At 45.0% G+C, this 72,089-nt stretch overlaps 1 protein-coding gene and 1 pseudogene across 1 annotated transcript; both read left to right on the top strand.

The window, feature by feature from the left end:
* Positions 1-14,564: 14,564 nt before the first annotated feature.
* LOC142209841 (sulfotransferase 2B1-like) lies at positions 14,565-39,673 on the top strand (annotated as a pseudogene).
* Positions 39,674-48,212: 8,539 nt separating this feature from the next.
* Positions 48,213-69,693, top strand: LOC142209840 (sulfotransferase 2B1-like). Its single transcript, XM_075278885.1, has 7 exons — positions 48,213-48,252; positions 50,337-50,477; positions 52,489-52,697; positions 54,874-55,000; positions 67,504-67,598; positions 68,443-68,623; positions 69,575-69,693. Exons 1-7 carry the CDS (start codon positions 48,213-48,215, stop codon positions 69,691-69,693), a joined length of 912 nt encoding a protein of 303 aa, XP_075134986.1.
* Positions 69,694-72,089: the final 2,396 nt, after the last annotated feature.

Here is a 72,089-nt window from a genome sequence, read left to right as displayed (position 1 = left end):
TCTTACTCTACAATATTATTGATTCTACATCATTCAGAGGAACCGTATGTGTAGTCCTTGTCGTAGCTAAATCCCTGGAATTTTGCTGAGCAATACTGAGAAAAACCAAGCCCTACAAGAAATAATGGCTTCATATACAGTCTATAATGTTCAGTTGGACAAGTGCTGAGGAACATTGATACAATACGCTGATCAGAGGTTATTTGTACCAGCCTTTTACACACACTGAGGGACACTATAGAGGAATGATCAATACTGCGACATATTCCATCATGTAGAGATGCAGTATCTCTAGTACCTGTCCTTATATAATTCACTACTAAGGAGGAACAATTATTAAAGGGTATTATTTTGGAATATTCAGATCAATCCCTGCACAGCATATATTAAAGTCAGTATTACATGTGAAGATGATTTAAGGACACAGCGTACTCAGCTAAGCAGTCCCAAATGAATGGCCTAGTTTACTGGTCAGCAGGTAAGATATTGCAGATCCCACAACATTCTGCTACCATGTTAGAATTCTTCCTTACTATCTTATCTCTCATTGCCTATAAACCTGGTAATGATATCAGATAAGAGTAATGACTGTGTTACACATCCTGGTTATGGTAAGGGTGAGACTCGGTCATTTACCTTCTTTTATAGGACTACGAATCCCTTGGGAGCAGTAAAGTCATCTTCCTTATGGCTGTGAGTGGCGGCTTTACATCAGGGGGTCCAGGATCACTCCAGTTACCTTTCAAGGTAGACCAATGGACTAAAGTAACCCTGGACCACAGGATATAAATCTTGGCTTCAGGATGGGTTCACATAGTTAGGTGAATATGCAGTTTAGGACAATGCATTGCTGTATCAGATATCAGTAACCGGTTATGTCAGATAATGGTACCGGACCCCTGACAAATTACATCAAATGTTCCCCAGGTTTCCTTATCCTGTTGGTCATGTGATCAAGGGTGGGGGAGCTACTATGGGAAATTTTACAATTTACGGAACATCAGCTTCTTCAACTTTTTACATTGTTGAAAAGATTCTAGAAAGATTAGTCCCAATTTTTCTGACATAGAATATAGAATGAGATGTATCAGTCAGTTGGCTGAACCAATGGGATACAAAGTCAGTAACCATAAGCAAATGGACATGAGGTCAGGTATATGGCAGACACTTATATATGGTTACATAGTAATGCGGCGCTACACTGCAGGTATATCAGTATATAAGATCCCTGTACAATGACTACATAGAGTAACTATAGCAAATTACTAGTAGATAAGATCCTACAGTGATGAATGACGACATGTTATATAGGATTCTTGTTATACATATTATAATATATACATAGAATATTAAAATTATTCCTATAAAGATAAATAATCAGAGTCCACCTGTTACATCACAGTATAAGTGTACAATGTTATACCACATTACATAGAAAGGTAAGAGAAGAAACCAAATACCTTCCAGTCCAGACTCACTTCCAGATCCCAGATACTAGAAATGCTCCTCACCTTATGTAATAGGTTTCTTTTATCCTTTAGGCCTGTGACCTTAGGTACATTATGTGATGTAATGTGGTTAATATATAACTAATAGGTTAAAGAGAGTATTCAGACTATATAGTATTCTCAAGCTATTGGCTGTATTATTTAGCTACTTTGGATTATTATCAAGCAGATTATATGGGGCCGACCTATAAATGTTTTATAATGCGCCAGATTTATCACAGTGGCTAATGCATCAGATTTATCACAGTGGCTCATTATAAGTTTGCTGCCTATTTAGACCATTTTGCCTGGTTTGTACAACCACTGAGTTGACTTATTTTGAACAACAATTTTCTACCATTGGAACACATTGTGGAATCAAAAACTTCAGGACTTTCCCTTCTTGGCAAGCCTTGCTAACTTTTAAACACAAGGCAAAAAGAGCAGAAAAAAAACATAATAAATGTGATGTACAATATATAGGACATATTTTGTGCTATTCACAATTTGCAATTTGTCACAATTCTGGAATGTTTAGCCAAGTAACTTTGCTCTAGTGTTCCCCGACCAGTGCAGGAGGCAGAGGCACACTTGGGTCCCCTGGACTCGAGATTGCCTCCTGGCTGCTGCAAGTGACTTCCTCCAGTATTCGCACTGCCATGGACCAGAACAATCTCTGTACTGCAGGTGTTTCCATGCTGGCGTGGTGCTGAGAAGGGCAGTGCTTATAGAGCCTGTGTAGTGGGGCTGCCATGTAAAGGGGAAGTCAGGGAGACAATGAATGTCCTCTTACAGCTATGTGAATGTAGAGAAATAAAATACAGGAAAGTGGGGAGGAAAAAAAACGGAAATCATGATGTAGTGGAATGAAATTAAGGTAGGAAAGAGCCATTTCATAAATTCTACGATTATCAATAATAGCAAATAGCAAAATTTGACATAGACATGGGGGGGCAGAGCTTGACTGCTGTGAGTAGTGGAAGCATGACCCTGTAGCTCCGTTACTAAAAAAGCACGGAGTTCGCCCATAAGCTACTTTTCCATCGCCGAGATGGTCAAAATCGGGAGGGATAAGGGGGGAGACCAACCCTGCATCCCGAAAACGGCGCGACAACAAACAGACCTGCAGAAATTCCTCTGAAAAAAGAGCCCACACAATCGAGGTGGCTTACCCAAGATGGCACCGGAAGGCGTGAACACGATTGCTTCTGCTGTGGGATCTGACCTGGATAGCTGTGGTGAGGGAGATAGTGATGATGGAGCCACCTCAGCGATCTCCAGATCCTTCCTGTAAAAGGTTCTGAACCAGGCTCTATACCAGACTCCTGATTCTTCTGGAGAACCAAGAAAACAGGGGACGGAGGCACAATGTTAGAATCAAAGGCATATCTGAGGACTCTGCCCCCCCAGATCTAAAATACAGAGTGGTGGTCATCTTTACATTGCTGCTAGGCCCTGACCACGGTGCCTCGGAAGTCATAGAAAGAGCACACAGGACTCTTTGCCCCAAACCAAAACCGGATGATCCACCGAGGGATGTGGTATGCGGCCTGTTGTCTTATGTGGATACCCAAGATATCCTGTCTGCTGCCCGAGCTAACTCTGATTTCATGTATGAGTCAGAAAAGCTGTCTTTCTATCAGGACTTGGCTCCGTCTACACTGGCTAAGCACCGCCAATTAAAACTGCTCCTGGAGGTACTACGCAAAATGGACATAGCATACTCCTGGCTTTACCCATTTGGACTCTCTTTCCAGTTCAAAGGTGGTCGATTGATTGTCCAAACGCCAGCAGACCTCGCTAATGTTTGGGACCAGCTATATACAACGCCGGTCACAATCCCATCATGGCTGCCAACACTGGACCTGGCTTCTCTCCCAGAGCTGCTGTCTCCTGAAACCTGGAAACTGCTGCAGTGTTTCAAATCTCCTAAATCCAAAAGGTTCATTCACTGGACTCTCTCAACTCAGCAGTGATGTGTAGCAGGTGTTCAAGTCCCCCAGATTCCAGCTTACTTACAGGTGGACATTTTGGCATAATAATGGATATATTTTTTTGTTGTATAACCTTTTTTTTCTCTCTATGAGGTCACACTTAGAGTGTTTGTCAATGACCCATGTTATCGAACAGCACCCAATATGGCAGTGTCTCCCCACATGGCTTCATAGTTGACAATTTATAAGCATAATGTTGGTAGTTGCTAGTTTCTTTAGTAGTAGATGTCTATCATACCTTTCCTAGTATAATACGGTGTTGCACCTTGACCTATGTGGGTTGTGTTGAATATTCAAATACATACCTAATCTTTATGAACACCGTTAGGCCACTTGGCTAACTGAGACCCTTGTTTACCTTAGACCCCCGAGACGGCCTTCTTGGGCTATGGATTAGTTCACTACTCCTCTATCTATTAGCACTATTGTGGGCTATTTTCCTGCTTGACCCATCAAGTTCTTTTCGCCAGGCAGTGGCTCACCTATGACCCCAATTTTTATTCTTGGAGCTTTAGGTGACTGCGCTCTCTTTCACTAGGGGGCATATAAGTAATAGCAGTGCTCATTCAGCCCTGAGCACACTTAACTTCATTCTAGCTATTTCATTATATTGGTGTTTAAAGTTCTCTTTTGTTTTGTTTTGTCTCCCTCCCTCTGTGTGAGTGTTATCTGTTTGTCTTCACATCTCTCTTTTCTCTTCTCTTTGCTGCACCTTCTGCTCCCAGGGATTTGCCGAGAGGGACACTTACCCAACATCAGGCCAACTATGGTTAAGGCAAATGTGACATCTTTCAACGTTCATGGTTGGAACTCTCCCGAAAAGAGACATGACATCCTACTCCTCGTACGGAAACTGCAGACGAAGATACACTTCCTTCAGGAAACACACTTCGGGAAAGGCAGAGTGCCTAAATTAACTCTCAATTACTTCTCTCAATGGTTCCACAACCCCAGTGATTCAGGAGCTTCAAAAGGCGTGTCAATCGCGCTCCATCATTCTATTCCCTTCAAATGTGAACAGATGTTCTCAGATCCGGTTGGAAGAGCTTTATTTGTTAAGGGAAAGACCGCAATGGACACTTATACTCTGGTAAATTTTTACACTGCAACTTCTGGGCAGGTGTCATGGCTAGCCAATATGCTTGAATATTTTAATCTTTTTACTGAGGGCGCAATTATACTTGGCTCCGAATTGAACATAACCTTGAACCCCCTACTAGATTCATTGAGTGGGAAATCTCAATTGTTGCAGAGGGCACTGCGAAACTGCTGGCCTTGTGCCTCCAACCTCTCCTTCCTTTTTTGATATGTGATGAACAAGTGGGATTCATTAAATCCAGAGACAGTAGACAGAACTCGTTACGCCTTCTACATGCTTTGTTTTTCACGATTTACCTCTTCCCCTCTCGTCCTTCTCAGCCTTGATGCCAAGAAGGCGTTTGACAGGGTGAACTGGGAATTTATGGTCTCCACCCTGGAGAAATTTGGTATACCATCACATTTCATCTCAGCTATCATGACATTATATGAGGGTCCCTATACAACAATCAAAGTAAATGGAACCCTGTCAGCATCTTTCCCTATCTCCAACAGTACCCGACAGGGCTGCCCTTTATCTCCCTCCCTCTTTATATTGTCATTAGAACCTTTCCTACAAAGAATCAGAGAACATCCAAAGATTGTTGGCTTGCAGTTTGGTGGGGGATCCCTCCACTCCTTGGCATTCGCAGACGATGTTTTGTTCTTAATTTCTAACCCAGAGATTGGTCTGAGATCTGTACTCAGCGTAATAGAGGAGTACGTTCACTTCTCAAACTACAAAGTAAATGCAGATAAGTGTGAGATTCTCAATGTTTCCTTGCCATCAGATATGTCAAACTTGCTAAGATCGCTCCTGCTCTTTCATTTTCAAGTACCATATCAAATATCTAGGTGTAAAGATCCCTAGCTCTCTAGAGGACATTTATCGTCTCAACTATGAGCCCTTGCTGCAAGATAGACTCCTAAAAACTTATGACATCCCATGTATATCCTGGTTCAGAAGAAAGAGCTTGCTGCAAACATATATCGCACCAAAGATTACTTACGTACTTAGAATGCTCCCGATAAAACTCCCCCATGCCTTCTTGAAAACCCTAAGGTCCTCCTTTGCAAGGTTCCTCTGGAGGGGCAGAAGACCCAGAATGGCATGCTCAGCATTAAGTAGGCGCAAACTAGCAGGCGGAATAAATGTTCCAGAATTACAATATACTTATGAGGCTATATAACTGCAGCTGTGGACCGAGATCACCACCTCTTCCACACAGACACCTACAGGAAAACTACTTGAGGCTACATATGGAGATCACCTCATAGCAGACCTTTGGCTCCCTTTTCATTCTAAACGTTCAACTAGATTGGCTACTAAGTTGGACGAAGTCCTAGGAGGAGCACTCTCGGTCTGGGAGAAGTACCAACCTATGATAGCCCCAACTTCCTCACTGTTTCTACATACCAGCTTGCTCTCAAATCTCCTCTCCGACATCCCTCATAGGATAGATGATTTTTGGAGACCTCTTTTACGCACTCCATTGATTTCCTTTTGTAAATGTCTAAAACTCAAACGTTAAAGACACAGAATAGTATGTTTTGCAAATAAATATCAGGGTTTTGGTTGGCAAATTCCTGCAACCATATAAATAATGTAAGACGTATAAAACAGGATGACCATATTGTTGCTGCAAATCGTGCAGGGTGTTTTTTTGCAATGTAAAAAATAGATTTTTCTGATCCTAAGAAGATCCTCTTAAGCTATGACAAAGGTGTATAAAGTGGCATACAACCACAATAGGGAGACAACATGGTATTCATCGCAACTGCAGTTCACCAACAATATTGATGTTGCTTGCAACACTGCCCAGTTGGATATGACAAGCAGCCATCCAGCAGGATACAGTGAAGCAGCACCACTGCTGTGTAGCTCCTCTGATCCAGTCTCCAGAGGAGTAAGAAGAAAAGTGGAAGCAACAGCAATTGTTACCATCACCAGTTCCACCACACTCTTCACTTGATGTCAACTTGTCACTCTGACACAGTTGCCATCATCATCATTGACAATGTAATCATCATATTTCATACTTTTTTAGGACATATCATGGCCATGCAAACCTGCAGAATTGCCAAGTTCCCCTATTATAATGCCTAGCAGTAGTCGTACAACACCCCCTGATACTACCATCACCTCCACCACCAATAGTCATCAGGTCTTCCTCCTCTGCTTGTACAAAATGCTGACTGTTCTCATGTAGCTCATCAAAAAGAAAAGAAATATGAGAAATAGATTGCTCAGCAGGTGCCACATCACTACCAGGGAACTGGTTTCTTAGCTAACCACTTTTTAACGAGTATAGGTTTCCATTTGGGGGTCCCCACCTTTACGATAAACATTTAGTCTTCAGTCCCTGAGATAAGTTCAACAAACAAAAAAGCACATGCACACCCAGCCATTCATCTGAATGTAAAACATTGTTCTGACCCAGTAGTTAGAGGAGAATTTACGACACTACAATAGGTCCATGACACTAACAACAGCCAATATCAACATTTCCTTGGGTTGGGTGACGTAGGATTATGTAGGAGCTTCTTCCTTGAGGAAGTTCTACTAAACTTTTCATCTTTAAAGGTATAGCTTGAAGCTCATGAACTCAAATGCAGGATTTATAATGGGGCCCTTAATTACCTTGCACAATTTAGTATAGCATTTAATCTCACTTTCTGCAGCATGATAACTTGGTGCAGCAGGACATCTTATCACAGTGTTAAGAGTTACCTTTTACTACATCTGTATATGTATTGACCAGAAAGACCATTTGATACAAGGACAGGGGATTGTATACAAGGTAACCCAGGAGTAAGGAATGAGATCTTTCTATATCCTCCCCTCTCCCCAGTATACTGCTGCCCTCTACAGGTGAGCACTAGTTGTGAACAGTGGATGTCTGTTATACACTAAACTTTTATCCTATTAAATGTTTGTGAGTTTGTGGGTTTGTGTGTTTGGATGTTTGGATGTTTGTTCCTCAATCACAGCCAAACGGCTGAACGGATTTGGGTGAAATTTCACACACACACACCTACATATTTCCCACGAAAGGCGAATAGGCTACTTTAAACGAGGTTCACTCACCCCAAATTGCCACCGTTACCCTCCAAACACCCCTCCGGGCTCGGCTGTCCACGCTCCTCCTATTGGTGCGGGGCAGGCTGTGGGCGGGCTATGGAGCCAGGGCTGCAGCACCATAGGTGCCACAGGGAGCAGCAGGAGCAGTGTGTGCAGGCAGCCAGCAGAGGGAGCAGAGGAGAGAGACAAAGGTGAGAGATACTACACGGGGGACGATGTAGGGGGTGGGGGCAGGGATGGAGGAACATAAGACTGGGGGCAGAGATGAGGGGCAAGACACTGGGGGCAGAGAAGGGGGGACATGAAGCTGGGGGCAAAGATGGGGGGACAAGATTCTGGGGGCAAAGATGTGGGGGACAAAATACTGAGGGCAGAGATGGGGGGGCAAGTTACTGGGGGCAAAGATGGGGGGACAACATACTGGGGGAAGAGATGGGGGGACAAGATACTGGGGGCCGAGATGGGGGGGACAAGATACTGGGGTCAGAGATGGGGGGGGGGGCAAGATACTGGGGCAGGCCCGCTTTGGCCACAAGTAGAGGGGCATTGGGGCCCACGGGCCGCACTGCAGGTGGTTTGCACAGGCATCAGGGGGCTGCCGACTAAGTCGCGGGTTTTAGCTAGTTAGGAATAAGGAAACCTTTATAATGTCAAGTCAGTGATCGTCTCACCTGATGTGAACAGGTGCCTTACAGTATGTGATCAGCTTCTGGGCATGAAGATGAATAATTCAGGGCTATGATGCCAACTAGTAAACAAGGAGGGAATAGATCTGACTAGAAGACATTAGAATTGAATTATGTTTTGTTTGCTCAACTCAAATAATCATCAGGATAATAAACAATGATGTTGCATATGATAGATGAATACATGACACTGTCTACAGCATCGGAGCCCCGGGCCATGTCCCCATCACAACTGCAACTTCAAGTGGTTCAACCCCTTAGACTATGAATCTAAGGGGTTTTACACATCTTTGGGGTTGTCAATGATTGGTTTCTATGGCAGCTTGGTGTCGGATCAATGATCAGAGTTTTTGCCATTAGCAATTCAGCCTGTGCCCCTGCATGAGTATTGCAGTCTATAACTTTGAACCAGAGATATGTGTACAGGAAGCCTAAATCTACACCCCAGAATCCAAATACCACTTAAAAATAGCCCAGCCTAAAATACCCTTAATTGAATCCATAACAAATACCCTGTGTGTCATTTACATAAAATACACCAAATAAATCCATCATATATTGTATGTATAAAGTCATGCTCAATTATAAATACCAATCCACCTTGGCATTTATAGAGGGTGGGCAGAAGTAGGGGTGCTATAGTAGAGACAACCACAAGGGGCAGTGTCAGTCTGGGATGTCTGTGTTCAGGTTGCGTGTTCTGGTAAACATATGATCTGCAGGGTTCTAACAGTCTAAAAGATCAGTGAGGTTCTAAACCCAGGACCCTGCTGATCAACTGTTTGAAGGGACCATGATGCTTTTTTGAGCTCCCTCACCCCTTCGCTATTTACAGATCTGTTTTACAGTGACCGTACAATGTAATTAAGCCTGTGATAATATCATGTTATAGAATAGATGGAGTGTGATGTAAGTAATGCCGGGGCCCCACACAGTGTAATATGCTTCACCGTAGCCCTCACACAGTATAATAGTCTCCACAGTGGCCCCCATACAGTACAATATACTCTCACAAGGGGTCTGATGATTTCATCTCGGTACCTAATGGCAGTCAGGCTACCTCTGGCAAGCACATGGAGGGCTGTGCGGCCTGCCAAAGAAATGCCACCCCTCACCATTACTGACCCATTGCCAAACCGGTCATGCTGAAGGATGTTGCAGGCAGCAGATCGCTCTCCGGTTTGGCAGTGGGTCAGTAATGGTGTAGGGTGGCATTTCTTTGGAGGGCCGCACAGCCCTCCATGTGCTCGCCAGAGGTAGCCTGACTGCCATTAGGTACTGAGCTGAGATCCTCAGACCCCTTGTGAGACCATATGCCGTTGTGGTTGGCCCTGGGTTCCTCCTAATGCTGGACAATGCCAGACCTCATGTGGCTGGAGTGTGTCAGCAGTTCCTGCAAGATGAAGGCATTGAAGCTATGGACTGGCCCGCCCATTCCCCAAACCTGAGCACACCTGGGACATCATGCCTCGCTCCATCCAACAACGTCATGTTGCACCACAGACTGTCCAGGAGTTGTCAGATGCTTTAGTCCAGGTCTGGGAGGAGATCCTTCAGGAGACCATCCGCAACCTCATCAGGAGCTGCCCAGGCATTGTAGGGAGGTCATACAGGCACGTGGAGGCCACACACTCCTCAGCCTCATTTTGACATGTTTTAAGGACATTACATCAAAGTTGGATCAGCCTGTAGTGAGTTTTTCCACTTTAATTTTTTGGGGGGACTCCAAATCCAGGCCTCCATTTGATTCCCATTGATGATTTTGTTGTCATCAAATTCAACTTTGTACAGAACAAAGTATTCATTGAGAAGATTTCATTCATTGAGATGTAGGAGGTGTTATCGGAGGGGTCCCTTTATTTATTTATTTTTTGGAGCAGTGTATAATCTATTAGTTATATATTAACAGAGTTGTATCACATGATGTGTCTAAGGTCACAAGTCTTATGGATAAAAGAAACCTATTACAGTAAGTGAGCGGCATTTCTAGTATCCGGGATCAGGAGGTGAGTCTGGACTGGAAGGTATTTGGTTTCTTTTCTCTCTTCACTATAAACTGATTGTAATGTGGTATAACATTGTACACTTAAAGCTCTATGCACACTAGCGTTCGGGTGTCCGTTTAGGGGGGGTCCTCTTGGACCCCTTGAATGGAAACCTAATCTGCTTAAAAATCAGTTACCCTCAGAAAGCCATGTAACCCTCTAGACTATAATGGGGTCCAGCGGGTTCCAGAAATGGGTGGAAAAATGCGAAGAGAGAGAAGTCCTACTTGTCATTTAATTTTTCTGTGACTTACGTCAATTTTTTTTACCTTATAAGTAGAGATGAGCGAGTAGTATTCGATGGAATACTCGTATCGGTCGAATACCATGTGAGAAAATCCCATTGAATTCAATGCAAAAACCTCCTCGTGCTCCTCGTCCTGCTACTTCCGGAACTTGGAGGATCGAATGTGTCGAAATTTGTTTTCCATGGAAACCGGAACAACATTCCTGTTTTTTCCCATAGACTATAATGTTATTCGATATTCGATCGACTACTACTCGCTCATCTCTACTTATAAGCAAATGGAAATCATCATCTAATAATTGCTTCTATTATTAACATATCTCAGTTACCTTCATACCCCTTACCTTACACAATAGTCCAATAGCTTTAGTTTTACTCTTTACACTGGTTTGAAATCAAAATAAAAGAGAAAATGCCAAATTTATAGAAAAAAATTACAAATAAATAAATTTTACATTTATTGATTTGTTCATAAAAATCATAAACATATATATTTGCTATATTTTTTAGTTAAAAAGCCAGACCCCTTCCTTCTTTCAGGTATGACAATTACTATAGATTCACTAAGACGAACTTTCTACCTCATTGGTTTGGCCAACTGGTGCTATATCAATAACATCGGGGCTACGATCTTCCCACCAATGTAAAAAAGTTGGAGAAGCTGGTGATCCGTAAACACTAGGGTTGAGCGATCGGGATCGGAAAAGATCAGATTCCGATCGGCGATCAAGTAAATTTCACGATCGCGAACGGAATTCCGACCCGATGTTTTCCAGCGAGATCAAAGTCGGAGGTTATCTCAAGATTGGCTCAACCCTAAGAGTGACTTTTCCCATAGAGAAGCATTGACTTGGGTTGAGGATCGGGATCGGAAAAGATCGGATTCCAATTGGCGATCAAGCAAATTTCACGATCGGGATCGAGATCGGCTGGAAAATGATCGGAAATCGGATTTTAAAATCGATCTTGAAATCTCAAGATCAGCTCAACCCTAGTAAACACCAAAAATTAACATATTAGATCCTTCACCTTTGACCTCATCACCAATGGAATAAGAAAATGGCAACATATTGTATCAATGTTTCTCAGCACTTGTCCACCTCGACATTATATACATTATTTCTTGTAGGGTTAGGTCTTTCTCAGTATTGTTCAGCAGAATCCCAGTGAGTTAGATATAACAAGGACTACAGATAATGTTTCTCTGGATGATGTAGAATCATTAATATTGTAGGGTAAGAGTCACTGCACAAGGTAAACAGACAGTAGATACGTTTATGAACATCCGTGACCTGCGATCAATATCATAAGCAAATAATGTTAGATCAGTGTGAAGGCTAACAGAGTACACAAGGTGGAGTAGGGTCATTTCAGTTTTGTGTCGATTATATTAATTTATTACCTACACAATCTATAATTATAGCACATTTACTAAACCTGTAGAGTTACACTAGGTTCACACCTGCATTCCGGTTTCCATACTTTGAGTCCGTTTAGGGGCCCGAAGAACGGAAACCCACTCTACTTAAATGACAGTTACCTGCGGACCCCATAGAGCAGTGATGGTGATCCTATGGCACGCGTGCCAATGAGGGCACACAGAGTCCTCCATGCTGGCATGCGTGCGGTCGCCCGGATCGCTTGCCAACGGGGAATCTGGTACAGGATTCCCCATTGATGAGCGATTGCTGCCTTCAGTTGTATGTGCAAATACACATACAGCTGAAAGCTGTCAGTGTAGGCCGTGGATCCAACACAATGAATATAGTAAAAATAATAATTTATTTTTCTACATAGTCTCCTAACAAGTCTATACATTTAGTTTATCTCTTTTCTAAATTTAGAATTCCCTTACAAAAAAATTCTTGATCTTGACCCTCAAAAAAATCCCCAACAGCGGTTATCACGTACGAAGTCACTGGGGGCTAGATCTGGCGAATAGGGAGGGGGGGGGGTGTTCCACCAGTTCAAAGCCCGCTTCTTGGACGGCAGCCACGGCAACTGCAGCTTTGTGAGCCGGCGCATTGTCTCGGTGAAACAGCACTCCAGCCCGCAGTTTGCCGCACCTTTTCTCCTTGATAACCTCCCCCAATCTTCTTATTTGCTCTGCGTAGTAGGAGCCCATAATAGTGGCTCCCTTCTCCAAAATAGTATACAATAATAATTCCTTCAGCGTCCCAAAAACGGATGCCATAACCTTCCCTGCTGAGCCTGACACTTTGAATTTCTTCGGCGGCTGTTCGTTGGCTCGTTTCGATGTCATTGATTGTTGTTTAGTTTCAGGATCAAAGTGGTGGATCCAGGTCTCGTCCATGGTCACAAAATGTGACAAAAAATTCTCCTGTTCTGCTTGGAACTTTTCAAGATTTGCTCTTGAAATGTCGACTCGTTTCTTCTTTTGCTTGTCGGTTAACATTCTCAGCACCCATGGAGCGGAGACCTATCTCATATGCAATTTGTTTGCAAGGATTCTTTGAATACTGCCATATGAGATCCCTGTGACCTCAGCTACATGCCTGATAGTCACTCTTCCATCTGCCAATACAACTTCTTCAACTTTCTTTCACGTTATCTTCAGTGAGGGACATGGATGGGCGTCCTTCACGATGTTCTTCTTCCATCGATGTTCTTTCCAGCTTAAACTCCTTGGCCCAGCGTGCAACTGTGGGATATGGAGGAGAAGAGTCCCCCAATGTTTCCACCAAGTCGCTGTGTATGTGTTATGGTCAGCAGGGTTTATTAAAAAAAACAAAAACAAATGAAAACCCTACAGAGCCCTTTGGGCCACTGACTACTAACCAACCTGGTGTGAACACAAGCTAACAGTTCCTGTCACTGCCAGCTAAAATAAAGAACCAGGTGCGCTCTGTTACCAGTCACAGAGGCCTGTGCAGTCAGAGCAGCCGCACAAATAAACAAACTGGCTAGCCTGAACTCCAGGACTAGCCAGAGACCAAGTAAACCCTGTGTGCAGTTCCACCCAACCACCCAGGCAACTACTGCCAAGCCCACTCCCAGTCACCCTGTCTGAGAAGTATTGCTAGCTGACCCTACAGAGTTGTACCACACACAAACAAGGCAGCATGCTGCCTGACTAACTGTGGAAATGCTAGCTCAGGGGTCTTTTGCTAACTAGGGCAATACTAATAATATTTCAGGCAGGAACCCAAGCACACACACAACACACATCATTTCAAGTTTGGAATGAGATCATAGAGCGCCGGGCGTCCAGACCAGCCCCCTTATAAAGGCAAGGGGCGGTCACCAGCAAATAGCCCAGCTGCCCAATCCCAGCGTCTATTGGTCGACTCCTATGTCGATCACCCAGTCGACCACGCCCGGCTGCTGCAAGGCAGATTAACCCCTGCAACCCTGGACTGTGCAGAGGAACTGACAGCGACGCCCATATCATGGCCGCAGTTACTGCACAATCCTAACAGTATGTCTTTGGTAGACATTGTTTTCAAGCAGAGGTATTTGATGACAGCTCTGATTTCGTTTTTTTTCCATTTTGATGTTCACTCCTCGGCAGTTCGTATTCAAATGAATGTAGCTCCCGGCTATCATGGCCTATTTAAGTGATTTTTTTTTTCCTGAATTAGTGGGTACCTACGCGAGTAGATGACATTTTATTTTTATTTTAGTGTACATATATACTCAGTACATATATTCAGTAATCCAGTGGGGAGAAGGATGACAGATAAAAATGATATTTCACTGCAAAATAATGTGTCCCCGAGAAGTTGACCTTAGTTGAACAAAACAAGTGCATAGCATTTAAAATAGTAATATATTACGTAAGGAAATATCATGTAACATACCTGTCTACCCATCAGGAGGCTGTGATAATGAGTAAAATGTAAAACAAATACGAAAACTAAGATACGATCTACTGAGGACATTCCTTGTTGATGTTGAACTGGAATTTGTTCTCTTTCCAGATAAAATGTCTTACGAACATTTTGATTACAAAGGAGTCAGATTTGTCAAAGGAATCTATACAGAAGAGTCTGTCAGCCATGCCGAAAATGAATTTGAAGTATTTGATGACGACATTTACAATGTAACCTATCCCAAATCAGGTAAGTAGAATATATTAGTTTATGGCTCATGGTAACTTTGGTCTTGTGGCCCTCAAATCATCGTGTTGTGATTTATTGAGTGACAATAATTTGGTAGCCACTCCACCATGAAATCTGATGGAACTTTAGACACTTTAACAGCACAGACATCAATGTCACATGCAAATGAGACTCACTCTTGTTTGCAATTTTATATCTTTTTTTATTTCATTTTGTTTTCTATTGTGTTGGTGTTTGTTGACAATTTTTGTAATATTAACCTTTCTATCTTTCTTGTTAATAAAGACAGGCTGTAACTATGGTTGAACCGATCTTGAGATTTCAAGATTGATTTTAAAATACGATCTCCAATCATTTTCCAGCCGATTTTGATCCTGATCTCGATCGTGAAATTTGCTCGATCGTTGATCAAAATCCGATCTTTTCCGATCCCGATCCTCAACCCTAGTCAATGCTTCTCTATGGGAAAAGTCATTTTTAGGGTTGAGCCGATCTTGAGATAACCTCTGATTTCAATCCCGCTGGAAAAGATCTGGGCGGAATTCCGATGGCGATCGTGAAATTTACTCAATCGCCGATCGGAATCCGATCTTTTCCGATCCTGATCACTCAATCCTAGCTATAACATTTTCCTTTGCAACCCTATAATGGAGCTGTTACTAGAGAAACTTTGTAAACCTTTTTTTTTATTGTAAGTAGGCAAAGTAGAAGCTTTTATCAAAGAAGAGATGGCTACTTCAAATGGCTGTATCTCTAGTTTTATACCATCTAGAAATTGTTTTGATATCACAAGAAAGTAGAGATTCTCATCTTGCATAGGCTGCCAAGATGGCTGTACTAGCTATAAAAGATCCTGAGATCACTAGTTTAAAACACAGTAGGGGATGTCGACTATGTTTTTAACTAGTGATACCTCTAATATTTGTATAGCGTTACATAAAATATATAGTTGTCACTTCAATCTTGGCAGCATATGAGAGCTTAGAATCTCAGCTTCCTTGTGATACTAGTAACATTACTAGGTGGTATAACACCAGAGATACAGCTATTTGAAGTGACACCCCCCCCCCTTCATTGGTAAATGCTTCAGCATTATGAACTCCATTAAACACAGGTGTACGGACAGTCTCTCCCTGGCAATACTTAGTTTCAGCCTGTTTTCTATTAAAATTGAAGTTAGATAGGTTAATAAAGTATATTGCAAAAATGATCCCCCCCCAATACAATAGTAAAAAAGTAAATTGTAATAAAATTGGAGTTACACTGTAAGAACCAAATTGCACCCTTTATAAAGGTTATATTAAGTTGCAGACAAATACATCACATTTTTTTTACTGTCCAAAAATCCACCTGTGACTGTCACCACTGAGCCCCTAATCTGACTACTTACACATATTGACATCATTGTGGGGCCATAATTAGAGATGAGCGAACACTAAAATGTTCGAGGTTCGAAATTCGATTCGAACAGCCGCTCAATGTTCGTGTGTTCGAACGGGTTTCGAACCCCATTATAGTCTATGGGGAACAGATACTCGTTAAGGGGGAAACCCAAATCCGTGTCTGGAGGGTCACCAAGTCCACTATGACACCCCAGGAAATGATGCCAACACCTCTGGAATGACACTGGGACAGCAGGGGAAGCATGTCTGGGGGCATCTAACACACCAAAGACCCTCTATTACCCCAACATCACAGCCTAACAACTACACACTTTACACACTCAATACCACCTCTCTGACAGTAGGAAAACACCTTGAAACATGTGTATTTGGCACTTGCAGTGAGGAGAGCTTGTCACCAGCAGTGAATTTGGCCCTTGTAGTAAGTTGAGGTTGGCACCAACATTTGTTTTGAAAATCAGGGTGGATTGAGCCTCTAACCAGCAGAGTTTGGGCAAATTCATGGTGGAGGGAGCCTCTAAAAACCCCAGTTTGGACCAATTCATGGTGGAGGGAGCCTCTAACCAGCCCAGTTTGGGCAAATTCATGGTGGAGGGAGCCTCTAAAAAACCCAGTTTGGACCAATTCATGGTGGAGGGAGCCTCTAACCAGCCCAGTTTGGGCAAATTCATGGTGGAGGGAGCCTCTAACCAGCCCAGTTTGGACCAATTAATGGTGGAGGGAGCCTCTAACCAGCCCAGTTTGGACCAATTAATGGTGGAGGGAGCCTCTAACCACCCCAGTTTGGACCAATTCATGGTGGAGGGAGCCTCTAAACAGCCCAGTTTGGGCAAATTCATGGTGGAGGGAGCCTCTAAAAAACCCAGTTTGGACCAATTCATGGTGGAGGGAGCCTCTAACCAGCCCAGTTTGGACCAATTAATGGTGGAGGGAGCCTCTAAACAGCCAAGTTTGGACCAATTCATGGTGGAGGGAGCCTCTAAAAACCCCAGTTTGGACCAATTCATGGTGGAGGGAGCCTCTAACCAGCCCAGTTTGGGCAAATTCATGGTGGAGGGAGCCTCTAAACAGCCCAGTTTGGGCAAATTCATGGTGGAGGGAGCCTCTAACCAGCCCAGTTTGGACCAATTAATGGTGGAGGGAGCCTCTAACCAGCCCAGTTTGGACCAATTAATGGTGGAGGGAGCCTCTAACCACCCCAGTTTGGACCAATTCATGGTGGAGGGAGCCTCTAACCAGCCCAGTTTGGACCAATTCATGGTGGAGGGAGCCTCTAAAAAACCCAGTTTGGACCAATTCATGGTGGAGGGAGCCTCTAAACAGCCCAGTTTGGGCAAATTCATGGTGGAGGGAGCCTCTAAAAACCCCAGTTTGGACCAATTCATGGTGGAGGGAGCCTCTAACCAGCCCAGTTTGGGCAAATTCATGGTGGAGGGAGCCTCTAAAAAACCCAGTTTGGACCAATTCATGGTGGAGGGAGCCTCTAACCAGCCCAGTTTGGGCAAATTCATGGTGGAGGGAGCCTCTAACCAGCCCAGTTTGGACCAATTAATGGTGGAGGGAGCCTCTAACCAGCCCAGTTTGGACCAATTAATGGTGGAGGGAGCCTCTAACCACCCCAGTTTGGACCAATTCATGGTGGAGGGAGCCTCTAAACAGCCCAGTTTGGGCAAATTCATGGTGGAGGGAGCCTCTAAAAAACCCAGTTTGGACCAATTCATGGTGGAGGGAGCCTCTAACCAGCCCAGTTTGGACCAATTAATGGTGGAGGGAGCCTCTAAACAGCCAAGTTTGGACCAATTCATGGTGGAGGGAGCCTCTAAAAACCCCAGTTTGGACCAATTCATGGTGGAGGGAGCCTCTAACCAGCCCAGTTTGGGCAAATTCATGGTGGAGGGAGCCTCTAAACAGCCCAGTTTGGGCAAATTCATGGTGGAGGGAGCCTCTAACCAGCCCAGTTTGGACCAATTAATGGTGGAGGGAGCCTCTAACCAGCCCAGTTTGGACCAATTAATGGTGGAGGGAGCCTCTAACCAGCCCAGTTTGGACCAATTAATGGTGGAGGGAGCCTCTAACCACCCCAGTTTGGACCAATTCATGGTGGAGGGAGCCTCTAACCAGCCCAGTTTGGACCAATTCATGGTGGAGGGAGCCTCTAAAAAACCCAGTTTGGACCAATTCATGGTGGAGGGAGCCTCTAAACAGCCAGTTTGGGCAAATTCATGGTGGAGGGAGCCTCTAAAAAACCCAGTTTGGACCAATTCATGGTGGAGGGAGCCTCTAACCAGCCCAGTTTGGACCAATTAATGGTGGAGGGAGCCTCTAAACAGCCAAGTTTGGACCAATTCATGGTGGAGGGAGCCTCTAAAAACCCCAGTTTGGACCAATTCATGGTGGAGGGAGCCTCTAACCAGCCCAGTTTGGACCAATTAATGGTGGAGGGAGCCTCTAACCAGCCCAGTTTGGACCAATTAATGGTGGAGGGAGCCTCTAACCACCCCAGTTTGGACCAATTCATGGTGGAGGGAGCCTCTAAACAGCCCAGTTTGGGCAAATTCATGGTGGAGGGAGCCTCTAAAAAACCCAGTTTGGACCAATTCATGGTGGAGGGAGCCTCTAACCAGCCCAGTTTGGACCAATTAATGGTGGAGGGAGCCTCTAAACAGCCAAGTTTGGACCAATTCATGGTGGAGGGAGCCTCTAAAAACCCCAGTTTGGACCAATTCATGGTGGAGGGAGCCTCTAACCAGCCCAGTTTGGACCAATTAATGGTGGAGGGAGCCTCTAACCAGCCCAGTTTGGACCAATTAATGGTGGAGGGAGCCTCTAACCACCCCAGTTTGGACCAATTCATGGTGGAGGGAGCCTCTAAACAGCCCAGTTTGGGCAAATTCATGGTGGATGGAGCCTCTAAAAAACCCAGTTTGGACCAATTCATGGTGGAGGGAGCCTCTAACCAGCCCAGTTTGGACCAATTAATGGTGGAGGGAGCCTCTAAACAGCCAAGTTTGGACCAATTCATGGTGGAGGGAGCCTCTAAAAACCCCAGTTTGGACCAATTCATGGTGGAGGGAGCCTCTAACCAGCCCAGTTTGGGCAAATTCATGGTGGAGGGAGCCTCTAAACAGCCCAGTTTGGGCAAATTCATGGTGGAGGGAGCCTCTAACCAGCCCAGTTTGGACCAATTAATGGTGGAGGGAGCCTCTAACCAGCCCAGTTTGGACCAATTCATGGTGGAGGGAGCCTCTAACCAGCCCAGTTTGGACCAATTAATGGTGGAGGGAGCCTCTAACCACCCCAGTTTGGACCAATTCATGGTGGAGGGAGCCTCTAACCAGCCCAGTTTGGACCAATTCATGGTGGAGGGAGCCTCTAAAAAACCCAGTTTGGACCAATTCATGGTGGAGGGAGCCTCTAAACAGCCCAGTTTGGGCAAATTCATGGTGGAGGGAGCCTCTAAAAAACCCAGTTTGGACCAATTCATGGTGGAGGGAGCCTCTAACCAGCCCAGTTTGGACCAATTAATGGTGGAGGGAGCCTCTAAACAGCCAAGTTTGGACCAATTCATGGTGGAGGGAGCCTCTAACCAGCCCAGTTTGGACCAATTAATGGTGGAGGGAGCCTCTAACCAGCCCAGTTTGGACCAATTAATGGTGGAGGGAGCCTCTAACCACCCCAGTTTGGACCAATTCATGGTGGAGGGAGCCTCTAAACAGCCAAGTTTGGACCAATTCATGGTGAAGGGAGCCTCTAAAAACCCGTTTGGACCAATTCATGGTGGAGGGAGCCTCTAACCAGCCCAGTTTGGGCAAATTCATGGTGGAGGGAGCCTCTAAACAGCCCAGTTTGGGCAAATTCATGGTGGAGGGAGCCTCTAACCAGCCCAGTTTGGACCAATTAATGGTGGAGGGAGCCTCTAACCAGCCCAGTTTGGACCAATTAATGGTGGAGGGAGCCTCTAACCACCCCAGTTTGGACCAATTCATGGTGGAGGGAGCCTCTAAACAGCCAAGTTTGGACCAATTCATGGTGGAGGGAGCCTCTAAAAACCCCAGTTTGGACCAATTCATGGTGGAGGGAGCCTCTAACCAGCCCAGTTTGGACCAATTAATGGTGGAGGGAGCCTCTAAACAGCCAAGTTTTGGGAAATTCATGGTGGAGGGAGCCTCTAACCAGCCCAGTTTGGACCAATTCATGGTGGAGGGAGCCTCTAAACAGCCCAGTTTGGGCAAATTCATGGTGGAGGGAGCCTCTAAAAAACCCAGTTTGGACCAATTCATGGTGGAGGGAGCCTCTAACCAGCCCAGTTTGGACCAATTAATGGTGGAGGGAGCCTCTAAACAGCCAAGTTTGGACCAATTCATGGTGGAGGGAGCCTCTAAAAACCCCAGTTTGGACCAATTCATGGTGGAGGGAGCCTCTAACCAGCCCAGTTTGGGCAAATTCATGGTGGAGGGAGCCTCTAAACAGCCCAGTTTGGGCAAATTCATGGTGGAGGGAGCCTCTAACCAGCCCAGTTTGGACCAATTAATGGTGGAGGGAGCCTCTAACCAGCCCAGTTTGGACCAATTAATGGTGGAGGGAGCCTCTAACCAGCCCAGTTTGGACCAATTAATGGTGGAGGGAGCCTCTAACCACCCCAGTTTGGATCAATTCATGGTGGAGGGAGCCTCTAACCAGCCCAGTTTGGACCAATTCATGGTGGAGGGAGCCTCTAAAAAACCCAGTTTGGACCAATTCATGGTGGAGGGAGCCTCTAAACAGCCCAGTTTGGGCAAATTCATGGTGGAGGGAGCCTCTAAACAGCCCAGTTTGGGCAAATTCATGGTGGAGGGAGCCTCTAACCAGCCCAGTTTGGACCAATTAATGGTGGAGGGAGCCTCTAACCAGCCCAGTTTGGACCAATTCATGGTGGAGGGAGCCTCTAAACAGCCCAGTTTTGGCAAATTCATGGTGGAAGGAGCCTCTAACCAGCAGAGTTGTGGGAAAGCAGGGTGGAGGGAGCCTCTAACCAGCAGAGTTGGTGGAAATCAGGGTGGAGGGAGCCTCTAACCAGCAGAGTTGGGGGAAATCATGTTGGAGGGAGCCTAGTATTAGCAGAATTGTGCAACGCTTATGGTGGATGAGTATGAGGATGCGGAGGAATTGGAGAGGTTGAGTACAGACATGGAGTTTCATGTTGGGGTGCTTTACACAGGTGGGCACAAAAATGAAGGCTCTATCCAGTGGTGGTTCATTTTTATCAAAGTGAGCCGGTCGGCACTCTCAGCTGACAGACGGGTGCGCTTGTCAGTGATGATGCCACCGGCTGCACTGAACACCCTCTCAGATAGGACGCTGGCGGCAGGACAGGACAGCACCTCCAAGGCATATAGGGCAAGTTCAAGCCACAGGTCCAACTTCGACACCCAATACGTGTAGGGCGCAGAGGGGTCGGAGAGGACAGGGCTGTGGTCGGAAAGGTATTCCCGCAACATGCGCCTATACTTCTCACGCCTGGTGACACTAGGACCCTCCGTGGCGGCACTTTGGCGAGGGGGTGCCATCAAGGTGTCCCAGACCTTAGACAGTGTGCCCCTCGTTTGTGTGGACCGGTGAGAACTTGGTTGCCTACTGGAGGAACTGCCCTCCCTGCCGCCAACGTCACATGCTGGAAACATCTCCATCATATTCTGCACCAATTGCCTGTGGCAAGCATTGATGCGATTGGCCCTCCCCTCTACCGGAATAAAAGACGAGATGTTGTTTTTATACCGGGGGTCAAGGATAGCAAAGATCCAGTACTGGTTGTCCTCCATGATTTTGACAATACGCTTGTCGGTTGTAAAGCACCCCAACATGAACTCAGCCATGTCTGCCACAGTGTTAGTTGGCATGACTCCTCTGGCCCCACCGGAAAGTTCAATCTCCATTTCCTCCTCATCCTCCATGTCTACCCATCCGCGCTGCAACAATGGGACGATTCGAAGTTGCCCGGAAGCCTCCTGTATCACCATCACATCATCGGACAACTCTTCTTCCTCCTCCTCCTCCTCCTCCTCCTCCATTAAACGCAGTGAAGCGGACAGATGTGTGGACCTACTCTCCAGCTGTGACGGATCGGATGCTATCCCTAACTCCTCTGTGTGATCTGAGTTATCCCTGATGTCAATCAGGGATTCTCTCAGAACACACAAGAGCGGGATTGTAAGGCTCACCATCGCATCCTCAGAGCTCACCCTCCTTGTGGACTCCTCAAAGACCCGTAGGATGTCACAAAGGTCTCTCATCCATGGCCACTCATGGATGTGAAACTGAGGCAGCTGACTTTGTGGCACCCTAGGGTTTTGTAGCTGGTATTCCATCAAAGGTCTCTGCTGCTCAACCACTCTATTCAACATCTGAAACGTTGAGTTCCAGCGTGTGGGGACGTCGCACAAAAGCCGGTGTTGTGGCACATGCAGGCGTTGCTGGAGAGATTTTAAGCTAGCAGCGGCTACTGTCGACTTGCGAAAGTGGGCGCACATGCGCCGCACTTTCACCAGTAGCTCTGGAACATTGGGGTAGCTCTTTAGGAAACGTTGCACCACTAGGTTGAAGACGTGGGCCAGGCATGGAACATGTTGGAGTCCGGCAAGCTCCAGAGCTGCTACCAGGTTCCGGCCGTTATCACAAACGACCATGCCTGGGCCCAGGTGCAGCGGCTCAAACCATATTGCCGTCTCATCGAGGAGGGCATCCCTCACCTCGGAGGCAGTGTGCTGTCTGTCCCCCAAGCTGATCAGCTTCAGCACAGCCTGCTGACGTCTACCAACGCCAGTGCTGCAACGTTTCCAACTCGTAGCTGGGGTCAATCTAACAGCGGAGGAGGAGGCGGTGGCGGAGGAGGAGGCGGTGGCGGAGGAGGAGGCGGTAGAGGAGGAGGAGGAGGGGGGTGTTCTTCTCGTGTCCCTGCCAGGAATGTTAGGCGGGGAGACGAGGTACACCGGGCCAGTTTGGGAAGCAGTCCCAGCCTCAACTACATTCACCCAGTGTGCCGTCAGTGAAATGTAGCGTCCCTGTCCGCATGCACTTGTCCACGCGTCGGTGGTCAAGTGGACCTTTGTGCAAAGCGCGGAACTAAGGGCCCGCCTGATGTTGAGTGACACGTGCTGGTGCAAGGCGGGGACGGCACACCGGGAGAAGTAGTGACGGCTAGGGACGGCATAGCGAGGTGCCGCAGTTGCCATCAGGTCCAGGAAGGCGGGAGTTTCAACAAGCCGGAACGCCAACATCTCCTGGGCCAGCAGTTTAGCGATGTTGGCGTTCAAGGCTTGCGCGTGTGGGTGGTTAGCAGTGTATTTCTGCCGCCGCTCCAATGTCTGAGAGATGGTGGGTTGTTGTAAAGAAACGCCTGATGGTGCCTTTGATGGTGCAGGAGAAGGAGATAAGACAGGACCAGGGGAGGATGAGGTAGAAGTCAACAAAGTGGCGGAGGCAGATGAAGTGGTGTCCTGGCTCGTCCTCTGGAGTGCATCGCCAGCACAGTCAGCAGTGGCAGTGGCAGAGGCAGAGGCAGTGGCAGAGGCAGTGGCAGTGGCGTGAACGGCAGGCGGCCTTTGTCCTGCCGTTGCTGCCTGCCACTGATTCCAGTGCTTGGATTCCAAATGACGGCGCATTGAAGTGGTGGACAGGTTGCTCTTCTCAGAGCCCCTAATCAATTTCGAGAGGCAAATTGTGCAGACAACACTATATCTGTCCTCGGCGCATTCCTTGAAAAAACTCCACACCTTCGAGAAACGTGCCCTCGAGGTGGGAGTTTTTCGGGGCTGGGTACGAACTGGAACATCTTGGGAGATTCCAGGTGTGGCCTGGCTTCGCCTAAGCTGCTGACCTCTGCCTCTGCCTCTAGCTACCCTTTTTGGTGCTGCACCTGCCTCAACATCCACACTACTTTCCCCGCTTGACATCCCCCCTGTCCAGGTCGGGTCAGTGTCCTCATCATCCACCACTTCCTCTTCCAACTCCTGTCTCATCTCCTCCTCCCGCACAATGCGCCGGTCAACTGGATGCCCTGACGGCAACTGCGTCACATCATCGTCGATGAGGGTGGGTTGCTGGTCATCCACCACCAAATCGAACGGAGATGGAGGAGACTCTAGTGTTTGAGCATCTGGACACAGATGCTCCTCTGTTAGGTTCGTGGAATCGTGACGTGGAGAGGCAGGTTGAGGGACAATGAAAGGAGTGGAGAACAGCTCTGGGGAGCAGGGACAGTTTGGGTTATTGTTCTGTAAAGCTTCGGAATTTTGGGAGGAAGGAAGACAAGACTGTTGGGTAATAGGAGGAGAGGAGGCAGAGTCTGACTGGCTGCTGGACAATGTGCTGTAAGCGTTCTCTGACAGCCATTGCAAGACCTGTTCCTGGTTCTCGGGCCTACTAAGGTTTGTACCCTGCAGTTTAGTTAATGTGGCAAGCAACCCTGGCACTGTGGAGTGGCGCAATGCTTGCTGCCCCACAGGAGTAGGCACGGGACGCCCTGTGGCTTCACTGCTACCTTGCTCCCCAGAACCATTCCCCCGACCTCGCCCACGGCCTCGTCCACGTCCCTTTCCGGGAGCCTTGCGCATTTTGAATTCCTAGTTAGAAATTGGCACTGTATACCAGTAGTAAAAATTGTGGGTGCACGTAACCCCAATATATTCTTTGAATTCCCAGTCAGACACTGGCACTATATGGCAGTAGCAAGAAATGAGGGTATTTGTATTCCCAATATACTCTTTAAATTCCCAGTCAGACAATGGCACTGTATACCAGTAGTAAAAATTGTGGGTGCACGTAACCCCAATATATTCTTTGAATTCCCAGTCAGAAACTGGCACTATATGGCAGTAGCAAGAAATGAGGGTATTTGTATTCCCAATATACTCTTTGAATTCCCAGTCAGACAATGGCACTGTATACCAGTAGTAAAAATTGTGGGTGCACGTAACCCCAATATATTCTTTGAATTACCAGTCAGAAACTGGCACTATATGGCAGTAGCAAGAAATGAGGGTATTTATAACCCCAATATATTCTTTGAATTCCCAGTCAGACAATGGCACTGTATACCAGTAGTAAAAATTGTGGGTGCACGTAACCCCAATATATTCTTTGAATTCCCAGTCAGAAACTGGCACTATATGGCAGTAGCAAGAAATGAGGGTATTTGTATTCCCAATATACTCTTTAAATTCCCAGTCAGACAATGGCACTGTATACCAGTAGTAAAAATTGTGGGTGCACGTAACCCCAATATATTCTTTGAATTCCCAGTCAGACACTGGCACTATATGGCAGTAGCAAGAAATGAGGGTATTTGTATTCCCAATATACTCTTTAAATTCCCAGTCAGACAATGGCACTGTATACCAGTAGTAAAAATTGTGGGTGCACGTAACCCCAATATATTCTTTGAATTACCAGTCAGAAACTGGCACTATATGGCAGTAGCAAGAAATGAGGGTATTTATAACCCCAATATATTCTTTGAATTCCCAGTCAGACAATGGCACTGTATACCAGTAGTAAAAATTGTGGGTGCACGTAACCCCAATATATTCTTTGAATTCCCAGTCAGAAACTGGCACTATATGGCAGTAGCAAGAAATGAGGGTATTTGTATTCCCAATATACTCTTTGAATTCCCAGTCAGACAATGGCACTGTATACCAGTAGTAAAAATTGTGGGTGCACGTAACCCCAATATATTCTTTGAATTACCAGTCAGAAACTGGCACTATATGGCAGTAGCAAGAAATGAGGGTATTTATAACCCCAATATATTCTTTGAATTCCCAGTCAGACAATGGCACTGTATACCAGTAGTAAAAATTGTGGGTGCACGTAACCCCAATATATTCTTTGAATTCCCAGTCAGACACTGGCACTATATGGCAGTAGCAAGAAATGAGGGTATTTGTATTCCCAATATATTCTTTGAATTCCCAGTCAGACAATGGCACTGTATACCAGTAGTAAAAATTGTGGGTGCACGTAACCCCAATATATTCTTTGAATTACCAGTCAGAAACTGGCACTATATGGCAGTAGCAAGAAATGAGGGTATTTATAACCCCAATATATTCTTTGAATTCCCAGTCAGACAATGGCACTGTATACCAGTAGTAAAAATTGTGGGTGCACGTAACCCCAATATATTCTTTGAATTACCAGTCAGAAACTGGCACTATATGGCAGTAGCAAGAAATGAGGGTATTTATAACCCCAATATATTCTTTGAATTCCCAGTCAGACAATGGCACTGTATACCAGTAGTAAAAATTGTGGGTGCACGTAACCCCAATATATTCTTTGAATTCCCAGTCAGAAACTGGCACTATATGGCAGTAGCAAGAAATGAGGGTATTTGTATTCCCAATATACTCTTTGAATTCCCAGTCAGACAATGGCACTGTATACCAGTAGTAAAAATTGTGGGTGCACGTAACCCCAATATATTCTTTGAATTACCAGTCAGAAACTGGCACTATATGGCAGTAGCAAGAAATGAGGGTATTTATAACCCCAATATATTCTTTGAATTCCCAGTCAGACAATGGCACTGTATACCAGTAGTAAAAATTGTGGGTGCACGTAACCCCAATATATTCTTTGAATTACCAGTCAGAAACTGGCACTATATGGCAGTAGCAAGAAATGAGGGTATTTGTATTCCCAATATATTCTTTGAATTCCCAGTCAGACAATGGCACTGTATACCAGTAGTAAAAATTGTGGGTGCACGTAACCCCAATATATTCTTTGAATTCCCAGTCAGACACTGGCACTATATGGCAGTAGCAAGAAATGAGGGTATTTGTATTCCCAATATATTCTTTGAATTCCCAGTCAGACAATGGCACTGTATACCAGTAGTAAAAATTGTGGGTGTATATAGCCCCAATTCTATTGCTAGGGGACTTGCAGGGTATTTCTGGGGTGAAGGTGGGGGGGCACACCGTTGGAACGGGTATCGGGGGTATATATCGGGTATACGGGAATACACTGACAGTGTATTCCATTCAGGATCCTGGGAAAGCTGGGTTGCGGCGATTGAGCCCGTCAGTGCCACGTTACACTGACAAGCTTCTCCCTGGAATTTAGCTCTTACAAGAGCTGTTGGTTGTCTTCTCCTTCCTATCCTAGCCTGTCCCTGCCTACCCAGAATCTAAGCCCTAGCTAACTGGATGGAAACCTCCGTCCTCGGTGAATTGCAAGCTCAGAATGACGCGAACCTGGGCGGCGCTGTTCTTTTAAATTAGAGGTCACATGTATTCGGCAGCCAATGGGTTTTGCCTACTTTTTTCAACGTCACCGGTGTCGTAGTTCCTGTCCCACCTACCCTGCGCTGTTATTGGAGCAAAAAAGGCGCCAGGGAAGGTGGGAGGGGAATCGAGTAATGGCGCACTTTACCACGCGGTGTTCGATTCGATTCGAACATGCCGAACAGCCTAATATCCGATCGAACATGAGTTCGATAGAACACTGTTCGCTCATCTCTAGCCATAATCACATCATGCATGGTGAATGTCAGGATCTGGTACTGGGCACATGGCTTTATATCAGAGATCAGGTCTCCACTTGGTCCCTATGGGAATATGCCATCACTATCTGTTATTGTCAAAATTCTGTAAAGGATAATATATTATAAATGCTGTATTCCTTCTATTAAACCACAATGACCACTTTAATTGATTTGGACTGATAGAGAGAGAGAGAGAGAGAGAGAGAGAGAGAGAGAGAATAGATAGGAGATAGACTGCTCTCATTGTAACTCCAAGCAACACTGATTGACAATCACTTTCACCTGCTGTTGTGCAAGTGGAATAGACAACAGATGGAAATTATTGGCAATTTTCGAGACACTCAATAACGGAGGGCTCTGCAGGTGGGGACCACAGACCACATCTCAGTACCAATGCTTTGTGGCTGATGTTTTGGTCACTATTGAATGTTGGTTGTGCTTTCACACTGGTGGCAGCATGAGACGGACTCTACAACCCACACAAGTGGCTCAGATAGTGCAGCTCATCCAGGGTGGCACATCAATGCGAGCTGTGGCAAGAAGGTTTGCTATGTCTGTCAGCGTAGAGTCCAGAGGCTGGAGGCACTGCCAGGAGACAGGCCATTACACCAGGAGATGTGGAGGGGACATAGGAGGGCAACAACCCCACAGCATGACCACCTACCTCCACCCTTGTGCAAGGAGGAACAGGAGGAGAACTGCCAGAGCCCTGCAAAATGACCTCCAGCAGGCCACAAATGTGCATGTGTCTGCACAAATGGTTAGAAACCGACTCCATGAGGATTATATGAGGGCCCGACGTCCACAGATGGGGGTTGCGCTCACAGCCCAACACTGTGCAGGACGCTTAGCATTTTCCACAGAACACCAGGATTGGCAACTTCACCACTGGCGACTTGTGCTCTTCACAGATAAAAGCAGGTTCACACTGAGCACATGTGACAGACGTGACAGAGTCTAGAGATTCCGTGGAAAGTGATCTGCTGCCAGCAACATCCTTCAGCATGGCCGGTTTAGCAGTATGTCAGTAATGGTGTGGGGGTGGAATTTCTTTGGAGGGCCGCACAGCCCTCCATGTGCTCGCCAGGTAGCACCCAGATGAGATCCTCAGATCCCTTGTGAGACCATATGCTGGTGTGGTTGGCCCTGGGTTCCTCCTAATGCATAGTAATGCCAGACCTCATGTGGCTGGAGTGTGTCAGCAGTTCCTGCTAGATGAAAGCATTGAAGCTATGGACTGTCCCGCCCGTTCCCCAGACCTGAATCCGATTGAGCACATCCACCATCGTCATGTTGCACCACAGACTGTCCAGGAGTTGGCAGATGCTTTAGTCCAGGTCTGGGAGGAGATCCTTCAGGAGACCATCCGCAACCTCATCAGGAGCTGCCCAGGTGTTTTAGGGAGGTCATACAGGCACGTGGAGGCCACACACACTACTGAGTCTCATTTTGACATGGTTTTTTTTTTTGTTTTTTTTTAATGTAGATTGTGAGCCCCACATAGAGCTCACAATGTACATTTTTCCCTATCAGTATGTCTTTTTTTTTTTTTTTTTTGGAAGATGGGATGGAAATCCATGCAAACACGGGGAGAACATACAAACTCCTTGCAGATGGTTTTTTGCCCTTGGCGGGATTTGAACACCAGGACTCCAGCGCTGCAAGGCTGCAGTGCTAACCACTGAGCCACCGTGTGGCCCCTAATTTTGACATGTTTAAGGACATTACATCAAAGTTGGATCAGCCTGTAGTGTGTTTTTCCACTTTATTTTTTTTTGGGGGGATGGGGGGGGTCTCCAATTCCAGGCCTCCATTGGTTAATAAATTTGATTTCCATTGATGATTTTTGTGTGATTTCGTTGTCATCACATTCAACTTTGTACAGAACTAAGTATTCAATGAGAATATTTCATTTATTCAGATCTAAGATGTGTTATTGGAGGGTTCCCTTTATTTTTTTAAGCAGTGTATTTGATCCAAGTTCCTGCATGTATACAATGTCTTGATGTAATCTCTTACTTCTTCTAGGTACTAACTGGATGATTGAAATCCTGAACTTAATTATAAACACAAGGGAGATATTACAAAAAGCAACGCCACGCCTATCCAGATGAGATCACCATGGTATGAAATAGCTGGAACTCAAGAACAAATCGAGAAACTGGACTCACCAAGAATATTAACTTCCCACCTACCGCACCACATTTTTGCAAAATCTTATTTCAAATCCAAAGCAAAAGTAAGTAACACATAACCCTCTGCTTAGTGAGAACAGATCCCTGAAGCTTGTGCTAAGGATTATTCTACTGACACTTACAAGAGGTAAAGTGCAATACATGACTAAGTGTTAGGATTGGGCCCCGCAGGCTTCCCGTCCAGCACATAGCGCCACCTGCGGGCCAATCCAAACCTCGCCCTCGGCCTTGTGCAGAGAGGTGTCTGGAGTCTAAGTCCAGCTTTCGGCCCACTGAGCATGCTCAGACATTTTGGGTCTGCTCAGAGGCTAAGTCCCATATCGGCCATACTGAGCATGATCGGTGACGTCATGCCACCACCCCTGTTGGGCGGGGACTAGCCTTTAAATAGTGTGAGCCGACGCCCGCCTGGTGCTCACACTTTGACTATTACATTGAGACAGGAGGTCAGGGCTAGGCTCCTGTTAATGTCAGGTTTCCAGTTCAGGTATTCTAATTAGGATTTCTGGGTACTGCTGGTAGGGACCTGAATAGCCTGTTGGTTCTGTCCGGTAATATTGTAGCTCCAAAGCTGTTGTGGAGCCCTTTGTGTTTCTGACCAGGAGTGACATTTAACCCTTGGTAGCCTAGGTTGCAGCCTATACTCAGGTGCAGTTCCCCAGCAAGTTACTGGTGAACCACTGTTGCCGCCTATTCACATTAAAGCTGCACGAAAACACTTGCCCAGTGAAGTCAACTGGTGTAAGCCTCATTGCAGCCAATTCACATTAACACTGCACAACATCACTGCCAGTGCAGTTTAACTGGTGGTTCATATTCAGGCATACAGCTGCCCATCTGGGCTTGTGGACCTCGCTGCAATGCTCTGCAGCTTAGCGGTTCTGGTTGTGTTCATTATTATTTTTATATATACACACAGAACCGTAACACTAAGCGCAACATTATTCCCTTTTTCTTTGAACCTGTAGTGTAGACAACCTTAGGCTGAGTTCAGACGGGGCTTTTTTGGTCCGGATTTTGAAGCGGAAGCTGCTTCAGTTTCCTGACCAAAAGACGGCTAGCCGCACCCAGATGCTGATACAGTGCACCAGTATCCAGTCACAGCATTCCGCTCCGGATTACACCCAAATGAATGGGCTTAGTTGGGAGGAAGATGTTGTGAGGCGGATGTCCGCAACTAAATCAGCAGCGGAATCTTTCTGAAGAAAGGGCTTGTTGCTTCTTTTTTCCGTGTGTGTTTTTTTCCCATTGATTTCAATGGGAGGCAGTTTTTTGAGCTGGATTTTCACACGGATTCTGTGTTAAAATCCAGTCCAAAAAAACCCCATCTGAACTCAGCCTACCAGCCGTACTTCTGGCTTTGGATGTCGTTTCTACACTTCTTGTATTTTTTTTTTTCCGCTTTTATTTCGGATAGGTTTTAAACATGTAAAGTTGCAACATTTTAGGCATAATAGGCAAAGTGAATTGTTACAAACCAGACTTGTGTCTTAGACAAATAAAAATGGTTACCGCTACATGCTTTGCGCAGTGAAAATACTGAAGAGAAACATGTCTGTGATGTCCTGGGGTCACTTGACATAACCTGACAATCTCTCAGTGGTAGGTGGACATCTTACAGAGCTGATGTCACATACAGTATATAAAAGGCTGTGGGTAGGAACACAATGCATTTCAGTGATGGTGGAAGTATGGGATGGATGTGTTATTTATCACTGCATGATCCAAAGCAATTGTTCATCAATAAGCAGTACCAGCAACAGCAAATCTTCATAGGAGTAGGAGAATTAGAAGAAAGTTTAGTCGGGATTAATAAATTACAGGCAGATTAGGATAGAAACCATAGACAGGAGTGTGAATATCTGTACAGTGTGAGCCAGACTGCTGCAGCAATACAGACAATAGATGGTTAATAGAGATGAGCGAGTAGTATTCGATCGAGTAGGTATTTGATGGAATACTATGGTATTCGAAATACTCGTACTCGATTGAGTACCACTCGCTATTCAAGTGTAAAAGTTTGATGCAGAACCAGCAATAAATCAAGTATGGATATATCATGTAACTCTAAGTGCTTGGTGGCATACATCAAAGGACAACATACCGATCTACATGAGTCTGTGGGCAAGAATACAATGTAAAAGTGGTAAAAGAATATAAAAAACTAAGATGTGATCTATTCAGGACATTTCTTGATGATGTTGAATAGAGATGAGCAAGTAGTACTCGATCGAGTAGGAATTTGATCAAATACTAAGGTATTCAAAATACTCGTACTCAATCGAGTACCACTCGCTGTTCGAATGTAAAAGTTTGATGCAGAACCAGCAATGATTGGCCGAATGCTATACAGTCGGCCAATCAACGCTGGTTCTTCTCCTACCTCTAGAAGTCTTCTCCGTTCAGCTTCCCCGCGACGTCTTCCGGCTCTTCATTCACTCTGCCAGGCATCGGGCCTGGGCAGAGCCGACTGCGCATGTTAGTTTGTAGTGCGGGCATGCGCAGTCGGCTCTGCCCAGGCCCAATGCCTGGCAGAGTGAATGAAGAGCCGGAAGATGCCACGGGGACGCTCAAAGGAGAAGACTTCTCGGAGGATCCAGCCCGACCCTCACTCGTGGACTTGGTAAGTATAATTTGATCAAATGTTGCCTACCCCTGAAACAAGCATTTTCCCCCCATAGGGTTCGATATACGATTCAAGTACTCGAATATTGAGGGGCTACTCGAAACGAATATCGAACCTCGAACATTTTACTGTTCGCTCATCTCTAATGGTTAACCCTTTCATTTTCAACAATTTTAAAGTCTGTTTTGCAACAAAGAAGTGGGATCGTGCAGTGTCACATTGTTTTTTACTGACAAAATCATTTTATGTCACTTTTCACAGAAAGTTCAAAGAATTTTCTTCTGTAGACTTTCTGCTTCCATTATACCTATGGAGAAACCGCCAGCATTTCTGTAGGTATAATTGACATGCTGCGATTTCCAAAAATGTGGCGGTTTTGGAAATTGCAAATTGGACTGGGACTGTAAACCACTGTGGTTTTTGTAGCAGTGTTTTTGATGTTGCCAAACCTTGGCATTTTCATTAAATAGATCAATAAGTTACAAATTAGGCTGAGGCCCCACGTTGTGAAAAAACTGTTTTGTTTGGTTTTTAGTTTTGTTTGCAGATTTTGCTGCAGTTTTTGAGTCAAACCCAGGAGTGGCTATGAAAGGAATGGAAAATATAAAGAAAATTGTTACGTCTCCCTTCTCAATCTACACTTAACTTCGGCAAAAGTCTGCCTCAAAGTCTGCAACAAAAAAAGCTATTCTGCATTGTGGGTACTCAGCCTTACTCCTCGTTCACACCTGCATTTGGTAATCTGTTCAGGGAGTCCGCATGGGGACCCTACTGAATGGACTAACAAAGGCATTTGCAAACGGTGTGCAGTGAAAGCACACTGATCCCCATAGACTATAATGGGGTCCGTGTGCTTGCCAAATGCTGTCTGCACAAATCATGTGGACAGGAAAGTAGATTTTGAAGTGCTTTTCTATCTGCATGTTCCCTGCGGAGATCTGGCGGCAAGCACATGGACCCCATTATAGTCTATAGGGATATGTATGCTTTCCCCCGAACGGATTACAGATGCATATGTGAAAGAGGGGATAAGCAAGAAGCAGAATGGATTTCTAGGTTGAGATTTCGAAGCTTAAGTGTAAGTTCACACAGTTTTTTGGTCAGGATTTTGAGGCGGATACGGCCTCAAAATTCTGGACAAAAAGACGGCTCCCATTGAAATCAATGGGAGCCGCTCAGGGCCTTTTTCGGAAAAAGAAGCGAGGTGTTCATTCTTCAGGCCCTCCTGGACTAGGAACCATTCATTGGGCCTAATCCAGAGCAGAGTGAGCGGCTGGATGCCGGTGCAGTGCAACGACTTTCAGTCGCAGCTACCCGTGTTTCGGACCGGAACCTGAGGCGACCTCCACTTCAGGTTCCGTTAAAAAAAAACGTACCCTAAAAGATAACTAATATTTGTTCTTTTAGTAATTGTAACGTGGTCTCAGTTTGAAATAAAGCTGTTTTCTGGGGTCATCTCTTAAGGACCTCACCACTGGTGGACAATAGTATGTCAGCCAACAAGGATGAGGAGCTGAAGATATCACATTATGATTTTCAGATGCTATTGAGTAATTTTCTTTTTCTTTGAAGACACCTAATCTTCAAACCTTTGAGCAATCATATGACCTTCATCAGACCAGGGGTAGTTAGGCCGGGGTCCCTTGTGGTATAAACACTGCGATTTGCCCACAGCAGAAATCCCATGGAAAAAAAAAACATGGCATTTTACAGTCACAGCAAAGTGGACGGTAGTCTAATGAATTCCTTCCTCACTTTGCAAAAAAAAAAAAAAAAAAAATACATGCAGCAGACACTCTGCGATTTCTAAAACCATTGTGGTTTTGGAAATCACAGGATGCTATTTATACCTACAGCAACACTGGTGGTTTCTCTATAGGTATATTGGAAGCAGTAAGACTGCAGAAGAAACCTCTGCAAACTTTCTGGGAAAAATTGCAATGTGTTGCTGCCATGGTTTCCCAGCAGAACCCCATGTGTGACCTTAGCCTTAGGCTAGGTTCACAACTGAAGTGGAGTCCATATAGGACACTCCGATGCAGAATCTGCCAAAAATCGGAGCAGAGGACTTTTCTCTCCATACAATGGCAGAAACCCAGAGGACATCTGGTGGACCCTATTATAGTCTACGGGGTCCGCAGATAATTGATGTTTTAGCAGACGGGCTCTTCCATGGTGGACCCGAATGATGGAAAGTGCAGTGCAAATGTTAACCTAACCTTAGCTTTTTGCATGGGGCATTACTATACACCATGTCAATAGTAGTTGGCCAATCAGATGGTGTGAGGGCACAACCTATTGAGAAGAGAAATTGTAATACCTCCAATTTACATATTTCTAGGATCCCTAAGAGAAGAAGAGCTCAGTGCATGAGAAAGTATTCTCCAGAATTGTTACCTTATGGGGAAATATATCGTACTAGAGGAGAGATGACATTTCCCTTTTAGCTACACAAGTTATTTTTCTATACAATCTAATTATAAAAATATGTGAATTAATTTGCGTATTAAAATTAAAACTAAAGGGGCCACATGGTGGCTCAGTGGTTAGCACTGCAGCCCTGCAGCGCTGGAGTCCTGGTGTTCAAATCCCGCCAAGGGCATAAAAACCATCTGCAAGGAGTTTGTATGTTCTCCCCGTGTTTGCATGGATTTCCTTCCCATATTCCAAAAGACATACTGATAGGGAAAAATGTACATTGTGAGCTCTATGTGGGGCTCACAATCTACATTTAAAAAAAAAAAAAAGAAAAAGAAAAAAAATAAATTAAAACTAATTAAATGTTATATGTTCTATCATAGTAGCAATAACACAATCTTATCTACTGTTGTCTGTTCAGATTATCTACACGATGCGAAACCCAAGAGATGTCATTGTATCCATGTTCCATTTTAGTAAGATTCTCAATCTCTACAAATCTACTGAAAATTTCCAGAATTTACTGGAGGACTTTACACAAGGAAAGAGTAAGATATAAATGTCTTAGAATTTTTGATGTGACGGGCCAAATGAAATATTGCAATTTATTAGTTTTCACATTAACTGCTGAAGTGCAAACTGCTGGTTTCTCAGTTTTAATTTTTAGCTTTACTGTGTAGACTGGGACAGAGTCAGCTGAGTGATTATATCATTACTAAAGGGAATCTGTCAGGTCCAAAATGTTTCTCAAACCAAATGTTACTCACTACTAAAGGGGTAATATAGGGCAGAAATGTTAGAGGACATTCAAAGCACACTTGCTGATTTATAGGCATATTTGGGAAGCGAGTTCCCACCCTCTGAGAACTTACAAGCTGATTTGCATATCCATAAAAAGATGATTCCCTTGGGGCAACATGGTGGCTCAGTGGTTAGCACTGCGAGCTTGCAGCGCTGGAGTCCTGGGTTAAAATCCTGCCAGGAACAACATCTGCAAGGAGTTTATATGTTCTCCCCGTGTTTGCGTGGATTTCCTCCTATTCTACAAAGACATAATGATAGGGAATAAAATGTACATTGTGATCCCTATATGAGGCTCACAATCTACATTAAAAAAAAAAAGATGATTACCTCTTTATTACTTCATTGGTTTGCAGCCACAAAGGCATGTTTCTACTCCCTGTGTCTTCTTCAGTCCTGGGTTTCAATCTTCTAGGCCTCAGGCCTTGGGCAGAGCCGACTGTGTGTGCGTGGGCAACAACAAAATGGCCTCTTACACAAGCTTACTGTGTAAGCGGCCATTTTCTTGTGGCCCGGCCATGCGCAGTCTGCTCTGACCGAGGCCTAGAAGATTGAAACCCAGGATGGAAGAAGACGCAGGGAGAGGCCATTTCAGAAGAAGATGAGGTGGCACTGGAGATTTCTCTCGCAGCATTGGGGGCACCCTCAGTGCTGTTTGAGCGCTAGGGACCGCCCCTAGTGCTGCAAGATGACTCATTTGCATACCGAAAAAAACCTGGACTTCTACCTAACGGCGATGCAGAGAAGACACCTAAAGGTATGAGAAGAATAGCCTTTCTTAAGGCTATTCCTACGTCTTAGGGAGAAAGAAAAGTGTATCCAATGATAGGATCCCTTTAATGACAGAACATAAGCCTACTGTATAGCTGGGAGTCAAGCAGCAGAGCAACACTTTATACACCTGGATAACGTTATACGCAACTTCCCTACTCCCTTTCCCACCCCAAGAGCTGAACACTGCCTCAGATCACATGACATTAATGGGATTCCCAGGTCCATCAAAAGCATTTCCAGAATCCAGGTCAGTTAATATTCCCTGGACAACCCCTCTAAAAAGCAACAATTGTTGAGGCTGACAGATTTGTTCATCCCATACCGTATGCAGTAAGTGATTTGCTGCTAGTGATCTATTAATGTTACCTTTGCTGATTTGTTTGGTCAATGTTTTAGGCCTGTTACCAAGAATGACCATTCCTAGAAATGGTAGTTCCAAAGATTGGGCCCAATAACTGCACAATGTTAAAGGTTACTTATAATTATATGACCTCCACTCAAATAAAAGGGGTTTCTTTGGAAGAGTTTACATTCCCGCCTTCTAGCATACATTGGGACTGGCATTTGGTCATTGCACTAAACCCCCTTCATCTTACTGCCTTCCCCTATGTACAGATGGAATGATACAATGTTATCTTTATAAATTAGCTTGAAGATGGCGATTATGTAACCAAAAGATTTAGTTTTAATACTCCAAAAGATCTATCTCCAATAGAAGTAGGAAGTCCATCCATCTCTTCCTGTATCTTTATAGAGTCCTTATGTTGACACTTTGGGTATTCTTGTAAAATACTATAATATATGTAGATTATACAGGAAAACTTACTTTGTTACTTTATTTCCTTTTAAGTAATCGGGGCCTTTATCTTTCAGCTCTGTATGGAACGTGGTTTGACCATGTAAAAGGCTGGATGCAAATGAAAGATGATGAAAGATTCTTCTATATCACCTACGAGGAGCTTCTCCAGGTAATAATACTGCAGTACAGGGCGGCATGGAGAGCGGGCTGGGTCTCTTATGTACTGCATTCTGATCAAGAGACAGGTTTATATGGTTATCCCCTAAATATATGGCTGTACCAGCAGTTAAATGACATGTATGAAAAAATAAATAAATAAAAAACTACCACTAGAGTCAGGCAAACTGATTTGTTCCAAGCCGGGTTTGACCCAAATATTCCAAAGTGTTGGGTTATTAATAGAGATGAGCGAACACTAAAATGTCAGAAGTTCGAAATCCGATTCGAACAGCCGCACATTGTTCGACTGTTCGAACGGATTTCGAACCCCATTATAGTCTATGGGGGGAAAATTTATACTTACGAGTGATGGTCGGGCTGGATTCTCCTTGAAGTCTTCTCCCAGCACAGCGTCCCCGCGGCGTCTTCCGGCTGGAATTCACTCTGCCTAGGCATCGGGGCCTTGGCAGAGCCGACTACGCATGCGCAGTCGGCTCTGCCTAGACCGGATGCCTAGTCAGAGTGAATTCCAGCTGGAAGACGCCACGGGGACGCTGCACGGAGAAGACTTCTAAAGGTAAGAGAAAAACCAGCGTTGATTGGCAGAATGTATAGCATGTATAATGTATAGCATTCTGCCAATCAATGCTGGTTCTGCATCGAACCTTAAACTTCGAACAGCTAGTAGTGTTCGATCGAGTACGAGTATTTCGAATACCGTAGTATTCAATCGAACACCTACTCGATCGAACACTACTCACTCTAGTTATTAACTAAATCAATGTTACCCCTCCTTGTAAAATTATAGAGATTATGTCATTATTACTATTACTCTCTCCTAATTACTTTATCACAGTATTACTGTGGAGCCTCCAGGACCTTTTGGGGATGGCGTCATGGGCAATTGCCCAGCAACCCCCCCAGTCCCCCCGTCCCCCAACGCTGGCTGTGATGCCCCATTTACTTGTCCAATGCTTACCAATAATAGATACAACATAAAGATGTAGGCCCTAAACCAATGATGACCTTCTGCTCATACATCCACCATTCAGAAGTGGGTTCGCTGGTTACTATTACAATTACCTAAATATAAGATCTCTATAAGGCGCCATGTTGTATCTGACTGATGAGGAGAAAAGTTGTCTCATTACTTGTCTCTTGGGCTAGTACTGGGATGTGAGTTATACATTACATATAGATCTACATAAATCTCATATTTTTCAGGATCTCCGTGGCAGTGTGGTAAGAATCTGTAAATTTTTGGGGCAGGAGTTGGATGACGCCCAGATTGACTCGGTTGTTGAACATTCAACCTTCAAATCCATGAAAGATAACCCAATGTCAAATTGGACTCAAGTTCCATCTGATGTAATAGACCAATCTAAAGGCTCCTTCATGCGTAAAGGTAATTCTGATTATCTAAGCCATCACTAATGGATAATTTTTAGTAGCAGATTGTTATATACTGTATTCGGCCATGGACACTTCAGCTATTTCACCATTGGATAACTTTCTCAGAATGTAAGAAAATGACTAAGAATTTCTAATTTTTATGGTTTGATATTTGTCTTTGTATTGTAGCAGGATAAGCTTTTATAGCAGATACAATAGGCTGTTACTTTCTGGTGTCTGCAGCTCAGTCACCCTAATCATTTCATTAAAGGGGTTGTCCAGCCTAAATTTTTATTTATTAATTAGGCCAGGGGAGGTAAATTACATAAAAGAAACTGTTGTGTGAGGGCACCTAAGATATCCTGTATAGTCAAGATTAGGATCCAATAAAATTCAACAACTATAGAACCAGGGTGTTTTGCCAATAGGATGGCTTCGTAAGAGCAGCCTGAGATGACAATTGTATCTCCTGATGTCTATTATTATTGTATCTCCTGATGTCTATTATTATTGTACTTTGATGGTCTTCCCCTCCCCACCTAGACAACTAGACATGGAATTCACAATAATGTATTTTTGCATATTTTGTTCCTTACAGGAATATCTGGAGACTGGAAGAATCATTTTACTGTCGCACAGAGCGAGTACTTTGATAAAATCTACCAAGAGAAGATGGAGGACCTCAATATGAGCTTTTTCTGGGAACAATCTTCCTAAAGTTCTGGCCTCATTTTGTATTACATTCAGGAAGTGGTTGATGGATAGAACAACATGTCTTACCAAGGGTTGTCAGAGATTCCTCCAGTCACTGACCATCCAATACAATACTATGGCTGGGAAATTACATGTATTATATCCAAAAAGCCACAAAAGGCAGATGGCCGCTCTGCTATTGTTCAATATTAGGAAATGTTTTTATCTGTATTTGAATTAAATATTGAATATTTTTCAGACTAAAACAGCTGATACATGAACAGATATGGACTTATTTTCTGTTGCTTATGAATGGCAACAAATTCCACAACAAGGTTTAATAATTATTGGCCTGTGTGTACACTGACATAGTATCATCTTTCATTGTATATGAAAGACAAACAGAAACCAGAACTAAAAAGAGAAACCAAAATCCAGGGCTAAAAATCTTCTTCTATTGTTCCATGAAAAAGGGTAAAAACTTCAGCAGTACAAGCTATTGAGAGTCCTTAACCTTAACTACCTGAAGTAGGTGCGGACTGTTGTGGTTAGATGAAGGGCCACAATATAGTAACAATATTGGCTGATAGCTGTCTCTACTGCTTGCTGTTATCTACCACTAGAAGACCTCTAGAAGCCAAGACAGACCCAGGAGCTTACACCAGAACACGCCGCAAGGAGAGATGGACTGCAACTGAATTGTCACCAAACCAATACATGTGGTAATAATAAATGTACTGCTACAGAAACCAACACAAAGTCCAGAAAACTTACAGAGTGTCTTGGATGAAGAGTTGTACTAAGAGTCAAAAACAGGAGAGAATGTAGTAAGCAGAAATGTCTGGGCAATTAGCCAAGAGTCACATTCTGGCCAGGGACATCACAATAAAATCCAGAGGGGAATTCAAGGAGCAAGCCAGTAGTCAGAGATCAAGGTATATACAGACAGTCAGAGCCAAATTAGTAAGCAACAAAATTAGACAGCACCTGAATCAAAAAGGAGTGGTCTTATAAAGGTCTCTTCAGCTGCTGATAGGTCAACGCATGGAAGTATATAAGAGAAAAGCTTCCCTAAATTGTCATGGCAATTTTAAAGAAGCATTACACCTCACAGTTACCTTCAGTGCTCTATGAAATTGCCACCTATAGATTTTTCAGCAATTGCAAAATTAAGCTCTACAAGAGCATGACGCTTAATATTTCTCTTGTGCCTCCCTTGTTCTTTGCCTCCACTTCTCCTTTCCCTTCACTTGGTCAATTAAAGCCATTAAATACCTAGGGGTACATCTCTCATGTAATCTGTCAGAGACGTACTCCTTCAACTTGCTGCCCATTCTACATACACACCATTCAGATCTCCAGCGATGGGACGCAAAATGCTTCTCATGGTTGGGCTGGATTAACATCCTTAAAATTAATTCTCTCCCCAATTTCATTTATCTTTACCAGACCAGTCCTATAACTCTTCCCTAAGATTTTTTCTCTACCATTAAAAGTCATTCTCTAAAGTTATCTGAGACCCTAAACCCCCGAGAGTCACCAAGCGAGTCATAATAATGCCTAAACAAGAGGGAAAATGTATTTGTACCGTGCTAACAAGTGGATATGAAATATGATTTTTTTTTTTTTTGAGGAGTCTTTAGTAGTTGATACCTTTTTTAATGAGTAACTAAAAATGATGACATATTGTGAGCTTTCGGGACTGCAAAAAAGGTCCCTTCATCAGGCTGGTATAACACAATATCTGAAGGCAAGCATATTTATACAAGAATAGAGTGTTAGATGCATAATTGATGGAAAGCAGTACAGGTAAATAAACAGTTAGAAAAACATATATCAGTTCACAGGAAGGTTCTCTGAGTTTTGATTCCTTTAATCAGCCACGTGGTGATTGGTTGTTGTAAAACCACATAAAACCCTGTGACTGGTTTAACCCACTTTGGAGTGTGTCAAAGGTCATCATTAGCTTGTATTCACACACACGCCGATCTTTTTTGCACCAGTTTCTTGCCACTCAGACCCTTACCATTTTCTGCCTCTGCCATCCTGTGCAAAAAGAGTTGATCCTTCCACTGCTATCACTTTACTAATCCTACATGAGGGACCAGAGCTGTGCCCTGTGCCTCAGACCAGCCCCAATTCACCACTTACCTCATTGTTAGGATGGGGTCCTGCAGGCTTCCTGCCCAGCGCATAGCGCCACCTGCGGGCCAATCCAACCCTTGCCCTCGGCATCGTGCAGTGAAGTTTCTGGAGTCTAAGTCCAGCTTTCGGCCCACTGAGCATGCTCAGACATTTTGGAGCCGCTTAGAGTAAAGATGAGCGAACAGTAAAATGTTCGAGGTTCGATATTCGTTTCGAGTAGCCCCTCAATATTTGACTACTTGAATAGAATATCGAACCCTATGGGGGGGAAATTCAGGGGTAGGCAACATTCGATCAATTATACTTACCAAGTCCACGAGTGAGGGTCGGGCTGGAGCCTCCGAGAAGTCGGGCTCTTCATTCAATCTGCCAGGCATCGGGCCAGGGTAGAGCCGACTGCGCATGCCCGCACTACAAGCGGACATGCGCAGTCGGCTCTGCCCAGGCCCGATGCCTGGCAGAGTGAATGAAGAGCCGGAAGACGCAGCGGGAAAGCTGCACGGAGAAGACTTCTAAAGGTAGGAGAAGAACCAGCGTTGATTGGCCGACTGTATAGCATTCGGCCAATCAATGCTGGTGCTGCATCGAACTTTTATATTCGAACAGCGAGTGGTACTCAATCGAGTACGAGTATTTCGAATACCATAGTATTCGATCGAACACCTACTCGATCGAGTACTACTTGTTCATCTCTAGCTTAGAGGCTAAGTCCCGTTTTGCCCATACTGAGCATGATCGGTGGCATCATGGCCACGCCCTGTTGGGTGGGGACTAGCCTTTATATGGTGTGTGCCAACGCCCACCCGGTGCTCACACTTTGACTAAGTACCTTAAAACAGGAGGTTAGGGCCAAGTTCCAGTTAATGGTAGGAGTAGTCTCTAGGGATCTAGGTAGAATTCTTTGGTACTGCCAGTGGGAATCAGTAGCTCATTTAACTGTCTACTCACTTTGTAGCACAAGCCCTGGCTCAAACACCATCAGCTGCTGGGGCAACCCTCCGTCTGTCTCTCCCCAATACATTTTCTGGAGAGTCGAAGGAATGTAGAGGGTTTATCAGCCAATGTACCATCCATTTTGAGTTACAAGCGTCCGCATTCCCCACGGAGAAGTGTAAGGTGGGGTTTGTAATCTCCTTCCTGGCCGGCCGGGCATTAGAGTGGGCTACGCCGCAATGGGAGCGTGGCGATCCTGTCAACACTCGCGCCACATCTTTTCTAGGGTCCCTGAAACAAGCCTTCTTAGGTCCACGGGTTACCTTCGACTCGTCCCTGCAGCTACTCGACCTAAGCCAGGGTTCGGGTACAGTCAGTACATATGCAGTACAGTTTAAGACACTGGCATCCAAAATTGACTGGCCGGATAAGGCTTTAGTACCAGTGTTTTGGAAAAGGTTGGCTTCCCATGTCAATGATGCTTTGGCAACCCGTGAGGTTCCTTTAACCCTAGAGGCCCTGATCGCTCTGGCTACTCGCATTGACTTGCAGCATAGGGCATGTGGAATGGAGATTGCGGCCAGCCAATCCCGTATTAGATTGGTTCCCGAATTCCCCTCCTCCAGCTCCTCTGTGCTGTCAATGGAAGGTGCTCCAGAGCCAATGGACATTTCTCACGCCGAAGTTACTTCCCGGTATCCGAAGCGAGATTACGTATGTTTTTCCTGCCGGCTGCCAGGGCATATCTCCTCTCACTGCCCTGAGAAGCAGGAGGAAGCAGGGAAACATCAACCGCTAGTATCCATTGGTGGGGGAATGCTAGTTACTAGAGATGAGCGAACACTAAAATGTTCGAGGTCCAAAATTCGATTCGAACAGCCGCTCACTGTTCGAGTGTTCGAATGGGTTTCGAACCCCATTATAGTCTATGGGGAACATATACTCGTTAAGGGGGAAACCCAAATTCGTGTCTGGAGGGTCACCAAGTCCACTATGACACCCCAGGAAATGATACCAACACCCTGGAATGACACTGGGACAGCAGGGGAAGCATGTCTGGGGGCATAAAAGTCACTTTATTTCATGGAAATCCCTGTCAGTTTGCGATTTTCGCAAGCTAACTTTTCCCCATAAAAATGCATTGGCCAGTGCTGATTGGCCAGAGTACGGAACTCGACCAATCAGCGCTGGCTCTGCTGGAGGAGGCGGAGTCTAAGATCGCTCCACACCAGTCTCCATTCAGGTCCGACCTTAGACTCCGCCTCCTCCGGCAGAGCCAGCGCTGATTGGCCGAAGGCTGGCCAATGCATTCCTATGCGAATGCAGAGACTTAGCAGTGCTGAGTCAGTTTTGCTCAACTACACATCTGATGCACACTCGGCACTGCTACATCAGATGTAGCAATCTGATGTAGCAGAGCCGAGGGTGCACTAGAACCCCTGTGCAAACTCAGTTCACGCTAATAGAATGCATTGGCCAGCGCTGATTGGCCAATGCATTCTATTAGCCCGATGAAGTAGAGCTGAATGTGTGTGCTAAGCACACACATTCAGCACTGCTTCATCACGCCAATACAATGCATTAGCCAGTGCTGATTGGCCAGAGTACGGAATTCGGCCAATCAGCGCTGGCTCTGCTGGAGGAGGCGGAGTCTAAGGTCGGACCTGAATGGAGACTGGTGTGGAGCGATCTTAGACTCCGCCTCCTCCAGCAGAGCCAGCGCTGATTGGCCGAATTCCGTACTCTGGCCAATCAGCGCTGGCCAATGCATTCTATTAGCCCGATGAAGTAGAGCTGAATGTGTGTGCTTAGCACACACATTCAGCTCTACTTCATCGGGCTAATAGAATGCATTGGCCAATCAGCGCTGGCCAATGCATTCTATTAGCTTGATGAAGCAGAGTGTGCACAAGGGTTCAAGTGCACCCTCGGCTCTCCTACATCAGAGCCGAGGGTGCGCTTGAACCCTTGTGCACACTCTGCTTCATCAAGCTAATAGAATGCATTGGCCAGCACTGATTGGCCAGAGTACGGAATTCGGCCAATCAGCGCTGGCCAATGCATCCCTATGGGAAAAAGTTTATCTCACAAAAATCACAATTACACACCCGATAGAGCCCCAAAAAGTTATTTTTAATAACATTCCCCCCTAAATAAAGGTTATCTCTAGCTATCCCTGCCTGTACAGCTATCCCTGTCTCATAGTCACAAAGTTCACATTCTCATATGACCCGGATTTGAAATCCACTATTTGTCTAAAATGGAGGTCACCTGATTTCGGCAGCCAATGACTTTTTCCAATTTTTTTCAATGCCCCCGGTGTCGTAGTTCCTGTCCCACCTCCCCTGCGCTGTTATTGGTGCAAAAAAGGCGCCAGGAAAGGTGGGAGGGGAATCGAATTTTGGCGCACTTTACCACGCGGTGTTCGATTCGATTCAAACATGGCGAACACCCTGATATCCGATCGAACATGTGTTCGATAGAACACTGTTCGCTCATCTCTACTAGTTACGCCTATACCACCCACCAAACTATTCTTCACTGTACACCTAGCGGTAGGTACCCGTACTATATCCGCCAAGGCATGCGTAGACTCTGTAGCAGATGGAGTCTTTATGTCATCTGAGTTCGCATGCAAAAAAAGTCATTCCATTGGTGTTTCTACCACAGCCAACTAAGGTGCAAGTAGTGAATGGCTCCATCTTGCCTGTGGAGATCACACAACATACGGTACCGCTAGTTATGACACTCCCCTCCAAACATAGGGAGACCATCTCATTCTTGTCTCTGCATGAGGGTGTGGATGATATCCTCCTGGGCTTCCCGTGGCTTCGCCAACACTCTCCACAGATCAACTGGGTCATGGGAGAGATATTGTCCTGGAGTGAGCACTGTTGCCAGCACTGCCTGTTACAATCAGAGGGGGTCACTCTCCAACCTGTGACTCCTGATTTGACAGGTCTGCCGCCCCAATGTTCCCCTTTCATGGATGTGTTCTCTAAGGGGGCAGCTGAGACGGAACGACTTATTATCCCTTCCCTGAAGGTTCAGGTGGTCTCTTTTCTCGCCCAGAAATGGGGGTCGTCTGATAAAACTTTCGTATCATCTTATGGGCGTCAGGAGACGCTCGCCTGGGCGCACTCCTCACGCATTGGGGAACACTGTGGTAGCAGAGAGATGCAGAGACTCCTGGGCAAAACATATTTCTAGCCTGGCATGGCCCGTGATGTCAGGGAATTTGTGCAGGCATGTGTGCCCTGCACCCGTAATAAGCCCACGGTAATGGAATGGGCTGACACTCACCGCCATCCTGGTTCCTCTTTCCAGCCTGAGAATCGGACATTGATGCATCAGACCTTGTTGTGGCTTTTGAAGGGGGTCGCTAGGAGGGGTTTAGTGTTAGGATGGGGTCCTGCAGGCTTCCCGTCCAGCGCATAGCGCCACCTGCGGGACAATCCAGCCCTCAGCATCGTGCAGCAAAGTGTCTGGAGTCTAAGTCCAGCTTTCGGCCCACTGAGCATGCTCATACATTTTGGAGCCGCTCAGAGGCTAAGTCCCGTTTTGCTCATACTGAGCATGATCGGTGACATCATGGCCACTGCCCTGTTGGGCGGGGACTAGCCTTTATATAGTGTGAGCCGACGCCCGCCCCATGCTCACACTTTGACTAAGTACCTTAAGACAGGAGTTTAGGGCCAGGTTCCAGTTAATGGTAGGAGTAGTCTCTAGGGATCTAGGTAGGATTCCTTGGCTCTACCAGTGGGAATCAGTAGCCCATTTAACTGTCTACTCACTTTGTAGCTCCTAGCTGTTGCAGAGCATGTTCTGTTGCTGACCTGGGGTGATGCTTAACCCTTGGCAGCCTCGCTGTATCAGCCATACACAGGTGCTCCTTTCCACTGAAGCCAACTGGTGAGGTTTGGTTGCAGCCTGTTCACATTTAGAACCGCACAAACACCACTGCCAGTGCAGTTTAACTGGTAGTGCGTATTCAGACATACGGCTGCCCCCTCTGGGGCTTGTGGACCTCACTGCAGTGTTCTGCAGCCTAGAGATTCTGTTATGGTTAATAATATTATTTTAATATATACAGAGAACTGTAGACATAATCGATGTATATTGTAATGTGATGGTAGTAATTGAATGTAATTGGGGGACTCCTTTAAAACATTCCCCCTCTGTATTATCTTGTATCTATATTTCCTATCTCTGACATGCTCTTATCTGCCTAATCTCTCCCCACAAAATAGACACCTTCTCTTCCTGCCTGGGCTCTTTCTAATGCATATGAGGCTATAAAGACTCATTAGTGAGTAATTAGCAACTTCAAACCTATAGTTCCTCATGATTTATCATACAGGCTGCCCACAATTCAAGGTATTGTGACCCAACCAAGAAAGTACTGCAGTGTTTGATGCCACATTTATAGATCTGCCCCACATCATGTACTTTATACTAATCCAAAGTAGTCAAATAATATAGCTAATAGCTTGAGAATAATGTGGAGTCTGAGTAATTTCTATAACCTACTAGTTATATATTAACCAAATTACATCACATAATGTGTCTAAGGTCACAAGGCTGAAGGATAAAAGAAATCTATTACAGAAAGTGAGCGGCATTTCTAGTATCTGGGATCGGGGAGTGAGTCTGGACTGGAAGGTATTTGGATTCTTTTCTCTATTTGCTATGTAATGTGGTGTAACATTGTACACTTATACTGTGATGTAACAGGTGGACACTGATTATCTTTATAGGAATACTTTTAATATCCTATATACAGTAACATGTAGTCATTCTTCACTCTGTGCATAGATCCAGGGGCCAGCCACAGTTGGTGTTCTTGACCAGTGTGGTTATTGTCATTATGACCATCCTGAAAGAAATAAAGGTCAGCCTACTCCCTGATTGTGTCTGTGACATATCAAGGCCCCTTATGCATCCAAAAGAGAATCTTCCTCCTCTTCCTCTTTCAGTCTAGGTGTCCCAGTTCCTCCACCAAAATGACTATGACCCAAATCTTCATCCTCCTCTAGTTCCCCTTGTATTGATCCAGGACAATGAAATTAACTAAGAGGTATACTCTGTCCTTCCTCTTCCATCCCTTGTTACATGAGTCTAAGTTTGTCCTGTAAGATATATAAAAAAGGATGAAATAATGAGGCTCCAAATCCTTGCTGACAAATTTGGTGGCTTCTTCAAAGGGCTTGAGAATCTTATATGCTCCCTCATGAGCTTCCAATGGCCGATCTCAAAATACCACCATGTCCATGTGTTCTGATGCTCACAAAGCAGAAATCAAGCCCACATATGGTACTGTTCTTTATTTGGCTTCAGTAATGTTCTAGTGACATCTAAAAATAATGTGAACATGTCACCACCTCGATCAGTAAAAATTAAAGTTTAACTTTTACTTCTGAATTAATTCAAAACAAAGCGATGGTCAGCAAAGAACATGACCAGGAAAGCCAATATTTGTATGGCAGGAACACTTCCAAAAACAGACGTTTTCTCATCCCCGCTGTCACATTGTAATTGAACTATATTAACAACCAAGACAATATGTGAGGACACTTAGGTAAAACTTGCAGCAACTGACTTTGTTACAATGTATAGTTGCATTATTACAACTGTATTAAGAAAGCCGATGCAAACCATTACCAATGGATGTGTTTTATCATCTGCTGGTGCTTGTCTGTCCGAACATCGCACAATGTAAGTGAACCCTTTATTAGTTGGAGATGTTTCTCGCTAGCAGTGAATTATATAAGGACTGGCACTAGAAATACTGCCTCTCTGGATGATGTAATATCATTTTTTCTTGTAGGGCTTGGTCTTTCTCAGTATTGCTCAGCAGAATCCCAGTGAGTTAGATATGACAAGCGCTACTGATAACATTTCGCTGGATGATTTAGAATCATTAATATTGTAGGGTAAGAGTCACAAATGCAGACACTTAGCAGATACATTTATGAACATCCGTGACCTGCGATCAATATCATAAGCAGGTAATGTTACATCAGTGTAAAGAGTAACAGAGTTCACAAGATAATACTAATGTAAGTAAGTAGAGTCACTTGAGTTTTGTATCGATCATAAGAATTTATTTGCCGGCACAATCTACAATGACAGCACATTTACTAGACCTGTAGATTTACCCTGTAAGATAGACAGTGCTGTGCAGATATTGGTGACCTCTTCCTCATTCACTTTCTTTCCAAATGGCAATTACATAACACATATTAACTCTTTCACTTCCACAAACTCCAGTTCTAGGTCTCCAGTAATAAGTACTGCTCCACTGAGTCCAGCTGCTGGAATTTTTCCTTTAGTTCCCAAACAATCAATACAGTTATTTTTGGCACCTGATATACCAAAAAGGTTCTGTATCGGAAGGTGAGTGGTCTCAGGCAGAAGCAAGATATGAGCACTTTGATACTGTCTACGTCTGATTGTGCAGAGGTGGAGGCAGGGGTGAACCTAACTTTTATGCCGCCTGAGGCGGACGACAGAAAACCGCCTGGTTTGGTTACTACTTGTGTACCTCTTCTTTGGTTACCTATTGTGTATTTATAGGCACATATGGTAGCTATGTGTTAGGTACTGTTAGGATGGGATCCAGCACATAGCGCCACCTGCGGGCCAATCCAAACCTCGCCCTCGGCGTTGTGCAGTGAGGTGTCTGGAGTCTAAGTCCAGCTTTCGGCCCACTGAGCATGCTCAGACATTTTGGAGCCGCTCAGAGGCTAAGTGCCATTCTTTCCCTACTGAGCATGCTCAGACATTTTGGGGCCGCTCAGAGGCTGTCCCATTTTTGCCATACTGAGCATGATCGGTGACATCATGCCACCGCCCTTGTTGGGAGGGGACTAGCCTTTATATAGTGTGAGCCGACGCCCGCCCGGTGCTCACACTTTGGAAATACATTGAGACAGGAGGTCAGGGCTAGGTTCCTGTGAATGGTAGGAGCTGTCTAGGGACCAAGTTAGGATTCCTTGGCTCTGCCAGTGAGAATCAGTAAGCCTATTCACTGTCTAATTGCATTACAGCTCCTAGTGGGTTAAGGAGTTTATTGTGTGACTGACTAGGAGTGAAGTTAACCCCTGGCAGTCTTGATTTTGTAGTAGAGTGAAGCGTATGTTAGGGCCTGGTTCCCCTGCTGTAATTAGCAGGTGCTTCTTGCAAGGCTTCATTTGGCTTCACTCAACTGCTATACAAAGGTACGCTCTCCCAGTGAGGTTAACTGGAGAGAATCTCATGCAGCCTCTTCACATTGGTGCCGCACAACATCACTGCCAGTGCAGTCTAACTGGTGGTTCATATTCAGACATACAGCTGCCCATCTGGGCCTGTGGACCTCACTGCTGTGTCTGCAGGTTAGTGGTCCTGTTTGTGTTCATTATTATTTTTATATATACACACAGAACCGTAACAGGTACACAATGACTGTGGTGCATTTCAGTATGTAACCCTGGACATCCAGATTATTTTATTATACATGTTAGTTGTTAATGGGGTGGACACTTAGTTATGTGAAGTTGTTCTTGTGTTTTTAAGTATTTATATAAATATGATAATATATATATATATATATATATATATATATATATATATATATTCCTTTATTATATTTATACTGGGGTTACTGGGTTAGTGTTTGGTTGTGAATACAATCGAAAAGTGATAAAAGAATACAAAAACTAAGATGTGATCAATTAAGGACATTTCTTGATAATGAATGATAATGATATGAATTTGTTCTTTTTTTCAGATAAAATGTCTTTCGACCATTTTGAATACAAAGGAGTCAGATTTATAAAAGGAATGTATACAGAGGAATTTCTCAACCATATAGAAAATGAATTTGAAGTATTTGATGATGACATTTACAATGTAACCTTTCCAAAATCAGGTAAATAGAATTTTAGACACTTTAACAGCATAGACATCAATATCACGCACACATGAGACTCATTTAACTTGTTTGTTTTTGTTACTGTGTTGGGGGCGTTTGTGACCATTTTTGCCATATTAACCTATATAGCTTCCTCTTTAATAGAAAACAGGCTGTAACATTCTCCTTAGCAACCTTCTAACTTTAGCTGTTATTTTAATGTGATTATACAGAGCAGCAGCTTTTATCAAAGGGGGGTGATGACTTCAAATGGCTTTATCTCTGGTTTTATACCACCTAGAAACCTAGAAATTGTTCTGGTATCACCAGAAAGCTGAGATTCTCAGCTTGCATAGGCTGCTAAGATTGCAATGATAACTATAAAAGATCCTGAGCTATTACAAGTTAAAAACAGCCAGAAATTTTCCTTAACCCTCTTTGGACACTTGCAATAATAATACCACGGAGGTCGGGTCTTTAAAGGTGGAGGCTACTCTGTAGCAGCACGACACACCCACAAGCAGGAAGTGTAACCCAGGAAGTATTGCATGAGCCTGAAAATACGAAGAAGGATAAAGAAATTACATTTTTTCACTTGTGACAAGCATTTCCTGCCTTTGGTCATATATTCTTAGTCACCTTTTAGGACGCAGGTTTTTTTTTTTTTTTTTTTTTTTTGCCTTTTACCATGTTACAAGTTGTACTTTTCTATTAAACTGTTTTACAAAACATCTAACTGATAAAAATTTTATTAACTTTTTCAGTAGGAAGGGAAAAAAAAGGTCAGTTTTGCATCCTGTTCTAAATTTAGTCTGGTGCACTAGACATCTTAAAGGGATTCTACCATTAAAACAACTTTTTTCTAATTACCACATCAGAATAGCCTTAAGAAAGGCTATTCATCTCCTACCTTTAGATGTGGTCTCTGTTGCGCCGTTCCGTAGAAATACCGGTACTTACCGGTATGCTAATGAGGTCTCGGCAGCAATGGGGGCGTCCTTCTTCTTCATCTGCCTCCTCCCCTTGTCTGTCGTCTTCTTTCTTTGTCATGTCTGACGCCTGCGCAGTCGGCTCAGACAGCAGAGACCCTGTTAGAGCCGACTATGCATAGAGAAGATTATTTATAGTATGAAATTGTATTATTCTAAAGTGAAATAATCCCTAGATTCCTCCAATGGACTATAAAACTTTTTGGCTAAGGCCCCACTTTATGGAAAAGCAACTTTTTTTTGTTGCAATTTTTTTTAGACAAATCCAGGATTGGATTGACCAGAAGACAGAAGTATAAGGCTGAGTCCAGACAGGGTTTTTTGCTCCAGACCAAAAAACGGGTAGCCGTGACTGGATGCTGATGCATCCACTCTGGATTAGGTCCAAATGAATGGGCCTAGACGGGAGGGAGTGTCTTCAAGGGGACGTCCGGCTGCAGCATCCTTCTGAAGAAAGAGCATGCCGCTTATTTTTTTCCGGGAACGGCAACAAACTGCTCGCAGAAAAAGAAACCCACTGATTTCAATGGGAGGCATTTTTTTGGTCAGGATTTTGAGACGAATTCTGCCTCAAAATCCTGACCTAAAATCCCTGTCTGAACTCAGCCTTAGGCTATGTTCATACGGTGGAATTTGCATTCCATGTGTGAACATTCCGCATGGCTAGCCATGACGGGATACCGCTGAACTGCGTACTAGCTAGCGGAAAAAACAAGCGAGCGGCTCCCATGGAAGTCAATGGGAGCCAATTTTGACAGCAGATTTTGAGGCGGATTCCACGTCAAAATCTGCTGCCAAAAAAATCTGTGTGAACTGACCCTAATAAGCTTTCTGTATATTTTCTATTCCTTTTGTGACTACTCTTGGGTTTGGCTAAAAAAAAACAGCAAAATTTGCAACAAAAATAGTTGCTTCTCCACAATGGAGCCTAAGGCATATTTGCATGAATGGTTTTCCAGGAACTCTGTAAATCTTGAAGGAATATATATTTCAGCCAAATTCCCATAAAATATCTTGATGTAATCTCTTACTTCTTCTAGGTACTAACTGGATGATTGAAATCTTGAATTTAATTAAACACAAGGGAGATGTTACAAAAACCAATGCGACGCCTATCTTCTCTAGATCACCATGGTATGAATTACCGGCAAGTCAAGAACAAGTCCAGAAACTGGATTCTCCAAGAATAATCTCTTCCCACCTACCGCACCACATTTTTGCTAAATCTTATTTCAAATCTAAAGCAAAAGTAAGTAAAACACAATTTTAAGTGGCGGAAGTGCGATACACTACTAAGTTCAAGTATATTCCTTTTCATTTTCTTTAAACTTTTAATGTGGACAGTGTCACAACTAGAGATGGGCAAACCAATTTGTTACAAGCCAGTGTGATCCAAATATCCACATTGTTCGGTCTTTAATACGGTTGAGCCAATCTTGACTTTTCAGGATCGATTTTAAAATCCGATTTCCGATCATTTTTCATTTGAACCCAATCTTGATCCCAATGCAAGTCAATGGGATTTTTTTACTAATCGGAGATTGGATTTTAAAAGCGATCCTATTCACTATACAGCATGGAATCTAACAATTGAATGCTTTAATTGTTGGAATCCACGCTGTGTAGTGAATCACTAAGTAGCCAGAGGATTTTTTTTTTAATCCTCTGGCTACTTAGTCCTCCCTGGTGTTCACTTACCTGCAAAGATGGCTGCTCTGATGCCCAGTGTTCTTCTTTGCCTCGCTGCTCTTCTTGACTCGTCATGTCTCCCCGCCCTGTACCTGCCCACACTCTCCTAAGCCACAAGCCACGCCTTCCTAGCTCTTTAAACACCAACCTGGGAGGCGGCGGCAGCGAGGCGAAGAAGAAGGAGAACACTGGGCACAGGAGCAGCCATCTCTGGAAGTAAGTAGCTACTAGAGATGTTAGTTTAGTCTCCCATTAGAATGAATGCAGGGGGTTAAGGCTGTGTGCCGGCTGCTTCCATTCATTCCTATGGAACCTCAGCGGAGACTTCACACTCAGAATGAGCGGAGCGTATACTCAGTGTGAAGGCTAAGCAAAGCATTGTGGGACATAATCACCAATCTCAATCCCACCTAAAAAGATCGTGTTCGGAATTCCGATTGCGATCGTGAAATTTTCTCGATCGCCGATTGGAATCCGATCTTTTCCAAACATGATCGCTCAACCCTAGTCTTTAACTAAACATTTTGTGTTTAGTCTCAAACATAAATGGGCAGCAATACATGAATTGTACAGTGATATCCTGACATGCCTCTCAGCCAATAGTCAGTGGTAGGTGGACACCTTACAGTGCTGATGTCACATACAGTATATAAGATGCTGTGGGCAGGCAAGAGGCATTTCAGTGATGGTGGAAGTATAGGATGGATGTGTTATTCATCACTGCATGATCCAAAGCAATTGTTGCACTTTCTCCTGCAATGTAAAGCACTGACTGCAGCAAAACTTGAAATAGAGGTAAAGAATCAGTAGTTGAATAGAGTAGGTGAATTAGAACAAAGTTTAGTCAATGCTCTGTGAGCCAGACTGCTACAGCAGTACAGACAACAGGTTGTTGACAGTGAAAGAGTTAACTGTCTAAGTGTCTTATACAGCAGAGCAGTGTGACTGTATACGGGGGGTCTTACATTGTTTCTACTGACAAATTCAGTTCTGTTAGTGAAAAAAAAATCTTTTTTTGGTAAGAGGTATTTTTTTGTTTATTAAAGGGGCTATATCAGCAAAGTTTGCCGTATGAGCCCCACATATGCATGAATAGCCTTTAAAAAGTCTATTCAGGCACCGGTAATCTAATTTTAAACCCCGCTCCCGTTTTAAAATAAAACTATAAAAACATATATGTAAATCATACCTTTGCATGCACAGGGGGTGGTTGTGCACGATCAGATGTCATCTTCGGTCCCGCCTTCCTCCTTCTTTCTTCTTCCAGCGACGTCCTCCTGTCCTGGCTCTTCTCTGCCTTCATCTTCCAGAGTGAAGACATTCGCGAACGTACTGCACATGCTCGCGTAGTTGTAAGGGATACTTAGAACTACAACAAAAATGGCGCCAGTGCAAGCGTGGGATTTAAATGCAACCTGCCGGAAGAACAGAAGAATAGGCGAAACTATGACACACGTTACTGGTGGGACGCCAAGACATTTTAGGTGACACATCGGCAGCTACTTATTGTGTTACTGCAACAAGTAGCTGCCGATAATTCCATGTTCCATCCTGGCCGCCCTCCGATGCCTCTTCCAGGTATAAGGAATTATTCTCCAGAATTGTTACCGTAGGGGGAAATCTGTAGTTACTAAATGAGAGAAGACTTTTCCCTTTTAGCTACACAAGTTATTTTTCCATACAATCTAAATATAAATTATGTGAATCTTAACTTGCTGACTGGCATATTTTTCCAGATTATCTACACAATGCGAAACCCAAGAGACATCATTGTATCCTTGTTCCATTTTACCAAGATTCTCAGTCTCTACACGCCTATTGAAAATTTCCAGAATTTCATAGAGGAGTTTATACAGGGGAAGGGTGAGATATTTCATTAACGGAATATATAATAAGAAAGTGTGTGTGTGTGTGTGTGTGTGTGTGTATATATATATATATATATATATATATATATATATATATATATATATATATATATTTTTTTTTTATTTATTTTATGTATTGTATTCTATTGTATAGCTCGGAATCAAGCAGCAAAATGACACTATACTCACCTGATGATATAAGCAACTTCCCTTCCCCATTTTGGTATTTAGAGATGGGAACTGTTCTCTATTAGAGATGAGCGAACACTAAAATGTTCGAGGTTCGAAATTCGATTCGAACAGCCGCTCACTGTTCGTGTGTTCGAACGGGTTTCGAACCCCATTATAGTCTATGGGGAACATATACTCGTTAAGGGGGAAACCCAAATCCGTGTCTGGAGGGTCACCAAGTCCACTATGACACCCCAGGAAATGATGCCAACACCCTGGAATGACACTGGGACAGCAGGGGGAGCATGTCTGGGGGCATAAAAGTCACTTTATTTCATGGAAATCCCTGTCAGCTTGCGATTTTCGCAAGCTAACGTTTCCAATAGAATGCATTGGCCAGCGCTGATTGGCCAGAGTACGGAATTCGACCAATCAGCGCTGGCTCTGCTGGAGGAGGCGGAGTCTAAGATCGCTCCACACCAGTCTCCATTCAGGTCCGACCTTAGACTCCGCCTCCTCCGGCAGAGCCAGCGCTGATTGGCCGAAGGCTGGCCAATGCATTCCTATTGGTGGCAGTGCTGAGCCAGTTCTGCTCAACTACACCGTGTGCCGGTCAGCCCATCTGATATAGCAGAGCCGAGTGTGCACACTCGGTTCTGCTACATCAGATGTAGCAGAGCCGAGTGTGCACACCTGGCTCTGCTATATCAGATGGGCTGACCAGCACATCAGATGTAGCAGAGCCGAGTGTGCACACTCGGCTCTGCTACATCTGATGCACACTCGGCTCTGCTACATCTGATGCAGCAGAGCAGAGTGTGCACACTTGGCTCTGCTACATCTGATGCAGCAGAGCCAAGTGTGCACACTCGGCTCTGCTGCATCAGATGTAGCAGAGCCGAGTGTGCATCAGATGTGTAGTTGAGCAGAACTGGCTCAACACGAAGTCTCTGCATTCGCATAGGAATGCATTGGCCAGCCTTCGGCCAATCAGCGCTGGCTCTGCCGGAGGAGGCGGAGTCTAAGGTCGGACCTGAATGGAGACTGGTGTGGAGCGATCTTAGACTCCGCCTCCTCCAGCAGAGCCAGCGCTGATTGGTCGAATTCCGTGCTCTGGCCAATCAGCGCTGGCCAATGCATTCTATTAGCGTGAGCTGAGTTTGCACAGGGGTTCTAGTGCACCCTCGGCTCTGCTACATCAGATGCACACTCGGCTCTGCTACATCAGATGTAGCAGAGCCGAGTGTGCATCAGATGTAGCATCATGTGTGCATCAGATGCAGCAGTGTGCACACTCGGCTCTGCTAAATCTGATGCAGCAGAGCCGAGTGTGCATCAGATGTAGCAGAGCCGAGTGTGCATCAGATGTGTAGTTGAGCAGAACTGGCTCAGCACTGCTAAGTCTCTGCATTCGCATAGGAATACATTGGCCAGCCTTCGGCCAATCAGCGCTGGCTCTGCCGGAGGAGGCGGAGTCTAAGGTCGGACCTGAATGGAGACTGGTGTGGAGCGATCTCAGACTCCGCCTCCTCCAGCAGAGCCAGCGCTGATTGGTCGAGTTCCGTACTCTGGCCAATCAGCGCTGTCCAATGCATTCCTATGGGAAAAAGTTTATCTCACAAAAATCACAATTACACACCCGATAGAGCCCCAAAAAGTTATTTTTAATAACATTACCCCCTAAATAAAGGTTATCCCTAGCTATCCCTGCCTGTACAGCTATCCCTGTCTCATAGTCACAAAGTTCACTTTCTCATATGACCCGGATTTGAAATCCACTATTCATCTAAAATGGAGGTCACCTGATTTCGGTAGCCAATGACTTTTTCCGATTTTTTTCGATGCCTTCGGTGTCGTAGTTCCTGTCCCACCTCCCCTGGGCTGTTATTGGTGCAAAAAAAGCGCCAGGGAAGGTGGGAGGGGAATCAAATTTTTTTGGAGTTTGCCACGTGATGTTCGATTCGAATCGAACACATCAAACACCCTGATATCCGATCGAACATGTGTTCGATAGAACACTGTTCGCTCATCTCTATTCTCTATCTCTTTATGAAACTACAATATATTAGATTAACACTTTTCTGTGTGCTAAATCCCTTTAATAGAATGCACATAAGGCAAAGGCCCAACATAGCGAACCTGTCAGGATCTGAGTTGTTTATAAAATTGTTGTGTATTTTCTGGTGTAGTGTCCTGTGATTCTCTGGTCATTCTCTTTGCCACTGAGCTGTTGGGATAGCGGTTGGGTCTCTGCCACAGTGTCAACTTGAGCTTATTTGGTGTCGCAGTGGATGCAAAATTCAGGTGTGTGTAATTGTCGTCAACCTATCAGGTCTTTCCAGGGTCTGTAAAAGGCTGACTGCTGGCTTCAGTCCTCGATGGTTTTTGTGGTTACCAGCTAGGATTCTTGGAGGAGAGTTTAGTTGGAGTTGTATGGTTTCTAAAGCTTAATTGGAAGTGGTGTGTGTTTTGTCCTGTGTGAGAGTCTGCTTTTCCCTCGTACATTCCTACTCAACCCCTGTCCTGCATTTCTGGCTGCCAGTCACTGTTTGGTATTAGTGAGTTTCTGTTTTGCCCCGTCCTTTGATACCCTTTCCTCACTACTCCACTCTTCCTCTCCTCAATATCTGTAGTGTGCTTAGTGGTTGTGCTGCACCTGTTAGTTCTCCAGCATGTCCCATCCTAGTTAGTACTGTTTGCAGCTGCACTTATTCTTTTGTTAGGGGTGACCGCCTCTAGTTTCCCAGTCCCTAACCTCTTTCAGCTCTCATCCTACCTGTCTATTAGGTCTGCGTGTTTAGAGAGGCAGTAGTTGTCGGGGCAGAGCTTAGCTCGGGAACAGCTGACCAACACCCGCAGGCAGGGTCTAGGCAGGCATCCTAGCGCTAGGGACAGCTTACCTACCCAGATTCCCTAGCAGTGCAAACACCATTCAGTACCACGGTTTTTGGGCATTGACACAACAATGACAGAAACGAAGCCAAAAATTACTGTGGAAAAAACCATGATGGAAATGCATCGCATTTTCCCATAGCACTTTTCATAGAAATTTTGCAGTTTTCCTCTGTAGATTTTCTGCTTCTACTATATGGATAGAGAATGCCAGTGTTTCCATAGGTATAACTTGCCATGCTGGTGTTTTTGAAATTGCGGCATTTCCACGGCAGATTCTTTTTCTACAATGTGTGTATAGGATTAGCCAGACTCCGATCCATAAGTTTACATTGCACAATGTAAAATGCCTTAACATATAATTAGAGATGAGCGAACACTAAAATGTTCGAGGTTCGAAATTCGATTCGAACAGCCGCTCAATGTTCGTGTGTTCGAACAGGTTTCGAACCCCATTATAGTCTATGGGGAACATATACTCGTTAAGGGGGAAACCCAAATCCGTGTCTGGAGGGTCACCAAGTCCACTATGACACCCCAGGAAATGATGCCAACACCCTGGAATGACACTGGGACAGCAGGGGGAGCATGTCTGGGGGCATAAAAGTCACTTTATTTCATGGAAATCCCTGTCAGCTTGCGATTTTCGCAAGCTAACTTTTCCAATAGAATGCATTGGCCAGCGCTGATTGGCCAGAGTACGGAATTCGACCAATCAGCGCTGGCTCTGCTGGAGGAGGCGGAGTCTAAGATCGCTCAAACTCAGTTTGAGTGTGTAAAGTGTGTAGTTGTTAGGCTGTGATGTTGGGGTAATAGAGGGTCTTTGGTGTGTTAGATGCCCCCAGACATGCTTCCCCTGCTGTCCCAGTGTCATTCCAGAGGTGTTGGCATCATTTCCTGGGGTGTCTAAGATCGCTAAGATCCGTATAGGTACTCTATGGCATGGTACGGGAGGTATATCGATGATTTGCTACTAGTCTGGAAGGGATCAGTTGAAACTATACCCAAGTTTGTGGATTATATTAATGCTAACCCCTTCAATCTCAGGTTTACATTTCGATATCATTTGGATACGATGGATTTTCTCGACGTCACCTTACATGGGGATACAGAATTGGGTCGAGTTTCCACTAAGTTGTTTAGGAAACCACAAGCGGGTAATTCCCTTCTTCACGCCACAAGCCAACATCCCAGACACACAGTCAGATCTCTACCAGTTGGGGAATTGACCAGGATCAAGAGGTCCTGTACAGATTCTGAAGTGTATCATAAATGTGCCAGGGAAGCCAGGAGTAGGTTTGTAGAGCGTGGTTATCCACGTTGGACACTGGATAGGGCTGAAGCTATAGTGTCCAAAAAAGATAGGGGCCAGCTGTTAGTACAGTCAGGTAAAGAGAATGAAATTAAAGATAAAAGATCTAATATTTATTTCTCTACAAGATATAACAACAATTTTAAACAGATAACTAATATAATTTCAAGAAATTTACCTATCTTGAACCAAGATCCCATTCTAAATCCATTATTGAAGCAGGGATGCAATTTCATTGCCAAGAGAGGCAAAAGCCTTGGCAATGTTCTGTCTCCGAGTTTTTTTGCTACCAAACCATCTACAGATGATTACACCTGGTTACATCTCAAAGGTTTTTTTTAAATGCGGATTGAACCGCTGTGGGGTTTGCAAGTATGCCAGCAAAAGTAGAGTGTTCCATAATTCTGATAGAACTAGGTCATTTCCAATTAAAACATTTTTGAATTGTTGCACCAACTATGTGGTTTATATAATCACATGTACTGGGTGTGACAAGGATTACATTGGCAGCACCACCAGACCAGTCAAAATTCGAATAGCGGAACATATTTACAGTATTAATAACACGACCACTACAAAGTCTACTGGCATATCCCAACATTTTATCCAAGAACATAATGGTGACCTGTCCTTCCTTTCGTTTAGGGCGATAGAGTATATCTCTAGACCCAGGCGAGGAGGGGACAGAGAACATTTGCTCAGATTGGCTGAGGCAAAATGGATTTTGAATCTGGGTACCAGACAGCCGGCAGGTTTCAATAAACGCAATGATTTGGCATATATTTATTAAATACAATCTGGTTTTCACAATACTTACCCAGGTGGGTTGGGTTTGGTCTCTTCGGTATCCTTCCATTCATCTATCTTCAGCGTTGTTGTCCTTCTTGTTGCGATGGGTGTGGGATTGCGCATGCGCTTGTGCATGGGTGTCCATGTCCAGGGGATGATGTGGCCGTACATATTTGACAAGCGCATGCGTAGTCAAGCTTATCAGTATACGCATGCGCAACCAGAACCTTCATCGACCTATCGGCCATTTTTATTCCTGGCATGGTAGGGGGTTGGATATAGGTCCCCGTCGGTACCCACTTTGTACTATGGCGCATGCGCTCAGTGCACACAAAAGATGGAGATTATGCAAAGGCATCTGTACTAGTTAGATAGGGTTGGTTATGCATCACATACTATAGTTTTGGTCATTCTTTGGCATTATATGGGTTTTAATATAGATCCATATAGATTAGTTTGTGCATGTAGCCATCATGTATTTCGGTTTCATAGGTGGGATCTTACATCGCACGGATCCACCCCGGACCGTTTGCTTGTTAGCTTACAAATTATGCTTATCATGCACAAGTGAAGAATAATTCTTATCATTTTTACTGGTCTTGTCTACTAATACTTACGGTCTTGACATGTAGTATAGACTGTTGATTCTTCTTTTTTACAGATTTTTGAATTATGTGGTCAATGCGTTTTCCAACATGCGGTTTCTTGGAGAATACAATATTTTTTGTTGTTTGATTATTTTTTGTAAACAACTGCAGTTTTCATGTCTCCCGTTCCTCTATATATCTTTTAACCTGATTAGTTGTTTTATGTGTTTGTTCACTCAGTTAGTGTTTATTTGTTACAGTTGTGGTTTTGGGATATAAAGGGGGTTGGGTGTCAAATACGATCAGGCTATGACTAAGGCACGCATGTGTTGAAACGCGTCAGCCAACGTCACTTCTCCGTGGTGTGTTCGGGGGTAGGGAGTGATGTTCACTGATTGTATGGACAAAAAAATTTTTTACGTTTCCTAACAAAGCATTTGGATTTTATGCACGTGGATGCCGGATTTTTTCAATTCTTCATTACGAGACACTCCAAGTCGACGGGGATTTCTTTCATCCAGGCACCCGATCATTCCTCCGTTAACCGTGAGTGTGGTCTCATTACAAGGATGTATTTGTTTGTGCAAATACCACTCAATACCACCTCTCTGACAGTAGGAAAACACCTTGAAACATGTGTATTTGGCACTTGCAGTGAGGAGAGCTTGTCACCAGCAGTGAATTTGGCCCTTGTAGTAAGTTGAGGTTGGCACCAACATTTGTTTTGAAAATCAGGATGGATTGAGCCTCTAACCAGCAGAGTTTGGGCAAATTCATGGTGGAGGGAGCCTCTAACCAGCCCAGTTTGGACCAATTCATGGTGGAGGGAGCCTCTAAAAACCCCAGTTTGGACCAATTCATGGTGGAGGGAGCCTCTAAAAACCCCAGTTTGGACCAATTCATGGTGGAGGGAGCCTCTAAACAGCCCAGTTTGGACCAATTCATGGTGGAGGGAGCCTCTAAAAACCCCAGTTTGGACCAATTCATGGTGGAGGGAGCCTCTAACCAGCCCAGTTTGGACCAATTCATGGTGGAGGGAGCCTCTAAAAACCCCAGTTTGGACCAATTCATGGTGGAGGGAGCCTCTAAACAGCCCAGTTTGGACCAATTCATGGTGGAGGGAGCCTCTAAAAACCCCAGTTTGGACCAATTCATGGTGGAGGGAGCCTCTAAAAACCCCAGTTTGGACCAATTCATGGTGGAGGGAGCCTCTAAACAGCCCAGTTTGGACCAATTCATGGTGGAGGGAGCCTCTAAAAACCCCAGTTTGGACCAATTCATGGTGGAGGGAGCCTCTAAACAGCCCAGTTTGGACCAATTCATGGTGGAGGGAGCCTCTAAAAACCCCAGTTTGGACCAATTCATGGTGGAGGGAGCCTCTAAAAACCCCAGTTTGGACCAATTCATGGTGGAGGGAGCCTCTAAACAGCCCAGTTTGGACCAATTCATGGTGGAGGGAGCCTCTAAAAACCCCAGTTTGGACCAATTCATGGTGGAGGGAGCCTCTAACCAGCCCAGTTTGGACCAATTCATGGTGGAGGGAGCCTCTAAAAACCCCAGTTTGGACCAATTCATGGTGGAGGGAGCCTCTAAAAACCCCAGTTTGGACCAATTCATGGTGAAGGGAGCCTCTAAACAGCCCAGTTTGGACCAATTCATGGTGGAGGGAGCCTCTAAAAACCCCAGTTTGGACCAATTCATGGTGGAGGGAGCCTCTAAAAACCCCAGTTTGGACCAATTCATGGTGAAGGGAGCCTCTAAACAGCCCAGTTTGGACCAATTCATGGTGAAGGGAGCCTCTAAACAGCCCAGTTTGGGAAAATTCATGGTGGAGGGAGCCTCTAACCAGCAGAGTTGTGGGAAAGCAGGGTGGAGGGAGCCTCTAACCAGCAGAGTTGGTGGAAATCAGGGTGGAGGGAGCCTCTAACCAGCAGAGTTGGGGGAAATCAGGGTGGAGGGAGCCTAGTATTAGCAGAATTGTGCAACGCTTATGGTGGATGAGTATGAGGATGCGGAGGAATTGGAGAGGTTGAGTACAGACATGGAGTTTCATGTTGGGGTGCTTTACACAGGTGGGCACAAAAATGAAGGCTCTATCCAGTGGTGGTTCATTTTTATCAAAGTGAGCCGGTCGGCACTCTCAGCTGACAGACGGGTGCGCTTGTCAGTGATGATGCCACCGGCTGCACTGAACACCCTCTCAGATAGGACGCTGGCGGCAGGACAGGACAGCACCTCCAAGGCATATAGGACAAGTTCAAGCCACAGGTCCAACTTCGACACCCAATACGTGTAGGGCGCAGAGGGGTCGGAGAGGACAGGGCTGTGGTCAGAAAGGTATTCCCGCAACATGCGCCTATACTTCTCACGCCTGGTGACACTAGGACCCTCCGTGGCGGCACTTTGGCGAGGGGGTGCCATCAAGGTGTCCCAGACCTTAGACAGTGTGCCCCTCGTTTGTGTGGACCGGTGAGAACTTGGTTGCCTACTGGAGGAACTGCCCTCCCTGCCGCCAACGTCACATGCTGGAAACATCTCCATCATATTCTGCACCAATTGCCTGTGGCAAGCATTGATGCGATTGGCCCTCCCCTCTACCGGAATAAAAGACGAGATGTTGTTTTTATACCGGGGGTCAAGGATAGCAAAGATCCAGTACTGGTTGTCCTCCATGATTTTGACAATACGCTTGTCGGTTGTAAAGCACCCCAACATGAACTCAGCCATGTCTGCCACAGTGTTAGTTGGCATGACTCCTCTGGCCCCACCGGAAAGTTCAATCTCCATTTCCTCCTCATCCTCCATGTCTACCCATCCGCGCTGCAACAATGGGACGATTCGAAGTTGCCCGGAAGCCTCCTGTATCACCATCACATCATCGGACAACTCTTCTTCCTCCTCCTCCTCCTCCTCCTCCTCCATTAAACGCAGTGAAGCGAACAGATGTGTGGACCTACTCTCCAGCTGTGGCGGATCGGATGCTATCCCTAACTCCTCTGTGTGATCTGAGTTATCCCTGATGTCAATCAGGGATTCTCTCAGAACACACAAGAGCGGCATTGTAAGGCTCACCATCGCATCCTCAGAGCTCACCCTCCTTGTGGACTCCTCAAAGACCCGTAGGATGTCACAAAGGTCTCTCATCCATGGCCACTCATGGATGTGAAACTGAGGCAGCTGACTTTGTGGCACCCTAGGGTTTTGTAGCTGGTATTCCATCAAAGGTCTCTGCTGCTCAACCACTCTATTCAACATCTGAAACGTTGAGTTCCAGCGTGTGGGGACGTCGCACAAAAGCCGGTGTTGTGGCACATGCAGGCGTTGCTGGAGAGATTTTAAGCTAGCAGCGGCTACTGTCGACTTGCGAAAGTGGGCGCACATGCGCCGCACTTTCACCAGTAGCTCTGGAACATTGGGGTAGCTCTTTAGGAAACGTTGCACCACTAGGTTGAAGACGTGGGCCAGGCATGGAACATGTTGGAGTCCGGCAAGCTCCAGAGCTGCTACCAGGTTCCGGCCGTTATCACAAACGACCATGCCTGGGCCCAGGTGCAGCGGCTCAAACCATATTGCCGTCTCATCGAGGAGGGCATCCCTCACCTCGGAGGCAGTGTGCTGTCTGTCCCCCAAGCTGATCAGCTTCAGCACAGCCTGCTGACGTCTACCAACGCCAGTGCTGCAACGTTTCCAACTCGTAGCTGGGGTCAATCTAACAGCGGAGGAGGAGGCGGTGGTAGAGGAGGAGGAGGAGGGGGGTGTTCTTCTCGTGTCCCTGCCAGGAATGTTAGGCGGGGAGACGAGGTACACCGGGCCAGTTTGGGAAGCAGTCCCAGCCTCAACTACATTCACCCAGTGTGCCGTCAGTGAAATGTAGCGTCCCTGTCCGCATGCACTTGTCCACGCGTCGGTGGTCAAGTGGACCTTTGTGCAAAGCTTGGAACTAAGGGCCCGCCTGATGTTGAGTGACACGTGCTGGTGCAAGGCGGGGACGGCACACCGGGAGAAGTAGTGACGGCTAGGGACGGCATAGCGAGGTGCCGCAGTTGCCATCAGGTCCAGGAAGGCGGGAGTTTCAACAAGCCGGAACGCCAACATCTCCTGGGCCAGCAGTTTAGCGATGTTGGCGTTCAAGGCTTGCGCGTGTGGGTGGTTAGCAGTGTATTTCTGCCGCCGCTCCAATGTCTGAGAGATGGTGGGTTGTTGTAAAGAAGCGCCTGATGGTGCCTTTGATGGTGCAGGAGAAGGAGATAAGACAGGAACAGGGGAGGATGAGGGAGAAGTCAACAAAGTGGCGGAGGCAGATGAAGTGGTGTCCTGGCTCGTCCTCTGGAGTGCATCGCCAGCACAGTCAGCAGTGGCAGTGGCAGTGGCGTGAACGGCAGGCGGCCTTTGTCCTGCCGTTGCTGCCTGCCACTGATTCCAGTGCTTGGATTCCAAATGACGGCGCATTGAAGTGGTGGACAAGTTGCTCTTCTCAGAGCCCCTAATCAATTTCGAGAGGCAAATTGTGCAGACAACACTATATCTGTCCTCGGCGCATTCCTTGAAAAAACTCCACACCTTCGAGAAACGTGCCCTCGAGGTGGGAGTTTTTCGGGGCTGGGTACGAACTGGAACATCTTGGGAGATTCCGGGTGTGGCCTGGCTTCGCCTAAGCTGCTGACCTCTGCCTCTAGCTACCCTTTTTGGTGCTGCACCTGCCTCAACATCCACACTACTTTCCCCGCTTGACATCCCCCCTGTCCAGGTCGGGTCAGTGTCCTCATCATCCACCACTTCCTCTTTCAACTCCTGTCTCATCTCCTCCTCCCGCACAATGCGCCGGTCAACTGGATGCCCTGACGGCAACTGCGTCACATCATCGTCGATGAGGGTGGGTTGCTGGTCATCCACCACCAAATCGAACGGAGATGGAGGAGACTCTAGTGTTTGAGCATCTGGACACAGATGCTCCTCTGTTAGGTTCGTGGAATCGTGACATGGAGAGGCAGGTTGAAGGACAATGAAAGGAGCGGAGAACAGCTCTGGGGAGCAGGGACAGTTGGGGTTATTGTTCTGTGAAGCTTGGGAATTTTGGGAGGAAGGAGGACAAGACTGTTGGGTAATAGGAGGAGAGGAGGCAGAGTCTGACTGGCTGCTGTGCAATGTGCTGTAAGCGTTCTCTGACAGCCATTGCAAGACCTGTTCCTGGTTCTCGGGCCTACTAAGGTTTGTACCCTGCAGTTTAGTTAATGTGGCAAGCAACCCTGGCACTGTGGAGTGGCGCAATGCTTGCTGCCCCACAGGAGTAGGCACGGGACGCCCTGTGGCTTCACTGCTACCTTGCTCCCCAGAACCATTCCCCCGACCTCGCCCACGGCCTCGTCCACGTCCCATTCCGGGAGCCTTGCGCATTTTGAATTCCCAGTTAGAAATTGGCACTATATACCAGTAGCAAAAATTGTGGGTGCACGTAACCCCAATATATTCTTTGAATTCCCAGTCAGACAATGGCACTATATACCAGTAGCAAGAAATGAGGGTATTTATAACCCCAATATATTCTTTGAATTACCAGTCAGAAACTGGCACTATATGGCAGTAGCAAGAAATGAGGGTATTTGTAACCCCAATATATTCTTTGAATTCCCAGTCAGACAATGGCACTATATACCAGTAGCAAGAAATGAGGGTATTTATAACCCCAATATATTCTTTGAATTACCAGTCAGAAACTGGCACTATATAGCAGTAGCAAGAAATGAGGGTATTTGTAACCCCAATATATTCTTTGAATTCCCAGTCAGACAATGGCACTGTATACCAGTAGCAAAAATTGTGGGTGCACGTAACCCCAATATATTCTTTGAATTACCAGTCAGAAACTGGCACTATATGGCAGTAGCAAGAAATGAGGGTATTTGTAAACCCAATATATTCTTTGAATTCCCAGTCAGACAATGGCACTATATGGCAGTAGCAAAAATAGTGGGTGTATATAGCCCCAATCCTATTGCTAGGGGACTTGCAGGGTATTTCTGGGGTGAAGGTGGGGGGGCACACCGTTGGAACGGGTATCGGGGGTATATATCGGGTATACGGGAATACACTGTCAGTGTATTCCATTCAGGATCCGCGGAAAGCTGGGTTGCGGCGATTGAGCCCGTCAGTGCCACGTTACACTGACAAGCTTCTCCCTGGAATTTAGCTCTTATAAGAGCTGTTGGTTGTCTTCTCCTTCCTATCCTAGCCTGTCCCTGCCTACCCAGAATCTAACCCCTAGCTAACTGGATGGAAACCTCCGTCCCCGGTGAATTGCAAGCTCAGAATGACGCGAACCTGGGCGGCGCTGTTCTTTTAAATTAGAGGTCACATGTTTTCGGCAGCCAGTGGGTTTTGCCTACTTTTTTCAACGTCACCGGTGTCGTAGTTCCTGTCCCACCTCCCCTGCGCTGTTATTGGAGCAAAAAAGGCGCCAGGGAAGGTGGGAGGGGAATCGAGTAATGGCGCACTTTACCACGCGGTGTTCGATTCGATTCGAACATGCCGAACAGCCTAATATCCGATCGAACATGAGTTCGATAGAACACTGTTCGCTCATCTCTACATATAATCATATTGCTGTGACATTATAACCCAACTCTTCCTGTATCTTTATAGAGTTGACCCTTTGGGTATTCTTGTAAAATACTATAATATATGTAGATAATACAGGAGAAACTTTGTTACTTTGTTTCCTTTTAAGTAATCCGAGCTTTTGTCTTTCAGTTGCGTTTGGATCTTGGTTTGACCATGTAAAAGGCTGGATGCAAATGAAAGATCATGAAAGATTCTTCTTTATTACCTATGAGGAGCTTCTCCAGGTAAGTCACATACTGCATGTATGTTGGGTCTCTATATATAGTGAATTCTGATCAAGAAACAGGTTTATGTGGCTACTCCCTAAGTAAATGGCTGTACCAGCAGCTAAATGAGATGTATGGAAAACAAAATATAATACCATTGACTAGAGATGGTCAAAAAACTTCATTTTGCACAGGTAACAGATCCACCTCAGCCTACATGTCCATCACTTTCCCATGGATACAGAAGTAGTCTTTATGGTGTCTCAGCTGTTGGGTGAAGCATTGGCTTTTGGAATATTGAGGTCCATAGTCCACCAACTTGCAAACCATTATGGACACTTTCGGAACGATCTTTGGAGAACTGATTGATTCTTCAGCCAGTTTAGCACTGGTTCGTACAGTTAGGTTTACTGTTCACCAATATTCAGCACAATACACAAAGGCCGAATTCACACAGGTTTTTTTGGACCAGATTTTGATGCGGAATCGTGTCAAATTCCGGCTCAAAAAACCGCCTCCCATTGATTTCAATGGGAACAAACCACTTCCCTTTCTTCACGCGGATTCTGCAGTGAAATTCGCCCATAGGGAAACAGAACAATTAAATACATTGTATTAAATATTTATAAATATGGTAATATGGTAGGGATATAGGAATCACTTGTCCTTTAGTATACACCACCATACAGAAGTGAGTTCGCTGGTTACTATTACAGTTGCCTATAATATAAGATCTCTATAAGGCGCCATGTTATATCTGACTGATGAACAGAAAAGTTGTCTCATTACTTGTCTCTCAGGCTAGTACTGTGATGTGAGTTATGCATTACATATACATCTACATAAATCTAATTTTTTTCAGGATCTCCGTGGCAGTGTTGTAAGAATCTGTAAATTTTTGGGGCAGGAGTTGGATGATGCCCAGATTGACTCGGTTGTTGAACATTCAACCTTCAAATCCATGAAAGATAACCCAATGTCAAATTGGAGTCAAATGCCCTCTGATATAATGGACCAATCCAAAGGCGCCTTCATGCGTAAAGGTAATTCTGGTCATCTAAGCCATCACTATCAGATAATGTTAGTAACAGATTGTTAGAGGACCTTTCACCACCTACAACAAGTCCAACTCTTTGTGTCATTTAATAGCTGCTGCTCTGTTGGAAGTTTCTCTCTAGCCCCCACCATTCCTGAGCAATCAGTGCTGTTAGTTTTAGTGCCTGATATGTTATTTAGTCTCCGTACAGTCAGGAGGGCGGTGTCAGGCAGGGGCAGACAATGGGTGTGACTCTGAGCTCTGACACTGGCTGCCTCTGATTGGAGCTCTGAATCCCACCCCCTGCCTGACACCTCCCACCTACCAGTCTACTTCCAACTCTACAATGCACAGGCTATAGCGGCACAGCCTGGGGCCTCACCAAGTATTGTAACTAGCCATCCAGATGACCTCCAAAATAGAGACATTATACATAATTGTGGTCACTCTTAGGCCTTATGCAAATGGTTGTCATTTTTCCTGAACATAATATCAACAATGACAACATATTGAATTTGATGGGACAGATTCATTACATCTTGTACCCCAGTTTTCTTGCATGCAAAAAAATTCTGGCTTAAATGAAATGGGAAAGGGGAGATGTACACCATCTTCGAGTCCCCATTTTTCTGGTGAAGCATGGACACTACTCGTTTCGATAGGATCACTGGCCCCCAAAAGCAAGATCTGGTGCCAACAATCTATTGCCATAACAGTCAGGAGCTATTTAAGACTCCTAGAATTGTCTGGCATTCATTTGTATTACATTGTATTGCATTAGAGATCAGACCCCCCTGGGGTTCAAGACCCCTAAAAAGCTGATTGTGTAAAAGCCTCCTGAGATGACAATTGTCTATTGTAGTCAATTATTATTATTGTACTTTTGATGGTCTTCCCCTCCCCCCATCTAGACATAGACTTCACAATAATGTATTTCTCTATATTTTGTTCCTTACAGGAATATCTGGAGACTGGAAGAATCATTTTACTGTCGCACAGAGCGAGTACTTTGATAAAATCTACCAAGAGAAGATGAAGGACCTCAATAGGAGCTTTTTCTGGGAACAATCTTCCTAAAGTTCTGGCCTCATTTTGTATTACATTCAGGAAGTGGTTGATGGATAGAACAACATGTCTTACCAAGGGTTGTCAGAGATTCCTCCAGTCACTGACCATCCAATACAATACTATGGCTGGGAACTTGCATGTATTATATCCAAAAAGTATCAAAGGGCAGATGGCCGCTCTGCTATTGTCCTGGTGTTTGTCCCATATTAGAAAATGGTTTAGGCCATGGCGTCCACACACTGCGGAAAAATACAGGCAGCAAACCGTCACAGCTTTGGAAATCATAGCATGTCAATTATACCTATGGAAACACCAACAGATATAATGGAAGTAGAGAGCGCTGTGGGAGAAACCACAATGTGTTGCTGTGTTTGCTCTTTCTTGCTGCGACCCGCTACATGGGGCTTTAATCTTAGTTTATATTTTCAATAAATGTTAAATATTTTTCAGAATAAAACATCTGATACATAAATGGACTTGTTGTTTTCTGTTGCTCATTAGAGATGAGGTATTCAATTGAATATCATGGCGTTTGATGTATTCGTTCACAATCGAATACGCAGTAAAAATTTGTGTCCCCTCCCACCTTCCCTGACGCGTTTTTTTGCACCAATAACTGTGCAGAGGAGGTGGGCCGGGAACTACGACAACGGAGGCAGAGAAAAAAAAAAATTAAAAAACCCATTGACTACCAAAAACATGGACCTCCCATTTATAAGAATGGCCGTCGCCCTATTCACCATTTTTGCGGTCAGACATAGGGAGAGAAACATATCTGCTGAGGGCTAGATAGCGATTAGCTTCAGATAGGCAGGGAAGAAGAAAAGAAGAAAACCAACAGCTCTTCTCAGAGCTATACACTGTAGGGACATCAGTCCAGCTTTTCCCGGACGGTGGAAAACAGGGATACACAACAGATACAAGTTCATATATAGCGGAGAAACAGCTTTCATTGTTGGCTGTCCGCACACAGAATAGCCGGAATCCACAGCAGTGACTAGATCATATAGAGCTGGAAAAATAGCATCAATCCATAGCAATTACAAGTTCATATAGCTGGAAAAAGCCTTGAATTTGGGGAGGGGGGGGGGTCTGAAAAATAGCAGCAATCTACAACAGTGACTAGTTCATATAGAGCTGGAAAAAAAACTAGCATTTGGGGGGGGAGGGGTGGAAAAATAGCAGCAATCCACTGCAGTTACTTCTTGCTATATATGTGCAACGCAGCTTTTCAGGCTGTGTAACCCCAAAACAAGGATACAGAGCAATTAGGTCAGGCTATGTATGCTCAATCCAGATGTCCAGGGTGTGTACCGCCAAAACCTAGATGGGAGAGACAGAAATTCAGTCAGGCTATGTCTGCTCAATCCAGTTGTTCACAGTGTGTAACCCCAAAACCTAGGTGGGAGATCCAGCAATTCAGTCAGGTTATATCAGCTCAATCCATTTTTGGTTCAATCCAGTATTATTTGCTCTCCATGATGTGAACTATGCCTTTGTCTCTTGAAAAGCAACCCAACATGAGGTCATCCATGTGTGCCAGTGTGTTACTTGGCATGCCTTTGCTGGCCCCAACTGTAAGGGTCACTCTCCATTTCCTCCATTTTCCACTCCCCTTCACACCATCTGTGGTGAAGCAATGGGATGCACTGAAGTGCACCCTCTAGCCTCGTGTGGGATGGGGACATCAGATGCCACTCCATCCCCCTCGTCTTCCTCCGCCAGCCAACGGTGTGAAGATGAGAAGAGTGTGCTCTGAATGTTTTCTGCCTAGCAGAGGCTAGTTCTCACTTACGAAAATGGCCCCACTTTGAACTGTATATCAGTCACAATGGTGTAGGTTTCAAAAACACATGGCATCAACAAGTTGAAAACGTGGGCCATGTGTGGACCGTGTTTGCGTCTGGCAAGCTCCAGATGTGCTACCGGCCATTATCACAGGTGCAAAAATGCCCGGCCCCAGGTGTAACAGGGAAAAACATATTGCCATCTCAGCCAGGATGGCATCCCTGACCTCGGAGGCACTGTGCGGTCTGTCCCCCAAACTGATGAGCTTCAGCACGGCCTGCTGACATCTCCCCACGCCAGTGCTGAGAACCAAAGGGGTCCCTAATGAATTAGTTTATGAAATTTTCTTGTAAATAAAATCGCATTTCACATTGTGAAAATTGCAATTTTATTTCCAAATTTTCATCGCATTATTTTTTTTTTACAATATAATACAAATATAGTAATGTGTTACGAAAAAACAATCTCAAAATCACTTGTGTAAGTTAAAGCATCTCAAAGTCATTGCCATATAAATGTCACATGTTAGTTTTGAAAAATGAGTAGAGATGAGCGAATATTCAATGCACTTAACCCCTTGGTGTTCGGCCGCTTACACGCATTCCTATGGCGGCGAG

The sequence above is a fragment of the Leptodactylus fuscus genome, chromosome 6 (assembly GCF_031893055.1).
Source record: "Leptodactylus fuscus isolate aLepFus1 chromosome 6, aLepFus1.hap2, whole genome shotgun sequence".
In the NCBI taxonomy this organism is placed as follows: Eukaryota; Metazoa; Chordata; class Amphibia; order Anura; family Leptodactylidae; genus Leptodactylus; species Leptodactylus fuscus.
Note: the sequence above shows the minus strand (reverse complement) of the source record. Positions and strands in the feature narration are given on the sequence as shown.

Bases quoted from the DNA above. Each gene is read 5' to 3' on its own strand.
- LOC142209840 (XM_075278885.1), top strand. From the start codon at position 48,213: ATGCAAACCATTACCAATGGATGTGTTTTATCATCTGCTG. The intron at 52,698-54,873 runs GTAAGTAAAACA...ATATTTTTCCAG, and splicing joins ATTTCAAATCTAAAGCAAAA to ATTATCTACACAATGCGAAA. The intron at 67,599-68,442 runs GTAAGTCACATA...AATTTTTTTCAG, and splicing joins CCTATGAGGAGCTTCTCCAG to GATCTCCGTGGCAGTGTTGT.